The sequence below is a fragment of the Heterodontus francisci genome, chromosome 44 (genome assembly GCF_036365525.1).
Source record: "Heterodontus francisci isolate sHetFra1 chromosome 44, sHetFra1.hap1, whole genome shotgun sequence".
NCBI classification, from domain to species: Eukaryota; Metazoa; Chordata; class Chondrichthyes; order Heterodontiformes; family Heterodontidae; genus Heterodontus; species Heterodontus francisci.
This window is the reverse complement of record NC_090414.1, coordinates 16,333,229-16,404,913: the sequence shown is the minus strand read 5'-3', so window position 1 is coordinate 16,404,913 and position 71,685 is coordinate 16,333,229. Positions and strand designations below refer to the sequence as shown.

The 71,685-nt window shown below is 50.1% G+C and overlaps 2 protein-coding genes across 2 annotated transcripts; one reads left to right on the top strand and one right to left on the bottom strand.

Moving 5' to 3' along the window:
* Nucleotides 1-14,563: 14,563 nt before the first annotated feature.
* Nucleotides 14,564-29,847, bottom strand: LOC137355984 (cathepsin W-like). Its single transcript, XM_068021687.1, has 6 exons — nt 29,735-29,847; nt 29,291-29,357; nt 27,068-27,181; nt 24,433-24,572; nt 22,618-22,800; nt 14,564-14,842 (listed from the first exon to the last, which is right to left on the bottom strand). The coding sequence occupies exons 1-6, from the start codon at nt 29,840-29,842 to the stop codon at nt 14,564-14,566; spliced, it is 891 nt and encodes a 296-aa protein (XP_067877788.1). The 5' UTR covers nt 29,843-29,847.
* A 19,710-nt stretch (nt 29,848-49,557) lies between these two features.
* On the top strand, nt 49,558-65,454 carry LOC137356049 (cathepsin F-like). Its single transcript, XM_068021786.1, has 12 exons — nt 49,558-49,679; nt 50,971-51,124; nt 51,522-51,582; nt 52,004-52,114; nt 54,527-54,693; nt 56,015-56,111; nt 56,211-56,291; nt 57,232-57,351; nt 57,643-57,707; nt 59,161-59,251; nt 63,817-63,875; nt 64,626-65,454. Exons 2-12 carry the CDS (start codon nt 50,993-50,995, stop codon nt 64,698-64,700), a joined length of 1,059 nt encoding a protein of 352 aa, XP_067877887.1. The 5' UTR covers nt 49,558-49,679; nt 50,971-50,992; the 3' UTR covers nt 64,701-65,454.
* Nucleotides 65,455-71,685: the final 6,231 nt, after the last annotated feature.

Genomic DNA, 71,685 nt, shown 5'->3' with positions numbered 1-71,685 from the left:
TTAAAGCCCATGGAATAAAAGGGACAGTGGATGGATATGAAGGGGGCTGAGCGACAGGAAAGAGAGAGGAGTGGTGAACGGTTGTTTTTTCGGACTGGAGGAAGGTATACAGTGGGGTTCCCCAGGGGTCGATATGAGGAACCACTTCTTTCCCTGATCGATATTAATGAGCTAGCCTTGGGGTGTGCCGGGCACAACTTCAAAATTTGCAGATGACACGAAGCTTGGAGGTATTGTGAACTGTGAGGAGGATATTGATAGACTTCAAGAGGATATGGACAGACTGGTGGAATGGGCAGACAGGTGGCAGATGAAGTTTAATGCAGAGAAACGTGAAGTGATTAATTTTGGTAGGAAGAATAAGGAGAGGCAATATGAAATAAAGGATACAATTCTAAAGCAGATGCAGGAGCAGAGGGACCTGGGGGTGTATGTGCATAAATCATTGAAGGTGACAGGGCAGGTTGAGAAAGTGGGTAATAAAGCATACAGGATCCTGGGAATTATAAATCGAGACATAGAGTACGAAAGCAAGGAGGCTATGGTGAATCTTTTATAAAACACTGGTTCGGCCTCAACTGGAGCATTGTGTCCAATTCTGGGCTCCGCACTTTAGGAAGGATGTGAAAGCTTTAGAGAGAGAGTGCAGAAAAGATTCATGAGAATGGTTCCAGGGATGAGGGACTTCAGTTACGTGGATAGATTGGAGAAGCTGGGGCTGTTCTCCTTGGAGAAGAGAAGGCTGAGAGGTGATGTGATCGAGGTGTTCAAAATCAGGAGGGGTCTGAAGAGAGTAGAGAGAGAGAAACTGTTCCCATTGGCGGGAGGATCCGGAACCAGAGGACACCGATTTAAGGTGATTGGCAAAATAAGCAACGGTGACACGGGGGAGAATTTTTTTTGTCGCGCAGAGTGGACAAACATCTGAAGAGAAAAAATTTGCGGGGCGATGGGGAAAGGACAGGGGAGTGGGACTGGAGAGCCAGTGCAGACACGATGGGCCGAATGGCCTCCTTCTGTGCTGAAACCATTCTCTGATTCTAGAACTGGGTGTCAGCAGCGCACATATGAAAACTGTTTTTGGTTGATGTCGCCGAGGGGCAGCATGTAGATGAGAAACAGGAAGGGAGCCGAGGATACCATAATGACACGATCAACAATCCATAGCAGTTCCCATATTTCCTCAGCTCCCTCTCAAGTTGCAATAGTTTTTAAAATTCATTCTTTGGGATGTGGGAGTTTCTGACAAGCCCAGTGTTTATTACCCACCCCTAATTGCCCTTGAGAAGGTGGTGGTGAGCTGCCTTCTTGAACCGCTGCAGTCCGTGTGGGGGAGGTACACCCACAGTGCTGTTAGGAAGGGAGTTCCAGGATTTTGACCCCAGCGACAGTGAAGGAACGGCCGATATAGTTCCAAGTCAGGACGGTGTGTGACTGAGAGACGATGGAGGTTCCAAACCTACTTTGTTCTTCGAGATGGTGGAGTTGTGGAATTCAACCAGAGATGGCCCAGTTCAACAAAACACACACATACACACAAACCTTCCAACAACATCACATTACCATCATCTGTTTGCTAACCTGCCGAATTACTGCTCCCCACCCCCCACCACCCCCACATGATGCGAGATCATCCAAACCTCTGCTACCTGTGTCCTAACTCACACCGAGTCCCATTCATCCATCATCCGCCTCTGCTCGCTGACCGACATTGGCTCCCGGTCCTGCCACGCCTCAATTTTCAAATTCTCACGCTTGTTTTCAAATCTCAAGGCACAACATTAGCTATCCTCCAGTCTTCCGGTACCTCTCCCGTGGCTAATGATGATACACAAATATCTGCCAGGACCCCACCAATCTCCTCCCTTGCTTCCCATAGCATCCGAGGATAAACCTGGTCAGGCCCTGGGGATTTATCCACCTTAATGCGCTTCAAAACCTCCAACACCTCCTCCTTTGTAATGTTGATATGCTCCAGGATATTGCTGTTCCCTCCCTTGAACTCATTAGCTTCCATGACCTTCTCCACGATAAATACGGATGAGAAGTATTCATTTAAGACCTTGCCCATTTCCCGTGGCTCCACACATAGATTACCACACTGATCCTTAAGGGGACCTACTCTCTCCCTAGCTACCCTTTTACTCTTAATATACTTATGGAATCTTTTAGGATTCTCCTTTATCTTATCTGCCAGGGAAATCGCATGGCCCCTTTTTGCCCTCCTAATTTCCTTAAGTGTACTCCTACATCCCCTATATTCCTCGAGGGACTCGCTTGATCCCAGCTGCCTATCCCTGAGATAGGCCTCCTTCTTTGTCCTGACCAGACCCTCAATATCCCTCGTCAACCAAGGTTCCCTAAACTTGCCAGCCTTGCCCTTCAATCCAACAGGAACATGCCGGCCCTGAACTCTTCCAATCTCACTTTTAAAAGCCTCCCACTTGCCAGACGTCCCTTTACCTGTAAATAGCCTCTCCCAATAAACTTTTGAGAGTTCCTGTCTGATGCCATCGAAATTAGCCTTCCCCCAATTTAGGACTTCAACCTGAGGACCAGTCCTCTCCTTTTCTATAACTATCTTGAAGCTAATAGAGTTATGGTCACTGGTCCCAAAGTGCTCCCCCACTGACACATCAACCACCTGCCCATCCTCATTTCCTAAGAGGAGGTCGAGTGTAGCCCCTTCTCTAGTAGGGCCATCCACATACTGCTTCAGAAAACTATCCTGGACACACTTAACAAATTCTTCCCTATCTGATCCATTAGCACTAAGGCAGTCCCAGTCAATATTAGGGAAGTTAAAATCACCTACTATTACAACCCTATAATTCCTACACCTATCTGTGATTTCCCTACATATATGCTCCTCCACTTCCCTCTGACTATTGGGGGGCCTATAGTATAATCCCATCAAAGTGATCACCCCTTTCTTATTTCTAACTTCTACCCATATGGCCTCGCTGGACGTTGCCCCCTGGGATATCCTCTCTAAGTACTGCTGTGATGTCCTCCCTAATCAATAGTGCAACTCCCCCTCCTCTCTTACCTCCACCTCTGTCACGCCGGTAGCATCGGTACCCCGGAACATTGAGCTGCCAGTCCTGCCGACCCCTCAACCACGTTTCCGTAATAGCTATAATATCACAATCCCATGTACCGATCCATGCTCTGAGTTCATCTGCCTTACCTGTAAGGCTTCTTGCATTAAAGTAAATGCAGTTTAGCCTACCAGACCTTCCACGCTCCCTGTCCTGCCCCTGCCCGGCCTGCCTACTGAACTTGCTTGCTTTAACCTCTACATTTGCCTCAACTATCTCATCGGTGAGACTACTACTTTGGGTCCCGTGGGCTGGTAAGATGAGCAGAACAGTGGCAAATGGAATTTATTCCTGAGAAGTGTGAGGTGATACATTTCGGAAGGACTAACAAAGCAAGGGAATATACATTGGATGGTAGGACCCTAGGAAGTACAGAGTGACCTTGGTGTAATTGTCCATAGATCGCTGAAGGCAGAAGCACAGGTAGATAAGGTGGTTAGGAAGGCATATGGGATACTTGCCCTTATTAGCCAAGGCAGAGAATATAAGAGCAGGGAGGTTATGATGGAGCTGTATGAAACACTAGTTAGGCCACAGCTGGAGTACTGTGTACCGTTCTGAGCACCACACTATAGGAAGGATGTGATTGCACTGGAGAGGGTGCAGAGGAGATTCACTAAGATGTTGTCTGGGCTGGAGCATTTCAGCTATGAAGAGAGACTGGATAGGCTAGGGTTGTTTTCCTTAGAGCAGAGAAGGCTGAGGGGGGACCTGATTGAGGTGTACAAAATTATGAGGGGCATAGGTAGGGTAGATAGGAAGAAACTTTTTTCCTTAGCAGAGGTGTCAATAACCAGCAACCATGGATTTAAGGTAAGGGGCAGGAGGTTTAGAGGGGATTTGAGGAAAAAAAATTTCACCCAGAGGGTGGTTGGAATCTGGAACTCTGCCTGAAGGGGTGGTCGAGGCAGGAACCCTCACAACATTTAAGAAGTATTTTGATGTGCACTTAAAATGCCATTGCATACAAGGCTACAGGCCAAGTGTTGGAAAATGGAATTGGAATAGCTAGGTTTGACGGCCAGCGTGGACACGGTGGGCCGAAGGGCCTGTTTCTGTGCTGTATAACTCTATGACTCTCCACGGCTTTGCCCTCTGCTCCCTATCTCTGTAATCCCAACCACCACCTTCAACATTCACCCCCTCCACCACCGACGCACAGTGGCAGCAGTGTGTACCATGTACAAGATGCACTGCAGCAACTCACCAAGGCTCCTTCGACAGCACCTTCCAAACCCGCAACCTCTACCACCGAGAAGGGCAAGGGCAGCAGACGCATGGGAACACCACCAAGTTCCCCTCCAAGTCACACACCATCCTGACTTGGAACTATATCGGCCGTTCCTTCACTGTCACTGGGTCAAAATCCTGGAACTCCCTCCCTAACAGCACTGTGGGTGTACCTACACCATGACCGTCTCAAGGGCAATTGCGGATGGGTAACAAATGCCAGTGATGCCCACATCCCAAGAAAGAGAAAAAAAAAACCTCCTCCAGCCGTAAAACCCGTTGGGATCTCCGCGCTCCTCCAATTCCGCCCTCTTGTCCATCCCCCGATTCCCATCGCGCCACCATTGGCGGCCGTGCCTTCAGCTGCCTGGGGGACCCTGAGCTCTGGAATTCCCTCCCTAAACCTCTCCGCCTCTCTCTCTCCTCCTTTAAGACGCTCCTTAAAACCGACCTCTTTGACCGAGCTTTGGGTCGCCTGACCCTGATATCTCCTCATGTGGCTCGGGGTCAAATTGTCTGACAACGTGTCCGTGCCTTGGGAGGTTTTTTAAACCACACTAATGGTGCTATATAAAAACAAGTTGTTGTTGTAGCTGTCACAAGCCCGCCTCTTCCTGTCACATGGTACGACAGAGGGGGCGGCAGACACCACATACGCCACACTCCACCAGCACCTGCCCTCGGTGACTCTCAAGGTACAATGTCAGCCTGGAGATTACCAGAAACAGTGGTGGGAGACATTGGCTGACTAGAATCCATTCCATACTCTCTACCCATTTCCTCCAGGAAATCACCTCCTCCCCCGAAACTCTGCTGCCCCAGTGCCCTAACTCGCATCGAGTCCAGTCCACCCGTCATGGCCCCACTGTGCCCGCTGACCGACACTGGCTCTCGGTCAGGGCAATGCCTCCAATTTAAAATCCTCATCTTATTTTCAACTCCCTCCCTGGCCTCGCTGTGCGGACCTTGTCACTGGGCTCTTCTACCCTGAGCTTCCGGAGGCTGCTTACAAAATCCCTCTCGGGTTCCTTGCGGTCTTGGGTTAACGGAGACTGTGTCCACATCAGGGGAAAACCACTCTCAGTTCAGTTCTGAGATGGTCCACAGAGACTGGTGCACGCTCCCGTAAGGGGAGGTAACCCACCTGATCAGAATGTGATCAAGACTCCCAACAGCCCAGCAAACACTAATTCACACACATACCAGCAATATAGATAGGAGAGAATTGTAAAAGGAACCATTCACTCCCACTGTACACAATCCTAATGGATCAAACCCCTTCCCATTCACTCCCATTGTACACAATCCCAATGGATCAAACCCCTTCCCATTCACTCCCATTGTACACAATCCCAATGGATCAAACCATTTCCATTCATTCCCATTGTACACAATCCCAATGGACCAAACCCCTTCCCATTCACTCCCATTGTACACAATCCCAATGGATCAAACCCCTTCCCATTCACTCCCACTGTACACAATCCTAATGGATCAAACCCCTTCCCATTCACTCCGATTGTACACAATCCCAATGGACCAAACCCCTTCCCATTCTCTCCCATTGTACACAATCCTAATGGATCAAACCCCTTCCCATTCACTCCCACTGTACACAATCCCAATGGACCAAACCCCTTCCCATTCTCTCCCATTGTACACAATCCTAATGGATCAAACCCCTTCCCATTCACTCCCATTGTACACAATCCTAATGGATCAAACCCCTTCCATTCACTCCCACTGTACACAATCCCAATGAATCAAACCCCTTCCCATTCTCTCCCATTGTACACAATCCTAATGGATCAAACCCCTTCCCATTCACTCCCATTGTACACAATCCCAATGGATCAAACCCCTTCCCATTCACTCCCATTGTACACAATCCTAATGGATCAAACCCCTTCCATTCACTCCCACTGTACACAATCCCAATGAATCAAACCCCTTCCCATTCTCTCCCATTGTACACAATCCTAATGGATCAAACCCCTTCCCATTCACTCCCATTGTACACAATCCCAATGGACCAAACCCCTTCCCCTTCACTCCCATTGTACACAATCCCAATGAATCAAACCCCTTCCCATTCTCTCCCATTGTACACAATCCTAATGGATCAAACTCCTTCCCATTCACTCCCATTGTACACAATCCTAATGGATCAAACCCCTTCCCATTCACTCACATTGTACACAATCCCAATGGATCAAACCCCTTCCCATTCTCTCCCATTGTACACAATCCTAATGGATCAAACCCCTTCCCATTCACTCACATTGTACACAATCCCAATGGACCCAAACCCCTTCCCATTCACTCCCATTGTACACAATCCCAATGGATCAAACCCCTTCCTATTCACTCCCACTGTCCACAATCCCAATGGATCAAACCCCTTCCCATTCACTCCCATTGTACACAATCCCAATGGATCAAACCCCTTCCTATTCACTCCCACTGTCCACAATCCCAATGGATCAAACCCCTTCCCATTCACTCCCATTGTACACAATCCTAATGGATCAAACCCCTTCCCATTCACTCCCATTGTACACAATCCCAATGGATCAAACCCCTTCCCATTCACTCACATTGTACACAATCCCAATGGATCAAACCCCTTCCTATTCACTCCCACTGTACACAATCCCAATGGATCAAACCCCTTCCTATTCACTCCCACTGTACACAATCCCAATGGATCAAACCCCTTCCTATTCACTCCCACTGTACACAATTCCAATGGATCAAACCCCTTCCCATTCATTCCTATTGTACACAATCCCAATGGATCAAACCCCTTCCCATTCATTCCTATTGTACACAATCCCAATGAATCAAACCCCTTCCCATTCTCTCCCATTGTACACAATCCTAATGGACCAAACCCCTTCCCCTTCACTCCCATTGTACACAATCCCAATGAATCAAACCCCTTCCCATTCTCTCCCATTGTACACAATCCTAATGGATCAAACCCCTTCCCATTGACTCCCATTGTACACAATCCTAATGGATCAAACCCCTTCCCATTCACTCACATTGTACACAATCCCAATGGACCCAAACCCCTTCCCATTCTCTCCCATTGTACACAATCCTAATGGATCAAACCCCTTCCCATTCACTCACATTGTACACAATCCCAATGGACCCAAACCCCTTCCCATTCACTCCCATTGTACACAATCCCAATGGATCAAACCCCTTCCCATTCACTCCCATTGTACACAATCCCAATGGATCAAACCCCTTCCTATTCACTCCCACTGTCCACAATCCCAATGGATCAAACCCCTTCCCATTCACTCCCATTGTACACAATCCCAATGGATCAAACCCCTTCCTATTCACTCCCACTGTCCACAATCCCAATGGATCAAACCCCTTCCCATTCATTCCTATTGTACACAATCCTAATGGATCAAACCCCTTCCCATTCACTCCCATTGTACACAATCCCAATGGATCAAACCCCTTCCCATTCACTCACATTGTACACAATCCCAATGGATCAAACCCCTTCCTATTCACTCCCACTGTACACAATCCCAATGGATCAAACCCCTTCCTATTCACTCCCACTGTACACAATCCCAATGGATCAAACCCCTTCCTATTCACTCCCACTGTACACAATCCCAATGGATCAAACCCCTTCCTATTCACTCCCACTGTACACAATTCCAATGGATCAAACCCCTTCCCATTCATTCCTATTGTACACAATCCCAATGGATCAAACCCCTTCCTATTCACTCCCACTGTACACAATCCCAATGGATCAAACCCCTTCCTATTCACTCCCACTGTACACAATCCTAATGGATCAAACCCCTTCCCATTCACTCACATTGTACACAATCCCAATGGACCCAAACCCCTTCCCATTCACTCCCATTGTACACAATCCCAATGGACCAAACCCCTTCCCCTTCACTCCCATTGTACACAATCCCAATGAATCAAACCCCTTCCCATTCTCTCCCATTGTACACAATCCTAATGGATCAAACCCCTTCCCATTCACTCACATTGTACACAATCCCAATGGACCCAAACCCCTTCCCCTTCACTCCCATTGTACACAATCCCAATGAATCAAACCCCTTCCCATTCTCTCCCATTGTACACAATCCTAATGGATCAAACCCCTTCCCATTCACTCACATTGTACACAATCCCAATGGACCAAACCCCTTCCCCTTCACTCCCATTGTACACAATCCCAATGAATCAAACCCCTTCCCATTCTCTCCCATTGTACACAATCCTAATGGATCAAACCCCTTCCCATTCACTCACATTGTACACAATCCCAATGGACCAAACCCCTTCCCATTCATTCCTATTGTACACAATCCTAATGGATCAAACCCCTTCCCATTCTCTCCCATTGTACACAATCCCAATGGATCAAACCCCTTCCTATTCACTCCCACTGTCCACAATCCCAATGGATCAAACCCCTTCCTATTCACTCCCACTGTACACAATCCCAATGGACCCAAACCTCTTCCCATTCGCCCCCATTGTACAGAATCCCAATGGACCCAAACCCCTTCCCCTTCATTCCTATTGTACACCATCCCAATGGACCCAAACCCCTTCCCATTCATTCCTATTGTGCACAATCCCAATGGACCAAACCCCTTCCTATTCACTCCCACTGTACACAATTCCAATGGATCAAACTCCTTCCCATTCACTCCCACTGTACACAATACCAATGGACCAACGCCCCTTCCCATTCACTCCTATTGTGCACAATCCCAATGGACCCAAACCTCTTCCCATTCGCTCCCATTGTACAGAATCCCAATGGACCCAAACCCCTTCCCATTCTCTCCCATTGTACACAATCCCAATGGATCAAACCCCTTCCCATTCAATCCCATTGTACACAATCCCAATGGATCAAACCCCTTCCCATTCACTCCCATTGTACACAATCCCAATGGATCAAAGCCCTTCCCATTCACTCACATTGTACACAATCCTAATGGATCAAACTCCTTCCCATTCACTCACATTGTACACAATCCCAATGGATCAAACCCCTTCCCATTCAATCCCATTGTACACAATCCCAATGGATCAAACCCCTTCCCATTCACTCCCATTGTACACAATCCCAATGGATCAAAGCCCTTCCCATTCACTCCCATTGTACACAATCCCAATGGATCAAAGCCCTTCCCATTCACTCCCATTGTACACAATCCCAATGGATCAAAGCCCTTCCCATTCACTCACATTGTACACAATCCCAATGGATCAAACCCCTTCCCATTCATTCCCATTGTACACAATCCCAATGGATCAAACCCCTTCCCATTCACTCCCATTGTACACAATCCCAATGGATCAAAGCCCTTCCCATTCACTCACATTGTACACAATCCCAATGGATCAAACCCCTTCCCATTCATTCCCATTGTACACAATCCCAATGGATCAAAGCCCTTCCCATTCACTCACATTGTACACAATCCCAATGGATCAAAGCCCTTCCCATTCACTCACATTGTACACAATCCCAATGGATCAAACCCCTTCCCATTCATTCCCATTGTACACAATCCCAATGGATCAAAGCCCTTCCCATTCACTCACATTGTACACAATCCCAATGGATCAAACCCCTTCCCATTCATTCCCACTGTACACAATCCTAATGGATCAAACCCCTTCCCATTCACTCCCATTGTACACAATCCCAATGGATCAAAGCCCTTCCCATTCACTCACATTGTACACAATCCCAATGGATCAAACCCCTTCCCATTCATTCCCATTGTACACAATCCCAATGGATCAAACCCCTTCCCATTCACTCCCATTGTACACAATCCCAATGGATCAAAGCCCTTCCCATTCACTCACATTGTACACAATCCCAATGGATCAAACCCCTTCCCATTCACTCCCATTGTACACAATCCCAATGGATCAAACCCCTTCCCATTCACTCCCATTGTACACAATCCCAATGGATCAAACCCCTTCCCATTCACTCACATTGTACACAATCCCAATGGATCAAACCCCTTCCCATTCTCTCCCATTGTACACAATCCCAATGGATCAAACCCCTTCCCATTCTCTCCCATTGTACACAATCCTAATGGATCAAACCCCTTCCCATTCTCTCCCATTGTACACAATCCCAATGGATCAAACCCCTTCCATTCACTCCCATTGTACACAATCCCAATGGACCCAAACCCCTTCCCATTCTCTCCCATTGTACACAATCCCAATGGATCAAACCCCTTCCCATTCTCTCCCATTGTACACAATCCTAATGGATCAAACTCCTTCCCATTCACTCACATTGTACACAATCCCAATGGATCAAACCCCTTCCCATTCAATCCCATTGTACACAATCCCAATGGATCAAACCCCTTCCCATTCACTCCCATTGTACACAATCCCAATGGATCAAAGCCCTTCCCATTCACTCCCATTGTACACAATCCCAATGGATCAAAGCCCTTCCCATTCACTCCCATTGTACACAATCCCAATGGATCAAAGCCCTTCCCATTCACTCACATTGTACACAATCCCAATGGATCAAACCCCTTCCCATTCATTCCCATTGTACACAATCCCAATGGATCAAACCCCTTCCCATTCACTCCCATTGTACACAATCCCAATGGATCAAAGCCCTTCCCATTCACTCACATTGTACACAATCCCAATGGATCAAACCCCTTCCCATTCATTCCCATTGTACACAATCCCAATGGATCAAAGCCCTTCCCATTCACTCACATTGTACACAATCCCAATGGATCAAAGCCCTTCCCATTCACTCACATTGTACACAATCCCAATGGATCAAACCCCTTCCCATTCATTCCCATTGTACACAATCCCAATGGATCAAAGCCCTTCCCATTCACTCACATTGTACACAATCCCAATGGATCAAACCCCTTCCCATTCATTCCCACTGTACACAATCCTAATGGATCAAACCCCTTCCCATTCACTCCCATTGTACACAATCCCAATGGATCAAAGCCCTTCCCATTCACTCACATTGTACACAATCCCAATGGATCAAACCCCTTCCCATTCATTCCCATTGTACACAATCCCAATGGATCAAACCCCTTCCCATTCACTCCCATTGTACACAATCCCAATGGATCAAAGCCCTTCCCATTCACTCACATTGTACACAATCCCAATGGATCAAACCCCTTCCCATTCACTCCCATTGTACACAATCCCAATGGATCAAACCCCTTCCCATTCACTCCCATTGTACACAATCCCAATGGATCAAACCCCTTCCCATTCACTCACATTGTACACAATCCCAATGGATCAAACCCCTTCCCATTCTCTCCCATTGTACACAATCCCAATGGATCAAACCCCTTCCCATTCTCTCCCATTGTACACAATCCTAATGGATCAAACCCCTTCCCATTCTCTCCCATTGTACACAATACCAATGGATCAAACCCCTTCCATTCACTCCCATTGTACACAATCCCAATGGACCCAAACCCCTTCCCATTCTCTCCCATTGTACACAATCCCAATGGATCAAACCCCTTCCCATTCTCTCCCATTGTACACAATCCTAATGGATCAAACCCCTTCCCATTCACTCCCATTGTACACAATCCCAATGGACCCAAACCCCTTCCCATTCTCTCCCATTGTACACAATCCCAATGGATCAAACCCCTTCCCATTCACTCCCATTGTACACAATCCCAATGGATCAAACCCCTTCCCATTCACTCACATTGTACACAATCCCAATGGATCAAACCCCTTCCCATTCTCTCCCATTGTACACAATCCCAATGGATCAAACCCCTTCCCATTCTCTCCCATTGTACACAATCCTAATGGATCAAACCCCTTCCCATTCACTCACATTGTACACAATCCCAATGGACCCAAACCCCTTCCCATTCTCTCCCATTGTACACAATCCCAATGGATCAAACCCCTTCCCATTCACTCCCATTGTACACAATCCCAATGGATCAAACCCCTTCCCATTCACTCACATTGTACACAATCCCAATGGATCAAACCCCTTCCCATTCTCTCCCATTGTACACAATCCCAATGGATCAAACCCCTTCCCATTCTCTCCCATTGTACACAATCCTAATGGATCAAACCCCTTCCCATTCTCTCCCATTGTACACAATCCTAATGGATCAAACCCCTTCCATTCACTCCCATTGTACACAATCCCAATGGACCCAAACCCCTTCCCATTCTCTCCCATTGTACACAATCCCAATGGATCAAACCCCTTCCCATTCACTCCCATTGTACACAATCCCAATGGATCAAACCCCTTCCCATTCTCTCCCATTGTACACAATCCTAATGGATCAAACCCCTTCCCATTCACTCCCATTGTACACAATCCCAATGGATCAAACCCCTTCCCATTCTCTCCCATTGTACACAATCCTAATGGATCAAACCCCTTCCCATTCTCTCCCATTGTACACAATCCCAATGGATCAAACCCCTTCCATTCACTCCCATTGTACACAATCCCAATGGATCAAACCCCTTCCCATTCACTCCCATTGTACACAATCCTAATGGATCAAACCCCTTCCCATTCATTCCTATTGTACACAATCCTAATGGATCAAACCCCTTCCCATTCACTCCCATTGTACACAATCCTAATGGATCAAACCCCTTCCCATTCACTCCCATTGTACACAATCCTAATGGATCAAACCCCTTCCCATTCATTCCTATTGTACACAATCCCAATGGATCAAACCCCTTCCCATTCACTCCCATTGTACACAATCCTAATGGATCAAACCCCTTCCCATTCACTCCCATTGTACACAATCCCAATGGATCAAACCCCTTCCCATTCACTCACATTGTACACAATCCCAATGGATCAAACCCCTTCCCATTCTCTCCCATTGTACACAATCCCAATGGATCAAACCCCTTCCCATTCTCTCCCATTGTACACAATCCTAATGGATCAAACCCCTTCCCATTCTCTCCCATTGTACACAATCCTAATGGATCAAACCCCTTCCATTCACTCCCATTGTACACAATCCCAATGGACCCAAACCCCTTCCCATTCTCTCCCATTGTACACAATCCCAATGGATCAAACCCCTTCCCATTCACTCCCATTGTACACAATCCCAATGGATCAAACCCCTTCCCATTCTCTCCCATTGTACACAATCCTAATGGATCAAACCCCTTCCCATTCACTCCCATTGTACACAATCCCAATGGATCAATCCCCTTCCCATTCTCTCCCATTGTACACAATCCTAATGGATCAAACCCCTTCCCATTCTCTCCCATTGTACACAATCCCAATGGATCAAACCCCTTCCATTCACTCCCATTGTACACAATCCCAATGGATCAAACCCCTTCCCATTCACTCCCATTGTACACAATCCTAATGGATCAAACCCCTTCCCATTCATTCCTATTGTACACAATCCTAATGGATCAAACCCCTTCCCATTCACTCCCATTGTACACAATCCTAATGGATCAAACCCCTTCCCATTCACTCCCATTGTACACAATCCTAATGGATCAAACCCCTTCCCATTCATTCCTATTGTACACAATCCCAATGGATCAAACCCCTTCCCATTCACTCCCATTGTACACAATCCTAATGGATCAAACCCCTTCCCATTCACTCCCATTGTACACAATCCCAATGGATCAAACCCCTTCCCATTCACTCACATTGTACACAATCCCAATGGATCAAACCCCTTCCCATTCATTCCTATTGTACATTAGTGTAATGAATAAAAAGGGAACATACTACTATATTTTGTAAACTAACATGTGGCAGGTTGGCACATGGAGTGTCACTATGGTGGTTACATTATGCCCACCTTCCCCACACTAAGCCCCCTCTCAGTGGACAGATGCAGGTACAATATGTTTGTAAACAGCTGTGAGCACAAGGGATGAAATGCGCCGAGCTCACTAAATTAAATTTAAAATAAAACAAGTATTTTGAATTCCATCTCTTGCCTCGGCGGTGCTTCGGACATGACCCGCCTGCATTCACACCTGTAGTCTGGGATCATTGAGGAGGAAATGAGGGGGAGAGGGTCACAGGAATTAGGAAAGGGGCAACTCTTTCAGGGAGCGACGTGTTGACCCCCAGTTGCCCTCCGACCTCCCTCCGCCCCACCAGAAGCAGACTAGCGCGCCCCACACCAGTATCGTTTGTGGGCATCATCGAACATGGGCTTGCACGCTATGTGGGCCTTCAGTTTGGAGCAGATGAGGAAGGTGCCCGCCATCTTGCGGTGGAGAGAGTAGGTCTCCTCGGGGGGCGGGGTCAGGCGGTGATGGAGCATGATGGGAACGATGTCATGGATACGGCGGGTCGTGGTCTGGGAGCCAAAGTTGAAGGGCTCAGAGGATGAGAATGCCTCGCCCAGAATCATCACTGCATCGACATGGGCGTCCTTCATGACCTGTTGAAAGAAGTTCACCAGGGTCAGTGGTAGGTTCATGAAACAATAGAGCTCTGATTGGCCAGATCCCCTCTGCTTTACGCACAGTACCGAGCTCTGATTGGCCAGATCCCCTCTGCTTTACGCACAGTACCAAGCTCTGATTGGCCAGCCCCTTCTGCTCTACACACAGTACCGGTATCGACTCTGCAGGAAGGTGCTCCAACCACCAAGTGAACTGTAACATCCTCACAGCTGTTCTCTCTCTTCCATCACTCGGCCACCTATCCTCTCCTCTCCTTGTCCTTTTCAACCCTATCCTCCTCTACTCCCATCCCCACCTCCCCCATCATATTGTTTGTGTTTAAGAAAACTGTCGTGTGCTTTGTTTCTTGGGGGTGGGCGTAGCTCTGCGACCCCATGGCAAGCCCCTCTTCACCGGTGGCGGGGCCTTCCCGTTCATATGCTGCTGCGGCTGCTGCAGCTGCACCTGTTGCCCCGTCACCGTTTGCTTTATTAACATCGAAGCATGGGGTCACGAGCTACGTCCACCCGAACATGACTATCGAGGCATGCGTGAAAGCAATGGCCGAGGTTGTCGGCCCTTCGGCCATTGTTGCAGCCTCTAAAATGTATGGGAAGGCAGTGTTGTTCCTGAGGACCGAGCGGGCGGTGTCCCTGGCTCTGAGCAGGGGGCTCACCGTGGGCGGGACCTTTCTGCCAGTGGACCCCCTGGAGGCCACTGCGCAAAGGCTCATTCTATCCAATGTCCCGCCCTTCATTCCTGGTGAGCTCCTCCTTCCCCACCTGCATCATCTGGGGGAGGTAAAGACGGGGCTCACCCCAGTCCCGCTCGGTCTTCAGGAGAACAGCCTCCGACACGTGTACTCCTTCCGCCGCCAGTTATTCATGCAGCTGGCGCGGGAGGAGGTGACAGAGGGCCACTTTAATGTAGAATTCCAGGGGACGGCCTACCGCGTCTTCTGGACCTTGGACGGGGTGCGGTGCCATGTCTGTAAGGGGGTGGGGCATGTTCGTAAGAACTGCCCCAACCTCCCGGCTGCCAACTCCAACTCGGCGGCCCAGGGTGGCGACGCTGCACCTCCTCCCACACCCCCTACACCACCACCAGATACCATTCAGTCGGTACCGGAGGCTGTGGTTTTCACGGCCTCCGGCAGCGAGGGGGGTGACCGTCCAAGTGGAAGGAAGGCGCGGAGGAGAAATAAACATCGAGAGGCGCGTCCCCTGGACACCGTGACACTACCCGAGTCTGAGCTCAGCCCAAGGCCCGATCTCGGGAAGTCAACTTGCCCCAGGGCTGGGCTCAGGCCCAGGGTGAATAAAAAAAAGGAGAGTGTGGAGGTGGAGGCCTCTGATGATATGGAGGTCTCTGAGCCTCCGCACACAACTGGGAAAAAGAGGAGAAGGCACCCCTCCACAGAGGTAACAAGGGGCCCTGAGGCGCAGGGCCCATCTGTTGGAGGGGAGCTGTCTCCTGTTTCGGGTCCCCAGGTTTCCCCTACCGCCACCACCAAGGCTGCAAAGTCCGGGCAGGAGCACTCTATTCCTCAGGATGGAGGGGAGGGGAAGGCCCCGGTACTTGAGGCCCCTCCTGAAGGAGTAAGTGGGGCGCTGCTTGTGGTGTGGGAGCCTGGGGACGCCGCCCATTCTGCCACTGCTACTGGGTCGGGTGCCCTGAATGAAGGGGAGGGCGAGGCCCCAGAGGGTCGGGCCTCCCAGCCGGAGTCCACCACCAACCAGGAGACACCCGACCCAGTTATAACTGAGAATGCTGCCCCATCTGCTGGGCCTGTGGGTGCTGGCGGAGCGGGAGATAGCCTCCTCCCTCCGCCTCCGGTCTCGGCTCCGGCTGGTTTCCCGGAGTCCGGAACTTCTGTCTCCCCTGGACCACTCATTGGCCTGGGGACGGAGGTGGAGGGGGGTCCTGAACCGCTGGTGCCTACAGGCTCCAGTTTCACAATAGAACCCAGAGAAGACTCCTCCGCCATCGATCCTGGGGGTGGGATCGTGACGGAGGCGGGACCAGCTGGCGCGGCCGGGGCGTCCGCCCCACATTGTGTGGTGGATGTGTCGGCCGCTGGAGGTGACAACCCGGAGGAGGTTGGGGATACTGTGGGGGCCACCGAGGATGACCTTGATTCCATCGCCAGTGAGGTGGTGGAGTCCCTCGTGCCTCCCACCGAATCTCTTCTCATCCCCACGGCGGAACTCCGGGATTTCCTCGCGGCTTGCAGGGGTTGCCGCAATAAAGTTCAGCTGGCCCTCGACCGTTGGTCGAATCTGGCGCTGATCATACAGTCCGTCCGTGCCGCCCTTAAGAAACCGGGCAAGCGCGCGGACGTGAAACTGGTTGAGAGGCGCCGTTTTAATGTGTTCCTCAATGGGTTGCTGGGGGAGTGGAAGGCCAGGTGCACTTCCACTCCCTCCTCACAGTGAGGTGTTTGTGACGGGTTTTAAGTACCTTTGACATGAAGATAACCATAGCCAGCCTCAACATCAACGGCAGCAGGGGGTCTCACCGCAGATTTCACAATCTCTCAGTCCTTAGGGAAGGGAGATACGCGGTGAGTTTTCTGCAGGAAACCCACACCGTTCCGGGAGACGAAGCCACCTGGCTCCTGGAGTGGCAGGGTGGGGTCTACATGAGTCACCTCACCCCTATTTCTAGTGAGGTGGCTATCTTGTTGGCCCCGACTTTTCAGCCGGAGATCTTGGGGGTCAAGGAGCTAGTGCCGGGCCACTTGCTCCACCTTGCCGTTCGCCTGGGTAGTGTGTCGCTCCACTTTGTGAACGTGTACGCGCCCAGGCCCGGCGCGTTGCAAGCGCGCTTCTTTGAAGAAGCGTCCGCTCTTTTGAGCTCCATCGATAGCGGCGAGTGCATCATCCTCGGGGGGGATTTTAACTGCACCCTCGAGGTGGGGGATCGCTCCAGTCCCCAGCGCGGCCAAGCGTCGGTGGAGAAGTTGAGGGGACTGATCAGCTCCCTTAACTTGGTGGACGTCTGGCGAATCTCCATCCCGACTCCAGCGCCTTCACGTGGAGGTCTGGAGGAGGGGGAACGCAAATCGACCGCCTCTACATTTCGCAGGCGTACGTCTCCCGCATCTCGGCGGCCTCCATGCGGCTGGTGCCGTGCTCGGACCACCGCCTGGTGTGGGCGGAGTTCACTCCGCTCCGCACGCGGGCGGGATCCGCATACTGGCACTTTAACAACCAGCTGCTGGAGGGCGTGCGATTTCGGGACTCCTTCTGTCGATTCTGGGCCGACTGGAGAAGGAAGCAGGGGGGCTTCCCCTCCTTGAGGCTATTGCGGGATGTGGGCAAGACTCACATCCGCGTCTTCTGTCAGGAGTACACGAAGGGGTCGACCAAGAAGCGGGAAGCCGAGATCGGGCGCCTTGAGAGGGAGGTGCTCGACTTGGAGTCCCGCCTCGGTCATGCCGTTGTGGACCCAGCCCTGTGGCAGGCGTACAAAGAGAAGATCGGCGCGCTGAGGGACCTGCAGCTCATAGGGTCCCGAGGCGCGTATGTGAGGTCGCGGATCCAGATCCTGGAAGATTTGGACCGCGCCTCACCCTTCTTCTACTCGCTGGAAAAATGGCGGGGGGTCCGTAAGGAGCTCGTCGAGCTGCTGGCCGACGACGGGTCCTCCATCACGGATCCTGAGGGAATGGGCCTCCTGGTCCGGACGTATTACAGTGCGTTGTTCTCTCCGGATCCATCCAGCGAGGATGCGCGCAGAGTTTTGTGGGAGGACCTGCCGCAGGTCAGCCCGGAGGGCGCCGAAGGATTGGAGGCTCCGCTCACGTTGGCGGAGCTGACTGGCGCCCTCCACCAGCTCTCGAGGGGCAAATCCCCAGGGCTGGATGGGTTGACCGTGGAGTTCCTCAGGGCGTTCTGGGACTTCCGGGGGACGATTACGCGCGGGCCCTGGGGGAAAGCCTGGCGACCGGGGAGATGCCCCTCTCGTGGCGCAGGGCGGTCATCGTCCTGCTGCCGAAGAGGGGCGATCTCCGCCTGCTTAAAAACTGGCGGCCGGTCTCCCTCCTCAGCACGGATTATAAGATCTTTGCCCGGGCTATGTCTACCCGCCTGGGCTCCGTGCTGGCCCACATGATCCACCCCTACCAGTCCTACACGGTCCCGGGCCGGTCCATCCAGGACAACATCCACCTGGTCCGGGACCTGATCCATCTTTCCCAGAGGACTGGTCAGTCGGTCACCTTTCTCTCCCTCGATCAGGAGAAGGCGTTCGACAGGGTGGATCACGATTACCTTTTCGGGACTCTGCGCGCTTTCGGACTCGGGCTGCATTTTGTGGCCCGGGTCCGACTTTTATACGCCCCCGCAGAGTGTCTAGTCAAAGTTAACGGGTCCTTGACGGCGCCCCTTCGATTTGGGAGAGGAGTGCATCAGGGGTGCCCCATGTCCGGCCAATTGTATACCATCTGCGTGGAGCCCTTCCTGTGAATGCTTCGCAGGAGGTTGACGGGATTGGCTCTGCGCGAGCCGGCCATGCGGGTCGTCCTCTCGGCTTACGCCGACGACGTGCTCCTCGCAATCACAGATCCCATTGACTTGCGGAGAATGCGCGACTGCCAGCAGACCTTTTCTGCCGCGTCCTCCGCGAGGATCAATGGGAGAAATGTTCCGGACTCCTGGTGGGTCAGTGGCGGGTGGACTCCCTGCCGGAGGAGATGATGCCTTTTGCGTGGAGCACCACGCACCTCCTCTATCTGGGAGTCCACCTTAGCCCCGCTGAGGAAGCCTGGCTGGCAAACTGGCAAGAGTTGGAGGCGAAAGTCACCGCTCGGCTGGGGCGCTGGACAGGACTGCTCCGAGTGCTTTCCTACAGGGGACGAGCGCTGGTCATAAACCAACTGGTGACCTCCATGCTGTGGTACCGGTTGGTCACTTCGGCCCCGCCCCCTGTATTTGCCGCCATGATCCAGAAGAAACTCGTCGATTTGTTCTGGGGCAAGAGGAAACACTGGGTCTCTGCCGCGGTCCTGAGTCTCCCGATCGAGGAGGGCGGTCAGTCGCTGGTGTGCTTCCGCACCCAGGCTGCGACTCTCCGCCTTCGGACCCTGCAGAGATACCTGTACGTCGAGCGTCCTCCCAGATGGTGTGTGCTGGCGACATATTGTTTCCGCCAGTGTCACTGCCTTCAAGACGACACGCAGCTCCCGGTGGAGTCCGTTAGCCGCGCCTCTCTGAGGGAGTTGCCTGTCTTTTACCGGGATCTATTCCGAGTCTGGAACATGGTCGCCTCCAGTCAGGGCGCTCCCCCGCCGACGGAGGAGAGCGCCTCGGCTGTCCATGCGGCCGACTCCGGGGACGGTCCGGCGGGCGGAGGAGTAGCCGAAACCCCCGGGACGCCCCTCACTGCGGGTGGTGAGGGGGCTCGGGAGTGTGGAGCGATCCCGGCTGAGCTGACCCCCGCTCGGCCGGAGCTGCTCATCGGACCCAGGCCCCGAAACCCTCCTCGGGAGCCGGTCCCGCACAACCCGAGCAGCCTCTCGGAAATGCCCTCCATGCCATTCCAATTGGCGCGGAGGGGTTTCCTGTACGGGCTGCTCCTGCACACTCTCCACTTCCTCGCCCTCGTCAGCCGGCCGGACACGCCCTGGCGGTCCACGTTGCCATCTGGCGGCAAGGGGAAACCCCGATGGAGGTCTCTCTACGCGGGAGTCTTCCCCCTTTACATCGGGGACCTGGGATGGAGGGTGCTGCACAGAGCAGTCCCGTGCAATAGACTTTTAAGTAGGTTCACGGACTCCCAGGCCTCCTGTACTTTCTGCGGCCTGGACGAGTCCGTGTTCCACATATATACGGAGTGTGCGAGGTTGCAGCCCCTCTTTGAGTATCTGAAGGGGCTGCTCCTCAAATTCTGGCTGCACTTCAGTCCCACGCTCCTGATCTTTGGGCACCCGGTGCGGAGAGGCTTGGGCCGGGAGGAGGATCTCCTCGTCGGTCTGCTCCTGGGCCTGGCCAAGGTGGCAATTCACAGGTCCAGGTTGCGGGCCGTCGGGGGGTCCGTCCTCCCCGATTGCCTGCCCCTCTTCCGCGGTTACGTTCGCGCCCGGGTGTCCCTGGAGAAGGAGCATGTGGTGTCCGCCGGTACGCTTGAGGCCTTTTGCGACCGGTGGGCACCGCAGGGACTGGAGTGCATTGTCGACGCCGAAAATGGCATTTTAATTTGAGTTTTTGTTTATTTCTGTTTTTAATAAAGTTATTTTAAAAATATAAGTGTGTATATAAAGGGGGCCTGAGGAATAAAGGCCCCCTCGACATTAAAAAAAACGGGGTTAGATGCAGAGTAAAGCTCCCTCTGCACTGTCCCCATCAAACACTCCCAGGACACGTAGAGCACCATTGAATTTGCTGGAGCAGGGTTTTGGCCATGCCATCCCACAAAACAAAAAAAGAAAAAAAAAAGAAAACAAAAAAACCGGGGTCAGATACAGAGTAAAACATCCCAGGGTGCTTCCCGGGAGCAGTTTATCAAACAAAATTTGACCCCGAGCCACATAAGGAGAAACCTGCCCCGTGCTTTCTGAGGTATGACCTGCTCTTGATAAAGGCCACCATGTTTCCAGACGGGCATGACACGGTGTTAGCCCAGAGGTGGGCTCCAGCGCTAACGACTGTGGCTCACTGGGTAGCACTTTAGCAGCGGGAGGAGGCCATTCAGCCCTTCGAGCCTGCTCCACCATTCGATAAGATCATGGTTGAACTGACTGTGGTCTCAGCTCCACTTTCCTGTCTGCAGCTCCAATCACCCTTGACTCCCTCATCCACAGGTAGTGCATTTACCCCTTATTCTGAGGCTTGCGGGTTCGAGTCTAATGCCCCCAGTGCCGCACGGAGGGAATGCTGTGCTGTCAGAGGTGCTGTTTTCAGATAAGATTTTAAACCCGAGGGCCCCCATCTGCCCTCTCAGGTGGATATAAAAGATCCCCTGGCCACTATTGGCAGATGAGCGGGATGGGGGTGGTGGAGGGAGTTCTCCCCAGTGTCCTGGGATCGATATTTATCCCTCGACTGACGTCACTAAAAAAAAACAGACTATCATCTCCTGGTGGGATCTTGCTGTGCGCAAGTTGGCTGCCACGTTTCCTACATAGACTGTAGACCCCATGGTCTATCACCTTCATGGTCGCTGGCAGTCTCTCACACAACAGCCATCAAACCATCTCCTACGTGAAATCATTTATTTACAATATTCCCCAGGACCTCAAAGCACTTTCAGCTTTTCTTCCCAGCGATAAAGACACTTTCGAAAGAAGTTGGGTATGACTCCTTCTTCAGCACCCCATCCACCACCTTCAACATTCACTCCCTCCACCACCGACGCACAGTGGCAGCAGTGTGTACCATCTACAAGATGCACTGCAGTAACTCACCAAGGCTCCTTCGACAGCACCTTCCAAACCCACGACCTCTACCAACTGGAAGGACAAGGGCAGCAGATGCATGGGAACACCACCACCTGCAAGTTCCCCTCCAAGCCGCACACCATCCTGACTTGGAACTATATCGGCCGTTCCTTCACTGTCGCTGGGTCAAACTCCTGGAGCTCCCTCCCTAACAGCACTGTGGGTGTACCTACCCCACACGGACTGCTGTGGTTCAAGAAGGCAGCTCACCACCACCTTCTCAAGGGCAATTAGGGACGGGCAATAAATGGCTGAGCCTAGCCAGCGATGCCCACATCCCGTGATGGGAAGAGCAAAAAGCCCCCCCCCCTCTCTTTCGAAACGGGGCCATACGCTGATGGCTTTGGCCAGGACTCCCTGATTCAAACATTGTGCGTTGGGATGAGTGGGCCCCCGCAGAGGTGGGACACCTGACCTACCCTGATCGGAGAGCGAGATTAACACCTTGTTCTTGATAGACCACTGCGACTCCACATTTCCAACCACAGCAAACGCCCAGCATGATCTGCAGTCTCCCTGTGTGAAAAGGAGAAATAGCCAAGATTACGGGTCTGACACATCAACATTGCATTGAGAAAGCACCTTGAGCATCGGCAAACGAACCCAAGGCACTTCGCAGGAGAGGGAGCCTCCGAACATTGGGCGTCGAGCCAAATAAGGAAATACGTCGGCCAATCTGCTCTCAGCCCATTCAGAGCTTTTAGGGAGATGGTGCACTGCCATATTTAACAAGCTCTTTATTTGAAATCAGTTTCAGCCGGGTTTCCCAGGGAGGTTGGATACATGAGGTAAGTGCCTTTACAGCACTGCTTGTGGGCCAAGAGCTGCAGGACTGCTTCCTGCGCCAGCCCAACAGGCCCTGTAACCGGCAACTCCCTCCTGCGCTCTCTTCTACCAACTGCACAATCTGGGTTACAGGGGTACAGTCAATCAGACTGGCTTTCAGGCGGAGAAATCCGCAGGAACTAGTTAAACCCCCGCGCCCTGGTTTCACATCGAGAACTCATCACCAGGTAACGACGTAGCTTAGCGGGGAAGTTTCTTTGATTGGTTCTCGGGATATAGCCCAAAGAGCTTTTAAGATGAGTTGATGGTTCCTGAGAGTCACAGTTACAGCCTTGTTCCTTTTGTGTAATCGAGACTGACCTTTCAGTGCAGGACTGAGCGAGTGCCTTTCAGCTGTCAAACTGGGGCACTTGTCAGCTCCTAAACAGATGGACGAAAGATCCGACGGCACCACTCAAAACGGCGAAGAGGGTTCCCCTGACCTTGCCATAGTCATGTCCGAGTCTGTCCCTGGTCAACACGCAGGCCTTGTTTGCAGACATTTTATACAAAGCTTAAATGGGACCACCATTTCTTAATTATATTTTTCACCCTTTTTAATCCCATCATCATTTTTTTGGCCCTTTGCTGGGGTCTCAAATTAAAGAACAAGGTGTCTGGGGACAGACATCGGGGACATTGGATAATAGGAGAAGGAGGAGGCCATTCAGCCCCTTGAGTCTGTTCCGCCATTATATCAGATCATGGCTGATCTGCTCCTCAGCTCCATTTACCCACCTTTGCCCCATATCCCTTGACATCCTGGCCTAACAAAAATCTATCCAGTGCAGTCTAAAAGCTTCAGCTTGTTCCCCCGGCCTCCACAGCTTTTCTGGGGGGGAGAGAGTTCCCGATTTCCGCTCCCCTTTGTGTGAAGAAGCGCTTCCTGACATCACCCCTGAACGGCCCTGGCTCTACGTTTAAGGTTCTGCCCCCTTGTTCTGGACTCCCCCCCGACCAGAGGAAATAGTTTCTCTCTATCGACCCTATCAAATCCTTTAATCATCTTAAACCCCTCGATTAGAATCACCCCCTTAATCTTCTACACTCGAGGGAATACAAGCCCAGTCTATACAACCTGTCCTCATAATTTAACCCTTTCAGCCCCGGTATCATTCTGGTGAATCTGCGCGAGGTGGAATTTGTTAACTTCCTGATATGAGGTTTATTTTCTAACTAGCTGGTACCAAACACACTAAGGTTGAACTGCTCACCCATGTCCTAACTCAACAGAGTGAAATCACACCTTGAAGCTTTGTGGGTTCAGTGCTGGACCAGCACATCCTGCTAACACAGGAAGGGAGTCAGTGGCGGTGGTCGTACCTGGTCTTTGACTGGAGTAACTGAATGATTCTTCCTCCAATCCACCATGTCTGGAATTTTCCCCACGCTGTTTACAGAGTTCAGAGGTGAACATAAGTGTTTGTCGGGTGACTCTAACATTCCGCTCTTGAATTCGTCCGCTGAAGAAAAAGCAAAAACAATTTCCTGCTGAGTATTTTGCAAACGGAGGGGGGGTTTTTTTTCTCTATTGAGTACCGCGTCACCCCAACCGGCCTGACAACCGTCAGCTTTCGATGCTGAAACCACAATTGTTGCTCGTGGGAGTCGAGGTACATTCCCACGAGGTGGGGTGGGGGTGGGGGGGGGGAAGGCAGGGCAAACCTGGAAGTATTGTGAACTGTTAGGAGGATAGTGATAGATTTCTAGAGGACAGAGACAGGCTGGTGAAATGGGCGGACACGTGGCACGTGTAATTTAATGCGGAGAAATGCGAAGTGATACATTTTCGCGGGAAGGACGTGGAGAGGCAATATAAAAGAAAGGGTACGACTCTAAAGAAGGTGCAGGAGCAGAGGGACCTGGGGGTACATGTACACAAATCACTGAAGGAGACAGGGCAGGTTCAGAAAATGGTTCATAAAGTACACGGGATCCTGGGCTTTATAAATAGAGGCAGAGCGTACAAAAGCAAGTAGGTTAAGGTGAGCCTTTACAAAACACTGGTTTGGCCTCGACTAGAGTATTTTGTCCAATTCTGGGCACCGCACTTTAGGAAGAATGTGAAGGCTTTAGAGAGGGTGCAGAAAAGATTCATGAGAATGGTTCCAGGGATGAGGGACTTCAGTTACGTGGATAGATTGGAGAAGCTGGGGCTGTTCTCCTTGGAGAAGAGAAGGCCGAGAGGAGATTTGATCGAGGTGTTCAAAATCATGGGTCTGGAGAGAGTAGATAGGGAGAAACTGTTCCCATTGGCGGAAGGGTTGAGAACCAGAGGGCACCGATTCAAGGTGATTGGTCAAAGAAGTAATGGCAACCTGAGAAAGAACTGTTTCACGCAGCGAGTGGTTTGGATCTGGAATGCACTGACTGTGAGTGTGGTGGAGGCAGATTCAATCGAGGTTTGCAACAGACAATTGAACAAAGAACAAAGAACAGTACAGCACAGGAACAGGCCATTCGGCCCTCCAAGCCTCCGCCGATCTTGATGCCTGCCTCAACTAAAACTTTCTGCACTTCCGGGGTCCGTATCCCTCTATTCCCATCCTATTCATGTATTTGTCAAGATGCCTCTTAAACGTCGCTATCGTATCTGCTTCCACCACCTCCCCCGGCAACAAGTTCCAGGCACTCACCACCCTCTGTGTAAAGAACTTGCCTCGCACATCCCCTCTAAACTTTGCCCCTTGCACCTTAAACCTATGTCCTCCAGTAACTGACTCTTCCACCCTGGGAAAAAGCTTCTGACTATCCACTCTGTCCATGCCGCTCATAACTTTGTAAACCTCTATCATGTCGCCCCTCCACCTCCGACGTTCCAGTGAAAACAATCTGAGTTTTCCCAACCTCTCCTCATAGCTAATGCCCTCCAGACCAGGCAACATCCTGGTAAACCTCCTCTGTACCCTCTCCAAAGCCTCCACCTCCTTCTGGTAGTGTGGCGACCAGAATTGCACGCAATATTCTAAGCGCGGCCTAACTAAAGTTCTGTACAGCTGCAGCATGACTTGCCTATTTTTATACTCTATGCCCCGACCGATGAAGGCAAGCATGCCGTATGCCTTCTCCACCTGCGTTGCCACTTTCAGTGATCTGTTGACCTGTACGCCCAGATCTCTCTGCCTGTCAATACTCCGAAATGATGCTGAACATTGTGCAATCATCAGCGAACATCCCCACTTCTGACCTTATGATTGAAGGAAGGTCATTGATGAAGCAGCAGAAGATGGTTGGGCCTTGGACACTACCCTGAGGAACTCCTGCAGTGATGTCCTGGAGCTCAGATGATTGACCTCCAACAACCACAACCATCTTCCTTTGCGCTCGGTATGACTCCAGCCAGCGGAGGGTTTCCCCCCTGATTCCCATTGACCTCAGTTTTGCGAGGGCTCCTTGATGCCACACTCGGTCAAATACTGCCTTGATGTCAAGGGCAGTCACTCTCACCTCACTTCATCATCATTAACCTCCCTAATAGAACAAATACCATAGATAGCATTAAAAGGCTAGTTCATAGAATTACATCAATTCTACAACACAAACAGGCCATTCAGTCCATCTAGTCCATGCTGGTGTTTATGTTCCACATGAGCCTCCTCCCACCCCCTCTTCGTCTCCCCCCATCACCATATCCTTCTGTTCCTTTCTCCCTCGTGTGTTTATCCAGCTTCCCCTCGATACTATTCACCTCGACCACTCTCTTGTGGGAGCGAGTTCCACATTCTCCCCACTCTCTGGGGGAAAGAGGTTTCTCCTGAATTCCCCCACTGGATTTATCAGTGATCCTATTGCAACCAGGAATAACTATAGCCTTCCTGGTATTGCCATTATTGTGAATAACAGCCCCAATTGTCCCAAACCTTCTCAACTGCAAAAAAAAACAACTCAGCCAAGTGTGAATAAAAGAGAGAGTGCAATGGTCACTCCAGTTTGAGGCTGGACTAAGTGCATCTGGTACCTGAGAGATCACTGAACTTAGTGACTCCATACTTCGCCGTCCCTCTCTCCGCTTCTTGCAGCTTCCTGGCCCTCTCCATATTCTCCACAAAGATCTTGAAACGGCGTATCGTTTCTGAACAGAAATAAAGATTTGATCGGACGGGTCAGTCATTAAGATCTGGTCGAGTGGTGGGGGAGATTCGGCTGGACTTGTGACGAACGTCATTTTTTTTTTTAGGTAAAAAACGGATGATCTGGGTCTCTATCACACTGCTGTTTGTGGGATCTTCCTGTGCGCAAATCGGCTGCTGCGCTTCCTACATTACAACAGTGACCACACTTCAATAAAAGTGCTGATTTTGGCTGCAAAGCACTTTGGGGATGGGCCTGAGGTCAGGAAAGACGCCATAGAAATGCAGGTCTATTAAGTCGTCTTTAAAACCCACCGCCTTTATCAAGCTCTTGGTGTCCAATCCCAATGTCTCCTTATGTGCCCCGGTGTCAAAATCGTGTCCTGTGGACCGCCTCGGAATGGACCACTCCATTAAAGGCGCTATATTAATGCAAGTTAGAACCATAGAACGGTTACAGCGCAGAAAGAGGCCTTTCAGCCCATCGTGTCTGTGCTGGCTCTCTGCAAGAGCAAATTAGCTAGTCCCACTCCCTCCCGCCCTTTTCCTTGTAGACCTACATATTTTTTCCTTTCAGATAATTATCCAATTCCCTTGTGAAAGCCTCTATTGAACCCATATCTCAAGCTCAAGATAATCAAACTCCCATTCTCTTTTTCAAAAGAATCTAAAAGTCCCAATTCCTGCTTGATTCAGGATCAACTAACTATACCGGGGCTGAAAGGGTTAAATTCCGAGGACAGGCTGCACAGACTGGGCTTGTATTCCCTCGAGAAGATTAAGGGGTGATCTAATCGAGGGGTTTAAGATCTGTCGTGCAGGCCCCCACCTGCCAAGCATGAGGCATATTAATTTCGCCACATGGACACTAAATTCCAAACTGTTCCTGAAGAGAAGAGACTTGCTTTCAAAAAAATTGGCTGGAAATACATTTGCATATTCACAGACGGTGCTTGGAAAGGACAACGGACCATTCCCTGACTCATTCAACCCTCAATGGACTTTTGATCACCAGACATCGAAGGTGGGGGAGCTCACATTCCAGGTTGACTGCTAAGATGGCCGAATACACAAACGGACATGGTCAAACCAGCTGGTCACATGACTAACCTGCTGGGCAACCTGAGGTTTTTTTTGAATTTGTACAAACAGTTTGGGCAGAGAGCAGAATGCTCCCGGAATGAGAAGATCTCTCTCTCTGTCTGCTCCCATCCTTTTCTCACGAGCCTCTGAATCCACTGAAGACACATGAACCCCGAGAGAGAAAAGTCTCCTACAGAGAATAAGGTTTAAGAAGAATACTGAGCCCCAACGAAAAGCAAGGTCTATATACAATCAGGGACACTACAGTGAGCTCAAAGATCCATAACAAAAACTCTTCAGATATTGCCTCAAACCTTTCCACTTTATTTTTCTTCTGCTCTTTTCTGTCTCTATTTGCGTGTGTATATCGTGTATGCATGCTCGCCTGTGGCACGTCGTGTATCCGTAGGCATTAACCGAATTAGAGTTTAAGTTTAATAAATTTCACCTTTTCTTCTTTAAACCTAAGAAAGCCTGTTTGTGCTGGTTTCTTTGCCTTATAATTGTAAAGCAGTGAACAAGGATTCACCGAGGGGGGAGTTCAAAATGCGGTGTGTTTAAAATTAAACCCTGTTACGGTAAGACCCAGTGAAGGCTGAAGGGGAACCCTAGACCCCTTTCTCACCGGGTCGTAACAGATGATTAAAGGAGTTGATCGGGTCGATAGAGGGAAACTATGTCCTCTGGTCGGGGGGAGTCCAGAACAAGGGGGCAGGACCTTAAAATGAGAGCCAGGTCAGGGGTGATGTCAGCAAGCACTTCTCCACACAAAGGGGAGTGGAAATCTGGAACTTTCTCCCCACAAAAGCTATTGAGGCGGGGGTCGGGGGTGGGTGTCAATTGAAATTTTTGTTAGGCAGGGGTAATAGGAGATAGGTGAGTAGGTGGGAGTTAAGCCACAGGTCAGCTGTGATCTGATTGAACGGGGTGGAACAGGGACCGAAAAGCCACCTCCTGTTCCTGTGAAGACCCGGCAGTCAAGCACGGCATGATGGAGAATAGTCTCTGGGCCGGAGCCCAACTCTTACCTGCCTGGTCCTTGTAGGTTTTGTTGTAGGCCTTCATAAAGTCGTGAAACGCTGTTTCCAACTGCTTCTGAGTAAGCAAAATGGGAAGAGGGAGATTTAATCCGGTCAAAAATGCCACAGCAAATCACTTGCAAAGATCCACAGGCGTGGCACTGGTGGGGTGGGTCTGGTGGCCGTGCAAGGCAACATCGGCGAGCAGCCAAACGGCTGGTGGAAAACGGAAGCCCCGCCTGACCGTTTCGGAGCGGGCCATTCAGCCCCTCAGCCATTCAGTGGGATGCTGGCTGCTCCGCACCTGAGCTCCGTGAGCCGGGTCGGTTTCCACACCACCCCCCCCCCACCCCCCACAATCCCTTCGCGCCCTTGTCCGACGTAAATATATTGACCTCAGTGAAATGGCCAGCCTGTGCTGGGACAAAAGCCTGTGCTGGGATCATCACTTACTCTGTCTAAAACCTCAGAGTGGCATTGCCCCCCGTCTCCACAACGATAGCCCTCCGAGCGCAGCAAGAGCGAGACCAAGAGAAGACACAAGGCACACAAACACTTCATCTCCGCGCCTGATCTGAAGGTGCGGGCTTAGGTGCCGGAACCCAGTCTTTATAGAAAGAGAGCACTGATTACAGCAGGCTGCTGATTTGCTAAACCATGTGCAAGATCTAGGACTGATAAAGAGAAGCCACAAGGGACTTTTCTGCGTCAGAATATTTTGTTCGAGTTGTAAACCCAGCGAGTCCCACATTCTCCCCACTCTCGAGGGAAAGACCTTTCTCCTGAATTCCCCATTGGATTTATGAGTGACTGTCTTATATTGATGACCCCCAGTTCTGGTCTCGTCCGCAAGTCTCTACATCTACCCTATCGAAGCCTTCTCCTTTCTAGACAAAAGCGCCCCAGCCTGTTCAATCTTTCCTGATAAGTGTAGACTCTCAGTTTTGGTATCATCCTTGAAAATCTTTTTTTGCACCCTCTGCAGGGAGTTACCGACCCAGTTAACCTAAAAACGATAGAACTGGGTCTTTCTAAATGGTGAAAAGCAGATACAGTGAAGATCCAACGAGACTTGTAGGGTCCAGGTACACATTAAAATGATAAAGGAGGAGAGAGAGAGGCGGAGAGGTTTAGGGAGGGAATTCCAGAGCTTAGGGCCCCCCAGGCAGCTGAAGGCACGGCCACCAAGGGCGGAGCGATGGGAATCGGGGGATGGAGAAGAGGCCGGAATTGGAGGAGCGCAGAGATCTCGGAGAGCTGTGAGCTGTGAGTCAAAAGGGGGCGTTAGTTTGTGTCTCACTCAATGGACTTGAGCCTGTAATCCAGGCCGACACCCCCAGTGCCAGGGAGTGCTACAGTGTCAGAGGTGCTGCCTTTCGGATGAGACGTTAAACCAAGGCCCCCGTCTGCCCTATTGGAAGATGAACGGGGTGGGGGGGGGTGCATAGGGAGGAAGGGGAGTTCTCCCCGGTGTCCTGGGGCCCAATATTTATCCCTCAACCAACATCACGCAAAGCAAATGAACTGGTCATTGCTGTTTGTGGAATCTTGCTGTGCGCAAATTGGCGACCGAGTTTCCTGCATTACAACAGCAACCACACCTCAAGATTACTTCATCGGCTGTAAAGCGCTTTGAGGCAAATTTATTCCGCAGGCTTGTCTAAGTTTCCCTGAAGTCCGTTTTCCAAACTTCCTGCTTCTGTGCCGTCTGCAAATTTTGGATACTGCACTCGCAGAACATAAGCGGACCCTTCACTGACCCCTGGGGTACATCACTTCCAACGCTCCGGGCAACTCGTATCAACCATTGCTTTCCATATTAAAACAGAAAGTGCTGGAAATACTCGGCAGGTCCGGCAGCATCTGTGGAGAGAGAAGCAGAGTTAACAGGTTTCAGGTCTGTGACCTTTCCTCAGTTCCGGAAAATGTTGGAGAGGCGACGGGTTTGAAGCAAGTGCAGAGGCAGTGTGCGGGGGGCGGGGGGGGCGGGGGGGGGGTGTGCAGAGGCGGAGGGGAGGAAAGGACTGGAGGGAAGGTCTGTGTGATAGGGTGGAAGGCAGGAGAGATTAAAGGGCAAAAGGGAGATGGTAACGGGACAAGCAAAGAGATAAAACTTGGGTCTGGGGGAGGTGTAAATGGCAACAGAATCATAACGAGCACCAGCTGTCCGAAAAAGGTTGGGAACTCAGAGGGTTGGGAATCTTTGGAATTCTCTACCCCGGAGAGCAGTGGATGCTCAGCTGTTGAGTAGATTCAAGGCAGAGATTGATAGATTTTTGGGACACAGAGGGAATCGAGGGAGAGCGCGGGAAAGTGGAGTCTATAATCAAGGATAGGGTGACTGAACACCTGGACAAATTTCAGTTAATCAGGGACAGCCAGCATGGATTCATGACGGGAAGGTCATGCCTGACAAATCTCATTGAATTTTTTGAAGAGGTGACTAAGGTAGTGGTCAGGGGAATGTCTATGGATGTTATTTATACGGACTTCCAGAAGGCACTTGATAAAGTCCCACATAAGAGACTGTTAACTAAGGTAGAAGCCCATGGAGTTGAGGGCAAATTATTGACATGGTTAGGAAGTTGGTTGAGTGACAGAGAGTGGGGATAATGGGTAAGTACTCTGATTGGCAGGATGTGACTAGTGGTGTCCTGCAGGGATCTGTGTTGGGGCCTCAATTATTCACATTATTTATTAACAACTTGGATGATGGCAGAGTAAGTCATATATCCAAATTTGCTGATGATACAAAGTTAGGCAGCATTGTAGACAGTCTAGATGACAGCAGAAAATTACAAAGAGATATTGACAGACTAGGTGAGCGGGCAAAACTGTAGCAGATGGATTTCAATGCGGACAAGTGTGAGATTATCTATTTTGGATCAAACAAGAATAGAGCAGGGAACTTACTAAATGGGAAGACAGTGGATGTCCAAAGAGACTTGGGATGTTCAGGTGCATAGATCTTTAAAATGCCACGAGCAAATGCAGAAAATAATCAAAAAGGCTAATGGAAAGCTAGCCTTTATATCTAGAGGATTAGAGTATAAAGACACAGAGGTTATGCTGCAGCTGTACAAAACCCTGGTTTTCGATAGAATTTAGAAGGTTAAAGGGTGATTTGATCGAAGTCTTCAAAATAATAACAGGAAAAGACAGGCTAGATAAAGATAAACTGTTTCCACTGGTTGGAGATTCTAAAACTAGGGGGCACAGTCTAAAAATTAGGAGCAGACCGTTCAGGAGAGATGTCAGGAAGCATTTCTTCACGTAAAGGGTGGTAGAGATTTGGAACTCTCTCCCACAAACAGCAGTTGAAGCTAAAACTGTTGTTAATTTTAAATCTGAGATAGATTCTTGTTAAGCAAAGATATTAAGGGATATGGGCCAAAGACAGGTCTATGGATCAACCATGATCTCATTGAATGGTGGGACAGGCTCGAGGGGCTGAATGGCCTACTCCTGTTCCTATCTGCCTATGTTCCTAAGTTTATTTCCCTCAAATGCCCGTCCAATTTCCCTTTGGAATTGTTTATCGTCTCCGTTTCCATCACCCTCATGGGCAGCGAGTTCCAGGTCATTGCCACCCACTGTGTAATAAAAGTTCTTTCTCACATCTCCCTCTGTATCTTTCGCCCAAAGCCTTAAATCTCTGTCCCCTAGTCCATGTACCATCAGCTTTTCTTTGTCTAATTTATCTAAGACTGTCAGAATCTTGTACACCTCTATCAAATCTCCCCCTCAATCTCCTTTGCTCCAGGGAGAACAACCCCAGCTTCTCCAAACTAACCTTGTAACTAAAATCCCTCATCCCTGGGACCATTCTGGTAAATCTCCTCTGCACCCTCTCAAGGACCCTCACCTCCTTCCCAAAGTGTGGTGACCGGAACTGGACACAATACTCCAGTTGGGGCCTAACCAGAGCTTTGTAAAGTTTCAGCATAACTTCCCTGCTTTTGTACTCAATGCCTCTCTTTATGAATCCCAAAATCCCATACCCCTTCTTTCTTCTTTGGCCTCCTTGTCTCGGGAGACAATGGATACGCGCCTGGAGGTTGTCAGTGGTTTGTGAAGAAGCGCCTGGAGTGGCTATAAAGGCCAATTCTACAGTGACAGACTCTTCCACAGGCGCTGCAGATAAAATTGGTTGTCGGGGCTGTTACACAGTTGGCTCTCTCTTTGCGCTTCTGTCTTTTTTCCTGTCAACTGCTAAGTCTCTTCGACTCGCCACTCTTTAGCCCCGCCTTTATAGCTGCCCGCCAGCTTTGGCGATCACTGGCAACTGACTCCCACGACTTGTGGTCAATGTCACAGGACTTCATGTCACGTTTGCAGACGTCTTTAAAGCGGAGACATGGACGGCCGGTGGGTCTGATACCAGTGGCGAGCTCGCTGTACAATGTGTCTTTGGGGATCCTGCCATCTTCCATGCGGCTCACATGGCCAAGCCATCTCAAGCGCCGCTGACTCAGTAGTGTGTATAAGCTGGGGATGTTGGCCGCCTCGAGGACTTCTGTGTTGGAGATACGGTCCTGCCACCTGATGCCAAGGATTCTCCGGAGGCAGCGAAGATGGAATGAATTGAGACGTCGCTCTTGGCTGACATACGTTGTCCAGGCCTCGCTGCCGTAGAGCAAGGTACTGAGGACACAGGCTTGATACACTCGGACTTTTGTGTTCCGTGACAGTGCACCATTTTCCCACACTCTCTTGGACAGTCTGGACATAGCAGTGGAAGCCTTTCCCATGCGCTTGTTGATTTCTGCATCTAGAGACAGGCTACTGGTGATAGTTGAACCTATGTAGGTGAACTCTTGAACCACGTCCAGCACGTGGTCGCCGATATTGATGGATGGAGCATTTCTGACGTCCTGTCCCATGATGTTTGTTTTCTTGAGGCTGGTGGTTAGGCCAAATTCATTGCAGGCAGCCGCAAACCTAACCACTCTCTCAATATGTCCTGCCACCTTCAAAGCTCGATGCACATGAACTGCCGGGTCTCTCTGTCCCTGCACACTCTTTAGAACTGTCCGATTAAATCTATATTGCCTCTCCCTATCCCTTCTGCCAAAATGCATCACTTCTTTGTATTAAATTCCATCTGCCACTTGTCTGCCCATTCTGCTAGCCTATGTTCTGCTGCCGTCCATTTGTATCATCCTCACTGTTTGCCACACCTCCAACTTTGGTATCAAAGCAAATGTTGACATTCTACTCAGTATTCCAATATCCAAGTCCGATAAATGGCAAAAAAAAGCAGTGATCCGAGCACTGACCCTTGGGGAAAACCACTGTCTACCATCCTCCAGTCTGAAAAACAGCCATTCACGACTGGCTGTTTTCTGCCCTGAAGCCAATTATTTCCCCAAAAAAGACCAACATTAAGACAGGAAGAGAAAACGAAAGCAGTGGGATGATGCCCAGATATATGGGAGCATCCTTTAAACTTCCGATAGGGACGCACAGAGTTTTCAACTGCTGAAGAATAAAGGAGAGTTTGAAAACAAAACCCACGAGTCGTATCTTTCTCGGATTAAGAGAGAAAATAGGGCAAGTTGGGGTTTGCAATCGTTGTAAAGAGATGCTCTGCTCTTGCTGATCAGCGATAAAAAGTGGAAAAAAAAACCCAGCAAAATCAGATTGTGTCTTTCACTTTGCAATACAACCAGGATTCTGATAAAGCCACACAACTTGCGCTAACCTAGTTTCATTTCTGCACTACATGTTACTTTAGTCTTAACTCCTCAGATATCAGGAATGCTAGCGTGGGAATATTAACCTTCTATTAATACGTTGTGTCTGGGACCAGTATTCATTACCTAACCAACATCGCTGAAAAAGAGACAGATGATCTGGGTCTTTTTCACATTGCTGTTTGTGGGAGCTTGCTGTGCGCAAAATGGCTGCCGCATTTCCTACATTCCAAAAGTACTTCTTTGGCGGTCAAGTTCATTTGGAAATCCTAAGGTCACACTAGGAGCTATGGGAATGCAAACCTTTCTTTCATGTTTCCGAATCGCAGAGAGCACATCACAAAGTGAGCTGTGAATAGATTGAACTGGTAAAATGGACTGAGCTGGTAATTATTGTCAGATTGAAAGTGCAACGAACTAATTAAGTGTAAAAATGTCTTGGAACGTCTTAAAGGAGGAGAGAGAGAGAGAGAGAGGGGCGGAGAGGTTTAGGGAGGGAGCTCCAGAGCTTAGGGCCCCCCAGGGCAGCGGAAGGCACGGCCGCCAATGGTGGAGCGATGGGAATCGGGGGACGGACAAGAGGGCGGAATTGGAGGAGCGCAGAGATCTCGGAGGGTTGTGGGGGGCTGGAGGAGGTGACAGAGATAGGGAGGGGGGTTGCGAGGCCGTGGAGGATTTGAAAGCAAGGATGAGAATTTTAAAATCGAGGCATAACCTTCAGATCAGTGAGCACAAGGGGTGATGGGTCAAAGGGGCTCAGCGCAAATACAGGAACAGAGTTTTGGATGACCTCACGTTTGTAGAGGGTAGAATGTGGGAGACCGGCCAGGAGTGCGTTGGAACAGTCAAGTCTAGAGGTAACGAAGGCTTGGATGAGGGTTTCAGCAGCAGATGGAGCTGAGAGGGATGGTGTCAGGCGATGTTAGTGGTGGTGGAAACAGGCGGTTTTAGTGATGGCACGGATATGTCGGAAGCTCATCCCGGGGTCATATGTGACACCAAGGCTGCGAACAGACTGGCTTAATCACGGACTGCTGCCAGGGAGAGGGATGAAGTCGGGAGCTAGGGAACGAGGTTCGGAGCAGGGGACCAAAAACAATGGCTTCAGTCTTCCCAATATTTAACTGGAGGAAATTTCAGCTCATGCAGTATTGGATGTCGGATAAGCAGTCTGATCATTTAGAGACTGCGGAGGTGTTGAGAGAAGTGATGGTGAGGTAGAGTTGGGCACCGTCAGCACACTTGTGGAAGCTGAGAGTGTTTTCGGATGATGTAGCCAAGGGGAAGCACGTAGATGAGAAATACGAGGGGGACCGAGGATAGATCCTTGGGGGGGACACCAGAGGTAACGGTGTGGGGAGCAGGAAGAGAAGCCATTGCAAGTGATTCTCTGGCTATGATGAGATAAGAATGTAACCAGGGGTGAGAGCAGTCCCACCCAGCTGGACGACGGTGGAGAGGTGTTGGAGGAGGATGGGGTGGTCAACCGTGTCAAAGGCTGCAGACAGGTCAAGGAGGACGGGGAGGGAAAGTTTACCTTTGTCACAGTCGCATAGGATGTCATTGGTGACTTTGACAAGAGCTGTTTCGGGCACTGTGGCGGGGGGCGGAAACCTGATTGGACAGATTCAATCATGGAGTTCCGGGAAAGGTTGACACAAATTTGGGAGGTGGCAACGCGCTCAAAGGACTTTGGAGAGGAATGGGAGGTCAGAGACGGGACGGTTGTTTACAAGGGCAAAGGTTCTTTTATTTTTTTTGAGGAGAGGGGTAATTTAAAGGAGAGAGGGACAACACCTGAAAAGTGGGAAGCATTTACGATATTGGCGAACGTGGGGACCAGGAGGGGGAAGTTGGGTGGTTAGCGGTTTAGCGTGAAGATTGTCGAGGGAGCAGGAGGTGCGTTTCCGGGACAAGGTGAGCTCGGAGAGGGCAATGATGGGAGATCAGAGAGAAGCTGCAGAGGTTAGATTCCAGGGGCTCGAATTCATTCCGCCACTGCCCCTTTTATCCAGTCAATTTTGCGAACAAACCTATCGTGGGAAACCTTATCTCCATTTCAGTCCCTAATCAGACCCCTACCCCTTCCTCCTGACAACCCTTTCACTGTTACACCTTTCCTGTCATAACCAGCTTGTTCAGAAAATAGAAGCTCATGGTATTAAAAGGCACGTGGAGAATTTGGGCACATAATTGGTTAATGGATAGCGGGGACAGAGAGCAGTTCCGAACGGTGGGTTTTCCGACTGGGATCGGTGCTGGCTGGAGTATTGTGTGCAGTTCTGGGCGCCAGACTTTAGGGAGGGTGTCAAGGCTTTGGAGAGGGTGCGGAGGGAGATTTCCCGGAATGGGAGCAGGGATGAGGGACTTCAGTTAATATGGAGAGACTGGGAGAAGGTGGGATTGTTCTCCTTAGAGCAGAGAAGGTTAAGGGGAGATTTGATAGAGGCGTTCCAAATTACGAGGGGTTTTGATGGAGTAAGTAGGGGGGAAACGGTTTCCACTGGAAAGTGGGTCAATAACCAGAGGGACACAGGCTTAAAATAATTGGCAAAGGAACTGGAGAGGAGATGAGGACTTTCTTCATGCAGAGGGTTGTGCAGATCTGGAATGTATTCGCTGAAAAGATGGTAGGAGCAGATTACATAGGAACTTTCAAAAGGCAATTGGACGTGGAATCAGTGGCAGGGTTATGAGGAAAAGGAGTGGGGGGTGGGGTGGGGTTACTTGGATAATTCTTTCAAAGAGCTAGCACAGTAACGATGGCCCAAATGGCAGCCTCCTCCTGTGCTATAAAGTTCCATCATTCTGTTCTACTTTTTGTTTTTGAGATAGATTTCCAGATTAGACCACCAGCACTCAGTTCTGCAACTTCTGCATGCAGTAGAAGTTCGATTGTATCGTTCAACAGTGCCTGTAAAACTCGACCACACTCCCAGAGCACATGGCAACACTTCCCTTCCCTATTATTCAAAACGGACATTGATAATTCGTCAACATCAACCACTCCATCTTTTGCCTCCCTCCCCTTGCTGCAGCCCTCGATAATACCATTGCTGCCCAGATCCGCACGTCCTTTCCTTCAACCACTGGCGTCCACCCTGCCAAACTCTGGGGGGACTTGTATTTCTATAGCGCCTCTCACAACCTCAGTTCATCCCAAAGGGCTCTGCAGCCAATGAAGTACTTTCTGAAGTGCCGTCTCCGTTGTAATGCAGGAAAAGCAGCAGCCAATTTGCGCACAGCAAGCTCCCACGAACAGCGACGTGATAAATGACCCAGATCATCAGTTTTTAGTGATGTCGGTTGAGAGATAAATACTGGCCCCCTCCCCCCCGCCACCCCCCACCCCCCCACTGCTCTTCGGCCAATTGCGACCGTGGGATCTTTTACACCCGACCGAGAGAGCAGATGGGGCTTTGGTTTAATGTCTCATCCAAAAGCCAGCACTGTTCCCATTGGTGGAAGGGTCGTGAACTAAAGGACACCGATTTAAGTGATTGGTAAAAGAACCAATGACAACACGAGGAAAACCTTTGTCACATAGCGAGTGGTTAGGATCTGGAAAGCACTGCCTGAGAGTGTGGCGGAGGCAGATTCAATCGAGGCTTTCAAAGGGAATTGGATAATTATTGGAGGAGAAAATATTTGCAGAGCTACGGGGAAAAGGGCGGGGGGGGCAGGGGGCGGGGGGAGTGGGACGAGGTGAGTTGCTCTTGCTTGCACGAATGGCCTCCTTCTGTGCTGCACCTGTTCTATGATTCAATGGCCGGCAGTCAGCCTCCAGCACAGTAAACGGCACCGTTCTGCTCCTGGGCCCCTCCTCCTCCTTCCCGCCAACGTCCCGGCAGCAGATGCCAGGCTCTCTATTCCCGCTCCGCTGGCGCTCCAGCCTTGAGCTGTAAAGCTCCCACACTCTCTCAGGCCTCACCGCTCCTGTGCACGCGCCTCGTTTTCGGAAGATAAGAAAGAGGAGCAGGAGCGGGCCCTTCGGCCCGTCAAGCCTGCTCTACCCTTCATTCTGACCATGACCAATCTTCTAACTTGTCTCCACTTTGCCGCCCAATCTCAATTATTCACATTATTCATTCACAACTTGGATGATAGCATGGTAGGTCATATATCCAAATTTGCTGATGAGACAAAGTTAGGCGGCATTGTAGACAGTCTAGATGATAGCATAAAATTACAAAGAGATATTGACAGACTAGGCGGGCGGGCAAAACTGTAGCAGATGGATTTCAGTGCGGGCAAGTGTGAGAATATCCATTTTGGACCAAAAAAGGATAGAGCAGGGAACTTTCTAAATGGGAGGAGGTTAAGTACAGTGGATGTCCAAAGAGACTTGGGGGGTTCAGGTGCATAGATCTTTAAAATGCCACGAGCAAGTGCAGAAAATAATCAAAAAGGCTAATGGAAAGCTAGCCTTTATATCTAGTGGATTAGAGTATAAAGACACAGAGGTTATGCTGCAGCTGTTCAAAACCCTGGTTAGACCCCACTTGGAGTACTGTGAGCAGTTCTGGGCACCACCCCTGAGGAAGGATCTATTAGCCTTGGAGGGAGCGCAGTGTAGGTTTACAAGAATGATACCGGGACTACAGGGGTTAAGTTACGAGGAGAGATTACACAAATTAGGCCTGTTTTCGCTCGAATTTAGAAGGTTGAAGGGTGATCTGATCGAAGTCTTCAAGATATTAACAGGAAACGACAGGTTAGATAAAGATAAACTGTTTCCACTGGGTTGAAGATTCTAAAACTAGGGGGCACAGTCTAAAAATTAGGAGCAGACCATTCAGGAGAGATGTTTGGAAGCACTTCTTCACGCAAAGGGTGGTAGAGATTTGGATCTCTCTCCCACAAACAGTAGTTGAAGCTAAAACAGTTGTTCATTTTAAATCTGAGATAGATTTTTGTTAAGCAAAGATATGAGGGGATGTGGGCCAAAGACGGGTCTATGGAGTTAGGCCGCAGATCAGCCATGATCTGATTGAATGGTGGGACAGGCTCGAGGGGCTGAATGGCCTACCCCTGTTCCTATCTTACTATGTTTACTCAACGACGGAGCTTCCACAGCCCTCTGGAGTGGAGAATTCCAAAGATTCACAACCCTCTGAGTGATGGAATGTCTCCTCATCTCAGTCCTTCCTGAGACTGTGACCCCCCCCCCCATCACCTCCCCTAGTTCTAGACTCTCGAGCCAGGGGGGAAACAGCCTTACAGTATCTGCCATGTCAACCCCTTGAAAAATTCTATATATTTCAATGAGATCACCTCTCATTCTTCAAAACTCCAAGGAATATCGGCCCAATTCTACTCGATCTCTCCTCGCAGGATAATCTCCGCGTCTCAAAATTCTCCCTAAGGCCAGTAGTATATTCCCCTTTAGGTCTGGGGACCAGAACTGTGCACAGTATCTCCTGATGCAATCTCAACAAGCCCTGTATAATCGCAGCAAGACTTCCTTGCTCTTATACTCCCAATTCACTTTGAATCCAGCACAAAATGCAGGGTAAACCTTCCCATTGCGTAATCTCCCAATTTGGGACTGGCTTTATCCGCCATCGCACAGCTCCCCCGTGCACATCCACCCGGAGGGCGTGTCTCATCTGAAAGACGGCACCTCTGACAGTGCAGCACTCCTTCACTGGGACTGTCGGCCTGCATTCTGGGGCTCGAGTCTCTGGAGTAGGCCTCCAACCCATGTCGCCCTGACTGAGAGGTGAGAGAGAGGATGCGGTGCTCACTGAATCACGACTAACGCTCTTCAGCTTCAGCAACTTAAATGGGGCCAGAAGACAGACAAGCTCTCCCATTCAATGAGTGACAGCGTAAATGGGGCCTGTGGAAACATTGAGTTTGTTTTTCTCTCTCTGACAGAACCTGCTGAGTATTTCCAGCATTTTCTGTTTTTATTTCAGGGTTCCAGCCTCCGCGGTATTTCTCGCATTCACTTTGTATGAGTGCCCAATTCAGAAAATAGACACCACCAGCGTCCACATGCTTGTCGGTTTCTGGCGATCTTTGGGGGCGATAATGCAACCGTTTCTCGATGACTCAGTTTTAATTTGTGCCAACAGCTTCCTCAATGCTGGAGCAATGACAGGACTGATAATCTGAGCCGCTGCAGAATGACCTCCAGTCGGATCGAGCAACAAAGTGACCCGCCTGTTATCTGAAGTCGACAACATATTAGTTTTTAAAAATTCCCTTGCTGCTCACACGCTCAAACTCTGAATTGCAGGCGTTCAGAAACCTGGCCGACTTGTGTGAAGAATCAGAGGGGACAAAATTTGATGACCGCCCAGAGAATGGGGATTGTGATGCAGGATTAACCCGTGCCTGCTCCTTCAGATGCAGGAAGTGCTACACGGGCTGCTGGGCAACTCCCGCACCTCAGCATGGGGTGGGAGGCACCTAAATTCACACAAGGGCAGCACGACTTAAAGGGGTGCAGCAGGCGCTGGAAGTGGCGAAGAAAGAGCATGGGACCTGTCAAAAAGGGTGACTCTGGCGCCGAAGCAGCCCCTCCAGACAAACTTTATAAAGGCAATGGGAGCAAACAGCCATCGCTGTCCATGCCTGAGGGCTTGGATTCAGCGCAGGAACGAGTTCAATGACCTTGCACGAGTGCTCAAGGTCGGCGAATTCAACCTTGCAAGCCATATTCTTGCAACTGAACCACGAGCCTCACACACTGCTCCATTCACTATCACTCATGGACAAACAATCTCTATCGTGACTTATACCGCACGTTCATAACTTCACCTCACCCTCACATACATTTTTTTTATTCATTCATGGGATGTAGGCGTCGCTGGCCAGGCCAGCATTTATTGCCCATCCCTAATTGCCCTTGAGAAGGTGGTGGTGAGCCGCCATCTTGAACCGCTGCAGTCCGTGTGGGGTAGGTACACCCACAGTGCTGTTAGGAAGGGAGTTCCAGGATTTTGACCCAGCGACAGTGAAGGAACGGCCGATATAGTTCCAAGTCTGGATGGTGTGTGACTTGGAGGGGAACTTGCAGGTGGTGGTGTCCCCATGCATCTGCTGCCCTTGTCCTTCTCGGTGGTAGAGGTCGCGGGTTTGGAAGGTGCTGTCGAAGGAGCCTTGGTGAGTTGCTGCAGTGCATCTTGTAGATGGTACACACTGCTGCCACTGTGCGTCGGTGGTGGAGGGAGTGAATGTTTGTAGATGGGGTGCCAATCAAGCGGGCTGCCTTGTCCTGGATGGTGTTGAGCTTCTTGAGTGTTGTTGGAGCTGCACCCATCCAGGCAAGTGGAGAGTATTCCATCACACTCCTGACTTGTGCCTTGTAGATGGTGGACAGGCTTTGAGGAGTCAGGAGGTGAGTTACTCACCGCAGGATTCCTAGCCTCTGACCTGCTCTTGTAGCCACGGTATTTACGTGGCTGGTTCAGTTCAGTTTCTGGTCAGTGGTAACCCCCAAGGATGTTCACTAAGTGCTGCTATAAGCCTCACGTACTCATCTCACAGCTTTGAACACTGCCAGCTGTTCAACCATGACAGCCACATCACCCAAACACATTGCACCACACTCACCGATACACTTCCCTCTCTCTCTCTCTTTCTGAATAAGGTAGCCCATCGGCAGAAGCAGCAGGAGCTAACCTGCAAGGGTCAGAGGTCACTGCCTCGGTGCTTTGGCGTGCCGGGGGTGGGCCTGTCCGAAAGCCTGCAGTTATAGTTAAGGAGCACGGAAGAATGCAGCAGCAACCTTCCACTGTGCCTGGAGCCCAACCCTTCCAGCGTGGAAATGATGCAGCATCCCAGTGGCCAATACCTCAGCTTCCACTGCTGCATCAGCAGAAAACATCCCAACGTCTCATTGGAAGCTCAGACGCAGAGCGTGAAATCGCGGCGTCTGGACCCGCAGGACGCCACTGCGGCTGCGGGTACCGGCGCTCAAAGGGGGGCACGGGCGGGCTCTCACAACCGTCCAGCCATCCGCGCCGCCGAGGCACTGGCCTGCGGGGAGTGGCAGTGGCTCCTTGGAGCACGGACCCGCTGTGCTCTTTCAGGATGGCGCTGCCAGTCCGCCCAGTGCCACGTGCCGTCACCTGTCGGCCAGCCAGCCCATGCTGAGGTGGCGCAGTCCAAATCCTGCAATGCCATTTACTGTTCCCCCCCCCCCAGTGAAAGCCAGCAGCCAATGGGGTAACAGTGCATGGGAGCACTGGGACAGGCAAAGACCCATGGAAGGCAGGCACGAAGAGAATGCACAAGGGATGATTAGTACGGAATATTGGATGGCTTGTTTTCAGCATTGTGACCAGGCGGACACTGTGATGGACAGTAACAGGGAGACGGGATGGTGTGGGAGTAGTTGGCAAATGGGGAATTGCGTTCGCTGATACCGCAGTTGGAGCCAATCACGGACAGCCCCCACCGGAAAGGGGATGTGGGTGGTTGCCTCTTCCCTTCCTCCTCATCCTCACTGTAAAGCTGGTGATAAGGGCTGTGCGTGTGTGAGTTGTGTGTGTGTGAGTTTTGTGTGTGTTGCTCACTGGGGTCATGAGCTGGGGTCACGATCAGCAGATAGTGCTCACCGCCCAGTCGACACCCTCCAGTCTCTCACGGTGGCTCAAATGCTGATGGCACAGCCGACTGGCGCAGAATGAAGGTGTCATGACCAACTGCCGGGGTCGTGGGCGTTGGTCTGCGTGATGCACTGAATAATGGTCGCACACCAGCTGGGCATTGGGGGAGTGGAACTCTTTGCGGTTGTGGCACATCTCTGAATTTAGATGTGGCACCCGCAAAGGAAGGTGTGTTCAGTCAGTGGCACCGTGCTCCATGGGGAACCCTGAGCAGAACCCGTGAAGTCTGAACCAAGGCCTTCACCATGCTCAACACCTTGGCCTGTAAAGCCCACCAACTGCTACTAACTCAGCAACAGCCAATAGAAGTGTATCAGCAACAAACTAATTGATGGTCCCTTTAAATAGCACTGGTGGTGGGGAAGTGGGGGGAGGGGGTCCTTCCTGCTGCTGAACTTATGCTGTGTGCGTTTAAGAGAGGGCATTAGCTAGAGGGCTGATGTCAAAAAATGGCACTGCTCATTCAAATCACAATCTATTTACTCAGCAAACAAAGTCTATTTAAGCAGTAAACGACAGCAAACAGTCTACAGAGTCTATTTAAATTGTCTCTATGAACTACAGCAGTCTACAGAGTCTATTTAAACTGTCTCTAAGAACTCCAGCAAACAGTCTACAGAATCTGTTTAAACAGAGTCTCTAAGAGCTACAGCAGTTTGCAGAGTCCATTAAAAAAGTCTCTAAGAACTACAGCAAACAGTCTACAGAGTCTATTTAAACAGAGGCTCTAAGAACTACAGCAAACAGTCTACAGAGTCTGTTTAAACAGAGCCTCTAAGAACTACAGCAAACAGTCTACAGAGTCTATTTAAACAGAGGCTCTAAGAACTACAGCAAACAGTCTACAGAGTCTATTTAAACTGTCTCTAAGAACTCCAGCAAACAGTCTACAGAATCTGTTTAAACAGAGTCTCTAAGAGCTACAGCAGTTTGCAGAGTCCATTAAAAAAGTCTCTAAGAACTTCAGCAAACAGTCTACAGAGTCTATTTAAACTGTCTCGAAGAACTCCAGCAAACAGTCTGCAGAATCTGTTTAAACAGAGTCTCTAAGAGCTACAGCAGTTTGCAGAGTCCATTAAAAAAGTCTCTAAGAACTACAGCAAACAGTCTACATAGTCTATTTAAACAGAGGCTCTAAGAACTACAGCAAACAGTCTACAGAGTCTGTTTAAACAGAGGCTCTGAGAACTACAGCAAACAGTCTACAGAGTCTGTTTAAACAGTCTCTAAGAACTACAGCAAACAGTCTACAGAGTCTGTTTAAACAGTCTCTAAGAACTACAGCAAACAGTCTACAGAGTCTATTTAAAGAGTCTCTAAGAACTACAGCAAACAGTCTACAGAGTCTATTTAAACAGAGTCTCTACGAACTACAGCAAACAGTCTACAGAGTCTATTTAAAGAGTCTCAAAGAACTACAGCAAACAGTCTACAGAGTCTATTTAAACAGAGTCTCTACGAACTACAGCAAACAGTCTACAGAGTCTATTTAAACAGAGGCTCTAAGAACTACAGCAAACAGTCTACAGAGTCTGTTTAAACAGAGCCTCTAAGAACTACAGCAAACAGTCTACAGAGTCTATTTAAACTGTCTCCAAGAACTCCAGCAAACAGTCTACAGAATCTGTTCAAACAGAGTCTCTAAGAGCTACAGCAGTTTGCAGAGTCCATTAAAAAAGTCTCGAAGAACTACAGCAAACAGTCTACATAGTCTATTTAAACAGAGGCTCTAAGAACTACAGCAAACAGTCTACAGAGTCTGTTTAAACAGAGTCTCTAAGAACTACAGCAAACAGACTACAGAGTCTATTTAAACAGAGGCTCTAAGAACTACAGCAAACAGTCTACAGAGTCTATTTAAACAGAGGCTCTAAGAACTACAGCAGTCTACAGAGTCTGTTTAAACAGAGCCTCTAAGAACTACAGCAAACAGTCTACAGAGTCTGTTTAAACAGTCTCGAAGAACTACAGCAAACAGTCTACAGAGTCTGTTTAAACAGTCTCTAAGAACTACAGCAAACAGTCTACAGAGTCTATTTAAACAGAGTCTCTACGAACTACAGCAAACAGTCTACAGATTCTGTTTAAACAGAGCCTCTAAGAACTACAGCAAACAGTCTACAGAGTCTGTTTAAACAGTCTCTAAGAACTACAGCAAACAGTCTACAGAGTCTGTTTAAACGGTCTCTAAGAACTACAGCAAACAGTCTACAGAGTCTATTTAAATAGTCTCTAAGAACTACAGCAAACAGTCTACAGAGTCTGATTAAACAGAGCCTCTAACAACTACAGCAAACAGTCTACAGATTCTATTTAAACAGAGTCTCTACGAACTCCAGCAAACAGAACTCTTGACCAAAACTACAGCAATGACTCACAAAGAAAAGCAGGCTTATTTCTCCAGCAAAATGCAGTCAGTGGTGGAGAGTTAGATACTGCAAAAGCAATCCTGGTACCTTATGGCAGTGCGATCTCCAGGCGTGATTGACAGGGAAATTACCCAATCAGCTCCATTCTGTCCGTGACATGTGGGATCGCTTTATCCAGCCCTCTGGAATAGGAAGAGAGGAACAGGAGTAGGCCATTCAGCACCACCAAAAATGATAAGGAAATGGGGAAATTCTCACTTGCAATGGGGGGGGAGGCGAATGTCTTATTCCTTTGATCAATCCACTTCCAGTGCTCATTGGCCTTCTGTAGGAAGCCAGCTTTATCGGGGGAATGAAGAGGGGTATCCACTTAAAGATAAATCACTGCATAGTTGGGGAGAGGGGGTGCAAACATCCTTCTAACCTTTTCAAGCCATTGGCAGCTTTTGTTGGGGCTATCCCGACTCAAACTAAGCCCCATTCACCAATCACTTTCTGTTGACCCTGACTGGGAACTATATCGGCCATTCCTTCACTGTCGCTGGGTTAAAATCCTGGAACTCCCTTCCCAACAGCACTGTGGGTGTCCCTACCCCACACGGACTGCAGCGGTTCAAGAAGGCAGCTCAAGGGACAATTAGGGACGGGCAATAAATGCTGGGCCTGGCCAGCAATGCCCACATCCCCCGAACGAATGAAAAAAAAAACGGATGGACAAGAGGGCGGAATTGGAGGAGCGCAGAGATCTCGGAGGGTTGTGGGGGCTGCAGGAGGTTACAGAGATAGGGAGGGAGGTGAGGGCCATGGAGGGATTTGGAAACAGTGGTGAGAATTTTAAAATCGAGGCGTTGCTTAACCGGGAGCCAATGTAGGTCAGCGAGCACAGGGGGGGTGATAGGGGGAACTGGACTTGGGGGTATTCATCATATTGCTGTTTGCGGGATCTTGCTGTGCGCAAATTGGCTTTCTACGTTACAACAGTGACCACACTTTGACAGTCATTGGCTGTAAAGCATTTTGGGGCATGCTGAGGTCATGGAATTTGTTAGTCTTTCCTTGTTAATTGACCAGAAAGGGAATACTACGGACATGCCACATTCTGTAATGTGTCCTAAACGGTAGCCCAAACTCCCACCACCAGTGCGGTGACCGTACAGGTCACAATCTCTCTGACCTTTGAACCCTCAATGTTCGCTGCAGGCACAATGCATACTGTCCCCGGGGACCATACCCTTGGCGCATTAAACAGGGAATCCCTCTTTCTCTCCCTTCCTTGTCTGTCATAATACGTAGCTCATGAGACAGGTGGATGTTTTTGATAACATGCTGTGCGATTTACCTCCACCTCGGCGTTGCCTTTCACGTAAAGGTCCGACGCCAGTGCCGGAGATGGGCGATGTTCCAGAGATTAAAAACTAAACAAGCCTTTCGGAGAGCACAGACTTCTGGCCCGTGGGATCATGGGATAGTACAGCACAAAAGGGGACCATTCGGCCCATCGCGTCTGTGCCGGCTCTTTCGAAGAGCAATCCAGTGAGTCCCACTTCCTCCCCACCCCCCCACCCCGCTCTTTCCCCACATCCCTGCAATTCCTTTCCCCTTCAAGTATTTATCCAACTCCCTTTCGAAGGCTGCTATTGAATCCGTCTCCACCTATCAGACGGCGCGTTCCAAATCCGAACCACTCATTGGGTAAAATAGTTCCTCCTCGTGTCGCCTCTGGTCCTTTAGGCGGTCGGTCGCCCATTTTGTCTCTATTTCTTCAACAAGGATTGACAATATTTGTGAACAGGGTTCCTTTCGGACTATGATACGGAAAATTAATTTCGAGGCGATAACAAAAGCCCCCATCGATGTTGCGCCAAACAGCATCGGATTCTTCAACGTGGAGGCCAAGTTGTGTGTCAATGACTCAGCGTGACAACTGGTACAGAAGATAAGAAAAACAGAACCGAGGAAAGGGGAACTCGCCGACAAAGCGATAAGGTCTCCCAAACTCGTCCGATTAAGTATCTGAAGTGGCGCCAAGGTTTTTGGGCTGGTTTTCCCGTTTGGGGCCAGGGTTTGGCCCCCCGCACCCGTGTCGGGAACAGCCTCCCGCCATGATTTTTGGCCGGGCTGGCCAACTGGTGGCCAGAGGGCAAGCCCCGCCGCCCAGCGAGACCAACAGGCGGCCCTCCAGCGAAGCCGCACGGGCAGCCCCGTGCCCTCCGAGGCGGCAGCTGCCGATGCCGAATGGCCTCCCGCCGTATTGTATCACCCGATGATGCCAGTCTGAATCTTAGTTACGAGGAATGGCGGGAGTACCCTCAAATTTAAAAATGAGGGTGAAATGAATGGTCGGGGGAAACTAATAAAGAATCAAAATCCGCCCATAAAATAGCTGGGCCGCAACCTGGAGGCAGGAAAATGTACAACAGCAAGGGATAAGGGAATGTGGCGTGTCCCAGGAACCAAAATGACGCAAGGGAGAGCTGCATTGCGATGGCGTCTCTCGCGAGCTCGGGCCGTCCAGAGCGCTTTACAGCCAATGAAATACTTCTGAGGTGTTGTAACGTAGGAAAGTCTCTTGAGAAGGGTTCGAACCCACGAACTCCTGAACCAGAGGCAAGAGTGGGACTAACACCCACTCAGCCATGGTTGGCACATTCAGGGTTAAAGCCAGATAAATTGGGGAGATGACCCCCAATCTTGCTAGTGTTCAGGGACAGAAAAGCCTCTGATATCCAACAGTATTGATGCCAAAGGGACAAAGGATGGACCAATTGACCCATTATTGGCTTCCTAATTCAGTCCAGCTGGCTACATTTGTGCCATCAGTTGGTATTTCTCTCTCTCTCTGTCTTGCACGAGTCATGAGTTCAAGCCTTGCCTCCCATAATCCAGGCCTACACTTCCAGTGCAGTACTGAGGGAGTGCTACACTGTCAGAGGTGCGGTCTTTAAGATGGGACATTAAACTGAGGCCCTTCCCCACCCCCCCAACTTCCCTCTCTGGTGGATGTCAAAGACCCCATGGCCACTATTGTGCAGAAAAGGTATTCTCCCCAGTGTCCTGACCAATATTTCACCAACGTCGCTTGCGGGATCTTGCTGTGCACGAACTGGCAGCTGCGTTTCCTGCAGTACAGCAGAGCAGCTAAGCTTCCCAGAGGACGTCGATCGGCTGCGACGCGGACCTGAGGACAGGAAAGGCGCTACATAAACACAGGTTCTTTCATAAAGCTCGTCGTTAGTCTGACCCTCGGCAATCCTGCCATTATCTGAGACCGAGGTGCTCAGACAGGGATTAAAATCAAACAAACGCTGGTTTACGTGGAGAACTCTGAGGGGGAAACCACTGTCACTGCCACAGGAGCATGGAGAAACGACAGATTAAACAAAAAAAATGAGGCAGAAACTGTCGAAATGATGATGCAAATTTGAAAAGTCCCCGAAGAAGTTTTTTTTTTCTCTCTATTTGATTATTTGATAAACATCTTTGTCTTCAACACGCTATTGGTCACTCGACTGAATGGGATGGCAGAGTGCGGTGGAAGGAGGGATACTCAACAAACTATAAAAGATTCGTGAGTTTCCCCCACTCCATCAAAGCTGCTGAGATCTGACAGATGAGTGAGGAACACAGGGCAGCATTTATTGTCCATCTCTAATTGCCCTCGAGAAGGTGGTGGTGGTGAGCTGCCTTCTTGAACCGCTGCAGTCCGTGTGGGGTAAGTACACCTACAGTGCTGTTAGGGAGTTCCAGGATTTTGACCCAGCGACAGTGAAGGAACGGCCGATATAGTTCCAAGTCAGGATGGTGTGTGACTTGGAGGGGAACTTGCAGGTGGTGGTGTTCCCATGTATTTGCTGCCCTTGTCCTTCTAGTTGGTAGAGGTCGCTGGTTTGGAAGGTGCTATCGAAGGAGCCTTGGTGCGTTGCTGCAGTGCATCTTGTAGATGGTACACACTGCTGCCACTGTGCGTCAGTGGTGGAGGGAGTGAATGTTTGTAGATGGGGTGTCAGTCAAGCGGGCTGCTTTGTCCTGGATGGTGTCGAGCTTCTTGAGTATTTTTGGAGCTGCACCCATCCAGGCAAGTGGAGAGTATTCCATCACACTCCTGACTTGTGCCTTGTAGATGGTGGACAGGCTTTGGGGAGTCAGGAGGTGAGTTACTCACCACAGAATTCTGAGCCTCTGACCTGCTCTTGAAGCCACGGTATTTATGTGGCTGGTCCAGTTCAGTTTCTGGTCAATGGTAACCCCCAGAATTTTGATAATTGCCTTTGACAACTGAGCAATTTCAACGTCAAGCACATTACTGTGGGTGTGGAGTCACATGTAGGCCAGACCGGGTAAGGATGGCAGATTTCCTTCCCTGTAGGACATTAGTGAACCAGCCGGGTTTTTACGACAATTGACCACAGTTTCATGGCACCATTACTTAGACTAGCTTTCAATTCCAGAATGTTATTAATTAATTGAATTGATCCCATGGTGGGATTTGAACCGATGTCCCCAGGGGGGAAGCCTGTGTCTCTGGATCACTAGCTCAAAAAGTGGCTCAGTGGGGATCTCTATCTCCCTGTAGCTCAGAAGATCGTGGGTTTGATCCCCACTCCAGTGTGCTCCCAGTTCCAGTACTGGGAGAGTGCTGCACTGTCAGAGGTGCTGTCTTTCAGATGGGGCATAAATGCCCTATTTTTTTAAGATGTTGATTGAGGGCTAAATTTTGGCTCCCCAAGACACTGGCTGGAATCTGGAACGCACTGCCTGAGGGGCTGGTAGAGGCAGGAACCCTCACAACATTTAAGAAGTATTTTGATGAGCACTTGAAATGCCATAGCATACAAGGCTACGGGCCAAGTGCTGGAAAATGGGATTAGAACAGACACGATGGGCCGAAGGGCCTGTTTCTGTGCTGTATATCTCTATGACTCTAACTGAAGCAATAGGTTTGTTGCATCTGAGGCCCCTTCTCAGGTTAAAAAGACATCCCCTGTTTCCTCTTCCCACTCCAGGTTTTTCTCTTGCGCTACTTGGATGCGGGAACCGCCCGGACCCCCTCGTACGATGTTTAGACTCGCTGTAATCGGCCTCGCTTTCACCTGCGGCCTGCTGCAGTCTGAGGCCACTCCCCAAGGAGATGACCTTGAAACCGAGGACGCAGACAGAGTAAGTATTCCAACTGACATGCTGGGAAACTCGGCAGTGAGGAAGGGCGCTAAACGGGCCTTGAATTATGGGCAGGAAAGCACCTTTGAATGTCCTCATGGGTGGCTGTAATTGGAAGTGCAGCAGGGAGCTCCTCCCTGGTGCCTTGGCCAAATATTTAGGCCGCATTTAGTGACGTCACAAGTCCAGGAATGGAGGTGATTGGCTAATGCCTCCACCAATCACACCCGGAGAGCGCACCGATATAAGGGGCAGGGATTGGTTTTACGGATCTACTTTATTACAATCCTCCCCTGAGGGGATTTGGCCGTAACTTTACATTTGTTTCTGAACAAAGTAAGGGACAGGGATGATTCCTTCATTAACTGTTATCCTATTCCATTTCCCTGAATCCCAGCTATTGTCCCAGTTTAAGGAGTTTAAAGTGACATACAACAAGAACTACGACAAGGTGGAAGGTAAGAGATCATCTACTCTATTCTGTCATTCCCCCACCCCCCACTCTCCACTTGCCCCGCCCCCCCCCACCCCAACTTTCCACAATTTGCTCAGGAAGATCCCAGTTTGATCCCAGTCTCGTGCTGAATCGGCCAATCTCGGGCCGGCGGGAGGACGGCACAGCCAGCGGTTTCATGGAGCCTGGGATGAGGGACTGGGAAAATCACCCAGTGTTTCCCTCATTCCTGACCCCTGCTGACCTCACCAGTCTCAACATTTGCGGGGGGGGCGGGGGGGGAAGGCCAAGACGAGTGAAAGTGGGGAGGGGGGGTGCACTCCGTTCGTACTCTTGCTTAAATGTCAAATCGGGCCACCCCTAGCCCCCCCACCCCCGACTCTTACATGTTTGTTTTTTCTCTCTTGAATTTTGCTCGGCTGAAGAGGAGAAAAGGTTCCGGATCTTTGCGGAGAATCTCCAGAAAGCTAAAAAGATGCAGGACCAAGACAGAGGGTCTGCAGAGTACGGGATCACCAAATTCAGCGACATGTCAGGTAATGAACACTTGGCGGGATCTGGTGGAGGTTTCTCAGCCGTGCTGAGGCCCACTGACCGAGATCGGCCAAAGCCTGGTCACTGGTCAGTGAGAAGAGGCCTGGCCAAACCCTGTGCCCCACAGTGGGCCCCCCCACCCCCGAAGCCTCAACCGCCCCCAACGAGCAACACACTGCCCGCACCCCTAACCGACCTCCCCCTTGCCGTCCCTGGCCTTGCCGCCGATGGCTGGGTGCAGTCCCAGCAGGGGCCACTGCTCCCAGTGGCGCTGCTGGCACCAAAAGCTGCTGGCTCGCTGATTGGCCAGCAGCTCCCTTGGGCGGGGCTTCCTGCCTCAAGACCAATTAAAGGGCCTGAGGACCGAATAATCCCCGCCTGGCTCCTCTTTTCTAAGCCTCTTTCGTTTAATCGATGGCCGATTGATTTACGATAGAAACGTTTTTTCCAGCAAAGGCTGGGATTCTGTCCCCTTGACGGAAGGTCACTGGTGATTGTCCCGATTCTGGGGAACTGTCCCATAGTCGGAAGCTGTTGCCTATCTGGAGAGGACAGTGAAAATCGCACAGTGTGAAAGCCATTTCCTGCAGTAAGATAAAATCCCACACCGGTTTTTTTTTAAAAAACAAGACGTGCATTTATATATCGTCTTCCACAACCTCAGCAAGTCCCGAAGCTTTGATGTAAGAAACGCAGCAGCCAATTTGTGCACAGCAAGATCCCACAAACAGTGATAATGACCCAGACATCTGTTTTTTTTCAAAGTGAGGTTGGTTGAGGGTTAAATATTGGCCCCAGGACACCAGGGAGAACTCCCCGCCACCCCCCAGTTCTTCTTCCAATAGTGGCCGTGGGGTCTTTTACATCCACCCGAGAGGGCGGACGGGGGCCTTGGTTAAACACCTTATCTGAAAGGTGACCAGCTCCGGCGGTGCGGCACTCCCTCTACTCTGGCACCCGGAGTGCCGGCAGGGATGAGGGCTCAATTCTCCGGAGTGGGACTCAATCCCCACAGCTTTGTAATAAAGGCCAACATTCCATTTGCCTTCCTAATCACTTGCTGTATCTGCATACTAATCTTTTATGATTCATGTACCAGACCACTCAGATCCCTCTATACCACCGAGTTCTCTCTCCATTTAAATAATATACAGATTTTCTATTCTTCCTGTCAAAGGGGACAAGTTCATACTTTCCCACATTACACTCCATCTGCCAAATTTTTGCCCACTCACTTAATCTACCTCTCTCCTTTTGTAGACTCTTTACCTCCTCTCGACAACTTACTTTCCTTCCTATCTTGGTGTCATCAGCAAATTTGGCAACCATACATTCACTCCCTTCATCCAAGCCATTGATATAAATTGTAAACAGTTGAGGTCCCAGCACTGCTCCCTGTGACGCTCCACTAGTCACAGCATGCCAACCGGAAAAAGGCCCATTTATCCCTAATCTCTGCTTGCTGTTAGCTGACCAGTCCTTTATGCATGCTAATATGTTACCCCCTACACCATGAGCTCTTATTTTGTGTAGTAACCTTTGATTTACCACTATATTAAAAGACTTTTGGAAATCCAAGTATACTACATCTACAGGTTCCCCTTTATCCCACCTTGTTTGCCACTTCCTCAAAGAACTCTAATAAAAAGTTCAAATACGATTTCCCTTTCACAAAACCATGTTGGCTCTGCCTGATTGCATTATGATTTGCTAAATGGCCTGCTATTACCTCCTTAATAATGGATTCTAGCATTTTCCCTATGACAGATGTTAGGCTAACTGGTCTATAGTTTCTTGCTTTCTGTCTCCCTCCTTTCTTGAAATGAGGAGTTACATTCGCTATTTTTCAATCCGCTGGGACATATAGCACAGGAGGAGGCCATTCAGCCCATTGTCTCTCTGCTGGCCCTTTGAAAGAGCTCTCCAATTAGTCTTACTCCCCTGCTCTTTCCCCACAGCACTAAAAATTCCTCAAGTATTTACCCAATTCCCCTTTTTGAAAGTTACTATTGAATCTGCTTCCATCGCCCTTTCAGGCAGCACGTTCCAGATCACAACAACTGGCCGCTGACAAAGAAATTCTCCTCATCTCCCCCCTCTGGTTATTTTGCTGATTGTCTGAAATCTGTGTCCCTCTGGTTAATGACTCTCCTGCCACTGGAAGCAGTTTCTCCTCATGCACCCAATCAAAACCCCTCATGATTTTGAACGCCTCGATTAAATCTCCTCTTAACCGTCTCTGCTCTGAGGAGAACAATCCCAGCTTCTCTCAGTCTCTCCACATTAACTGAAGTCTCCCATGTACAGCTTTGCTTCTGACCAGCCATTGAGTTATAGAGCTTACTCCTGACTAACACAATAACGTGACTGTAGATCAGTTGAACTGTTTCCTAAATTGCTGTCGCTTTTCCCAGATGAAGAATTTGATGCATTTTACCTCAACCCGGAGATCAGCGAAAACAACTCCACCTGGCCAATGGAGGCCTACTTGTCAGCAGAGACTAAGCGGTTGGAAAACTTAACTGCTCCCTGTAGTTTTGATTGGCGGCAAAGAGGAGCAGTGACCTACGTTAGAAATCAGGTATAAGCAACAATTAAGATCTGAATATGTTTTTCCATTGAAGGGTAGGTCCAGTTACCAAGAGGGAGTGGAGTCCCACAAAGGAGATGTTTCTGATAGGGGATTGATGTTGAGTTCATCAAATACTCCCAGGACAGGTACAGCACGGGGCTGGATACAGAGTAAAGCTCCCTCTACACTGTCCCCATCAAATACTCCCAGGACAGGTACAGCACGGGGGTTAGATACAGAGTAAAGCTCCCTCTACACTGTCCCCATCAAACACTCCCAGGACAGGTACAGCACGGGTTAGATACAGAGTAAAGCTCCCTCTACACTGTCCCCATCAAATACTCCCAGGACAGGTACAGCACGGGGTTAGATACAGAGTAAAGCTCCCTCTACACTGTCTCCATCAAACACTCCCAGGACAGGTACAGCACGGGGCTGGATACAGAGTAAAGCTCCCTCTACACTGTCCCCATCAAACACCCCCAGGACAGGTACAGCACGGGGCTGGATACGGAGTAAAGCTCCCTCTACACTGTCCCCCATCAAACACTCCCAGGACAGGTACAGCACGGGGGTTAGATACAGAGTAAAGCTCCCTCTACACTGTCCCCATCAAACACTCCCAGGACAGGTACAGCACGGGGCTGGATACAGAGTAAAGCTCCCTCTACACTGTCCCCATCAAACAATCCCTCCTCTCTTGTTCCATATTCCACCCGAGTTGTTTTGCGATCTGTAGGAATAATTGACAATTCTGTTGACAATTTCTGCCAGATTAGGGGATCAGTTCTCCTCTGGGACCCATGAGTAATACTGCCCCAGTCTCCAATAACGAATGTTGCATTCATATAGCGCCTTTGAATTAGTGAAATGTTCGAAGGTGATGAACAGGAGCGGTCTATCAGCAAAATCTGACACCTGAGCCACACAAGGAGATATTCGGGACAGGTGACCAACAGCTCGGTCAAAGAGGTCGGATTTTAAGGAGCGTCTTAAAGGAGGAGAGAGAAAGAGGCGGAGAGGTTTCGGAAGGGAAGTCCTGAGCTTAGGGCCCCAGGAAGCTGAAGGCACGGCCACCAATGGTGGAGCGATGGGCAAAAGGCAGAGCGCTGGGGAAGGGGCAGAGATCTCGGAGGGATGTAGGGCTAACGGGGGAGGACGGTGTTCATAGAGATGGACGGTGTGTGGAGGGGGGGGGGTGTGAGGAGGTGGGGGGGGAAAGTGTTGTAGAGGTGGGGGGGCGTCACAGAGGTTGTGGGGGTCGTGGGAATGAGGGCGAACCGGTCCTCTGGCAGCTAAACCGCTAATGTGCTCTCTCGTTGATCTGCAGAAAAGGTGTGGATCATGCTGGGCGTTTGCAACCATTGCCAACATTGAGTCCATGTGGTATATCAGGAGAAAGAAGCTCATAGTTTTGTCAGAGCAAGGTAATACATCACTTTAAATTGGGCTGCCCAGCTGGTTCAGGGGCCATCACCATGACTGGAGTCTGGACAACCTTTTTAATTGATTCCTCTCTCATGCAGAGCTGCTCGATTGTGATTCCTGGGACAGGGCCTGCAAAGGAGGCTACCCTTACACTGCTTTCAACGCCATCATAAGCTTAGGTAAGGAAATCAGGGGCAGAAAGAGAAATGAAGGGAGGGAGCGGAAGATTGGGTGGCGAGAGAGAGAGAAAGAAAGACAGATTGGAAAAGTTAGAAAAAAGAAACGCAAAATTTTAAACGTTTTTTTAAAAAAAAAAGGTCGTTCAGCTGAGACTCCGCAGTTTAAATTGTTCCCTTTCTGGGCCAGAGAGGTTGAGTGGCAGTGCAGGAAGATAATTCTCCACATTAGAAGTCTCCTTACGCTGTTAAGTACCAGACCTAGCTTCACAGGTCATTATTAATGCCACAATGATCGCTGCCATTGGCCCAGCAGATTCTGGTCACTTGGCCGCCTTGTTATATTCATGCCGGACATTTGAGCAAGACCAGCATTTATTGCTATTGGGAAGGTGGTGGACAACAACAAATTTCATTTATATAGCGCCTTTTAACGTAGGAATACATCCCAGGCGCTTCACAGGAGAAGTATAAAGCTAAATTTGACCCCGAGCCACATAATTAGGGTCAGGCGACCAAAAGCTCGGTCAAGGAGGTCGGTTTTAAGGAGTGTCTTAAAGGAGGAGAGAGAGAGAGAGAGGCGGAGAGAGAGAGAGAGAGAGGCGGAGAGAGAGAGAGAGAGGCGGAGAGAGAGAGAGAGAGAGGCGGAGAGAGAGAGAGAGAGGCGGAGAGGTTCAGGGAGGGAATTCCAGAGCTTAGGGCCCCCAGGCAGCTGAAGGCCCGGCCGCCAAGGGCGGAGCGATGGGAATCGGGGGATGGACAAGAGGGTGGAAATGGAGGAGCCGAGAGATCTCGGAGGGTTGTGGGGAGGGGTGGGTGGGGGGGGGGGGTGTTGGGGGTTACAGAGATAGGGAGAGGGGGCCATGGAGGGAGTTTTACACTAACCAATATGTCATTGAAGCATATCCTCCCTTACAGCAATGTGTGTTCTTGATATTAACAGGGGGAGTAATGCGTCAAGTGGACTACAGGTATAAAGCCTTAAAGGGTTCCTGCACCTTCAGACGTTCAAGGGCTGTTGTTAAAATTACGACCTATCATAACATCCGCTCGCATGAAGTGGGTGAGTTTCCGTTCCCGTGCCGATTCCAACACGGGTCAGCGTTTGAGCAGGAGGGGAGACGCGAACACCCAGCCTGCCCGTCACCCTTACCCCCGACGCAGCGACACTTTCCCCCGCCTCACCCCCATTCACAAACTGAGGAGAAGCCGCGAGCGATGACCTGCGCTTCTCGAGGCGCACAACCTCACGATGGCCGCCCCTCCCTCCACAGCCTGCAATGAGATGACGAGCAGTTCCTCTGTTTGTATGTGTTACCTGGGGCTCTAATATTCATCTCCCTCTCTTTTTCAGAAATGAAAGCGTGGGTCGCTCAAAAAGGCCCAATCATCATTCAGATGAACGCTGCAGCCATGAAGGTAACACTCTGTTCATTCCTCCCCGTTCCTTACGTCATGCATGAGCTCCAGCACAACCCCCTCCCCCCGGACCCCCGGCTGCACCAGCGACACGCCGCCATTAACCGGGCACATCGGCCACTAAGTAGGCCGGGCCGGAGGCTGCTTCTACCTCTCGGGCCTGCTGACGTCAACCGGGAGCAATCCTGAATTGGTAGGCCCGAGGCCCACAGCTGGGCCTCAAGGCCCCTCATTTTACGCCAGGCCGGCCAGCTGCAGCAGCCTGCTGGGCTTGGCCGGAGAAGAGGAGCTCCCGTTTTGCACTGGTGTGGGCGGAAAGGAGGGGCCGCCCGTGGTTGGCAGGGGTGGGGACCCCAGTTGGGAGTGAGGCCAAGAGAGAACGGCGGGGTTGGTGGGGGAGGGGGAGAGCAGAGTGAATCGTAAGTCAGTCGAGGATACAGAGGGGTGCCAGCAGTAGTAATGGAGATAGCTACAAAGCTATGTGCACGTATTGGAAGGAGGTAAGAAGGGAAGGGACACGGGAACAGGCGGAGGCCATTCAGCCCCTCGAGCCGGTTCTAACATTCAATGAGATCATAGTTGATTTGTGACCTAACTCCATTTACTCACCTTTAACAAATATCCCTTAATACCTCTGGTTAACAACAATCTACCAATCTCCGATTTAACATTTACAATTGATCCAGCATCGATTGCCGTTTGTGGAAGAGAGTTCCAAACTTCTACCACCCTTTGTGTGTGGAAGTGTTTCCTCATTTCACTCCTGAAAGGTCTGGCTCTCATTTTTAGACTCTGCCCCCTCGTCCTGGACTCCCCCAACCAGCGGAAATCGTTTCTCTCCATCGACCCTATCAGTGCCCCTTAATATCTTGGAATCTTTGATCAGATCACCCGCTAACCTTCTAAATTTCAGGGAATACAAGCCTAGTTGGTGTCATCTCTCCTCGTAATTTGACCCTTGGAGTCCAGGTATCATTCTGGTCAATCTACACTGCACTCCCTCCAAGGCCAATATATCCTTGCTAAGGTGTGGTGCCCAGAACTGATGCCCACAGATTCCCATGAGTGAGTACAATGGACAAGGAATGCACAGAGACATTGAAGGGAGGTTGGCCAGGGGTAGGTGACATGGTGAGATAGTTGGCATCAAGACCAGAGGATGCAATTGATCATATCTATATTCTGCCGAGTCTTGCTGAGACTGGCACAGCCATTGGTGACCTCCCTACAATGGGTCTTCTGCAACATGAGTTCTTACCCATGGATGAAGGGGTGATGTTCAGTCCTTGATAAGCAAAGGGTTTTAACCAGAGGTCTCAGAGTTTCCTCATCTGAGATAAAGCACGAATGACAACATCCCATCATTCCTGCACTTCAGGTGGAAGGCTGTAATGACAATGTCCATGAGAAACACAACTGAAGCTGATCTAATCCATCCTTTGGTTTTCTTTAGGGTTACAAGAGAGGTATAGCCAGGCCTTTCTCATGTTACTGCAGTCCGTGGAAGCTGAATCATGTGGTACTCATTGTAGGATACGGTGTTTGTAAGTGTTGTTTACTAATCCCCTAACTCAACGAATAGGCAAGAGCGGTGGGGGGGGGTGGGCGGGGGGGGGGGGGGAGGGGGGGCTGCAATCACAGCAATTGAGCAATTTGGTGTTTTCTGACTGGGGTTTGACTCTGCATCCCTTCTCTGCTCATTTCTCAAGAGGGCTGGGAAGGAAGGGGTGATGAAAACCCAAGCCCCGATCCCAGCATCCGAGGTGAGGCCAGCAAGGAGCAGCAACGGCGTCTGCCCTGTGTCAGCCACTGGAGAGAGACGGGTCCTCTCTTTCTTCGCAAACGGCATCCTCATCGTTGCTTGCCACTGACAGAAAGTCGACTCATGTTGACACGAATGTGCACAGAAAGCCCCCACAAAACAGCGCTGCGATAATAATGATCTCACCTGCTTTTTACTGATGTTGGTGGAGGGATAAATATTGGCCCCAGGACACAGGGAAAACTACCCCCCCCACCGCACCCCGGCTCTTCTTCCAATAGTGGCCGTGGGATATTTTACATCCACCTGAGAGGGCAGATGGGGTTTAAAGTCTCATCAGAAAGATGGCATCTCTGACAGTGCAGCACTCTCTCAGTACTGACCCTCCGACAGTGTTATACGCCCTCAGTACTGACCCTCCGACAGTGCAGCACTCCCTCAGTACAGACCCTCCGACAGTGCAGCACTCCCTCAGTACTGACCCAACGACAGTGTTGCACGCCCTCAGTACTGACCTTCCGACAGTGCAGCACTCTCTCAGTACTGACCCTCCGACAGTGCAGCACTCCCTCAGTACTGACCCTCCGACAGTGCAGCACTTCCTCAGTACTGACCCAATGACAGTGCAGCACTCCCTCAGTACTGACCCTCCGACAGTGCAGCACTCCCTCAGTACTGACCCTCCGACAGTGCAGCACTCCCTCAGTACTGACCCTCCGACAGTGCAGCACTCTCTCAGTACTGACGCTCTGACAGTGCAGCACTCCCTCAGTACTGCCCCTCCGACAGTGCAGCAGGCTCTCAGTACTGACTCTCCGACAGTACAGCACTCCCTCAGTACTGACCCTCCGACAGTGCAGCACTCCCTCAGTACTGACCCTCTGACAATGCAGCACTCTCTCATTACTGACCCTCTGACAGTGCAGCACTCCCTCAGTACTGACCCTCTGACAATGCAGCACTCTCTCATTACTGACCCTCTGACAGTGCAGCACTCTCTCAGTACTGACCCTCTGACAGTGTAGCACTCTCTCAGTATTGAACCTTTGACAGTGCAGCACTCTCTCAGTACTGACCCTCCGACAGTGCAGCACTCCCTCAGTACTGACCCTCCGACAGTGCAGCACTCCCTCAGTAGTGACCCTCCGACAGTGCAGCACTCCTTCAGTACTGACCCTCCGACAGTGCAGCACTCCCTCAGTACTGACCCTCCGACAGTGCAGCACTCCCTCAGTACTGACCCTCCGACAATGCAGCACTCCCTCAGTACTGACGCTCCGACAGTGCAGCGCTCCCTCAGTACTGATCCTCCGACAGTGCAGCACTCCCTCAGTACTGACCCTCCGACAGTGCAGCATTCCCTCAGTACTGACCCTCCAACAGTGCAGCACTCCCTCAGTACTGACCCTCCGACAATGCAGCACTCCCTCAGTACTGACCCTCCGACAGTGCAGCGCTCCCTCAGTACTGATCCTCCGACAGTGCAGCACTCCCTCGGTACTGACCCTCTGACAATGCAGCACTCCCTCAGTACTGACTCTGCGACAGTGCAGCACTCCCTCAGTGCTGACTCTGCGACAGTGCGGCACTCCCTCAGTACTGACCTTCCGACAGTGCAGCACTCCCTCAGCACTGACCCTCCGACAGTGCAGCACTCCCTCAGTACTGACCCTCCGACAGTGCAGCACTCCCTCAGTACTGACCCTCCAAAAGTGCAGCACTCCCTCAGTACTGACCCTCTGACAGTGTAGCACTCCCTCAGTACTGACCCTCCAAAAGTGCAGTACTCCCTCAGTACTGACCCTCTGACAGTGTAGCACTCCCTCAGTACTGACCCTCTGATAGTGCAGCACTCCCTTAGTCCTGACCCTCCGAAAGTGCAGCACTCCCTCAGTACTGACCCTCCGACAGTGCAGCACTCCCTCAGTAGTGACCCTCCGACAGTGCAGCACTCCCTCAGTACTGACCCTCCGACAATGCAGCACTCCCTCAGTACTGACCCTCCGACAGTGCAGCGCTCCCTCAGTACTGATCCTCCAACAGTGCAGCACTCCCTCGGTACTGACCCTCTGACAATGCAGCACTCCCTCAGTACTGACTCTGCGACAGTGCAGCACTCCCTCAGTACTGACTCTGCGACAGTGCGGCGCTCCCTCAGTACTGACCCTCCAAAAGTGCAGCACTCCCTCAGTACTGACCCTCTGACAGTGTAGCACTCCTTCAGTTCTGACCCTCTGATAGTGCAGCACTCCCTCAGTACTGACCCTCTGACAGTGCAGCACTCTCTCAGTACTGACCCTCTGACAGTGCAGCCCTCCCTCAGTTCTGACCCTCTGACAGTGCAGCACTCTCTCAGTACTGACCCTCCGACAGTGCAGCACTCTCTCAGTACTGACCCTCCGACAGTGCAGCACTCCCTCAGTACTGACCCTCCGACAGTGCAGCACTCCCTCAGTACTGACCCTCCGACAATGCAGCACTCCCTCAGTACTGACCCTCCGACAGTGCAGCGCCCCCTCAGTACTGATCCTCCGACAGTGCAGCACTCCCTCGGTACTGACCCTCTGACAATGCAGCACTCCCTCAGTACTGACTCTGCGACAGTGCAGCACTCCCTCAGTACTGACTCTGCGACAGTGCGGCACTCCCTCAGTACTGTCCTTCCGACAGTGCAGCACTCCCTCAGCACTGACCCTCCGACAGTGCAGCACTCCCTCAGTACTGACCCTCCGACAGTGCAGCACTCCCTCAGTACTGACCCTCCAAAAGTGCAGCACTCCCTCAATACTGCCCCTCTGACAGTGTAGCACTCCCTCAGTACTGACCCTCTGATAGTGCAGCACTCCCTCAGTCCTGACCCTCCGATACTGCAGCACTCCCTCAGTACTGACCTTCCGACAGTGCAGCACTCCCTCAGCACTGACCCTCCGACAGTGCAGCACTCCCTCAGTACTGACCCTCCGACAGTGCAGCACTCCCTCAGTACTGACCCTCCAAAAGTGCAGCACTCCCTCAGTACTGACCCTCTGACAGTGCAGCACTCCCTCAGTACTGACCCTCCGACAGTGCAGCACTCCCACAGTAGTGACCCTCCGACAGTGCAGCACTCCCTCAGTACAGACCCTCCGACAGTGCAGCACTCCCTCAGTACTGATCCTCCGACAGTGCAGCACTCCCTCAGTACTGACCCTCCGACAGTGCAGCACTCCCTCAGTACTGACCCTGTGACAGTGCAGCACTCCCTCAGTACTGACCCTCCGACAGTGCAGCACTCCCTCAGTACTGACCCTGTGACAGTGCGGCACTCCCTCAGTACTGACCCTGTGACAGTGCAGCACTCCCTCAGTACTGACCCTCCGACAGTGCAGCACTCCCTCAGTACTGACCCTGTGACAGTGCAGTACTCCCTCAGTACTGACCCTGTGACAGTGCAGCACTCTCTCAGTACTGACCCTGTGACAGTGCAGCACTCCCTCCGTACTGACCCTGTGACAGTGCAGCACTCCCTCAGTACTGACCCTGTGACAGTGCAGCACTCCCTCAGTACTGCCCTGCTATCCGTCCTGCGTGGGAAAGCCAGTCCCAGCCAAGTGCTCTGTGAATAATTCTCTGCCATTTTTCATACTCTTCCTTGGCGAATTTCAAAGGTCAGCCACAGTGCAGAGGCAAAGTGTTCCACCAATAGGAAGGCCTTCCACGCAACCTCAGAACTTGTATCTATCGCACCTTCCACAACCACGGGACGTCCCAAAGCGCTTTCCAGCCAATGACGCCTTTCTTTTGACATCTTGCTCCTGTTGTGATGCACGAAACATGGCAGCCCGTTCGCAAGACAAAAAACTCGTGCTATTTTCCCCTTCTGCTCCTTTGAAGCAAAATTGAGGGATGACTCTCCATTCGGGGCGTTACAGGAATGACAGTGGGCAATAATTCTCCTTCCCTCAAATCTAAATTGATCGCTTTTGGCCAGACGTTGAAGTCACAATTTGCCTCACCCTTCCCATTTAATATTTTAAATATTGCAATGGGGCAAAGCTTTCTCTAATCCTTCCTACCCCCATCTCCAGCCCTCACACTGCATGGTCCAGTGATCTCCTGAGGGTTGGTGAATCGAACTGGGCACAACAGCACAAGGCTGCTCTCTGACCTCATGGGGCAGCCCAGCCTTCTCGTCCCCTTGCCCACACAGGATTGCTCTGTTAAATCGTTCAGGAATTAAACTTTGACCGCGGTGAAATGTTCCCAAGTGGCACTGGTCTCCGGGAAGACTATTTCATCGGCTCGACAGCCAGGAACAGAAACGAGGTCTCGTCCACTGACTGTGTGTTCCTCTCTCATTCGTTACAGCGCGAGGCCTACCGTACTGGATCATCAAGAACAGCTGGGGCGCCAACTGGGGAGAGAAGGTTAGTGGTTTCCATTGGCACATAGGTCGGAGGAGGAGGCCATTCAGCCCCTCGAACCACTCAGTTCGCTCATACTCGATCTGTATCTTAACTCCCATCTCCCCACCTTGGTTCCGTAACCCTTGCGTGCAGGCGAGAGAACTACCACCTGCAAAGTATCCATGGACCCCTGAGTGATGACTCTGGGGGTGCGAAAGGGATCTCCTGGTGGCGCCTAGAATCGAATCGCACAAAGGGAGGCCATTCAGCCCTTGGTGCCTGTGTCAGCTCTTTGAGACACCTCTCCAATTAGTCCCACTTTATCCTCCTCCCTGCCATCCTGGGAAATTTCATCAGTCCCGTGGATTGTAGAGGACCGTTCTGGTTTCCCAGGAGCCTGCCAGAGATTGTCCTCCCCGTGGTAGGGTGGGACACAAAGCAGCAGTCGATCCGTCGGGAGAGCGGGATCCTTTACCACTGACCTAGGTGTGACCTCAGTGGAGGGAGCATGTTTGGTCAAGTGGACACTATTAACGACCCCGCAGATCTTTGGGAACCTCACCAATTGAATCCCCAATCACAGGGGTAAATGGGAAAGGGATTGATCGACTGGAATTCTGTCAATGGGAGTAAGACTGCAGTGCTCTCTCTCTCTCTCTCTATTTATATTACATGAAGATATCATTCCCCATTCCCAGAAAACTCCATTTCTAGTGGACGGGAGTAGTGGTCACCCAAGTCACTTTATCCGCTCTCCTTTATTGTCAACAGGGATACTTCCGTATCTACCGAGGAGAGAATTCATGCGGATTGAACAGGTTTCCCTGCTCTTCCTTCGTTAGTTAAAAGAGTTGAGGAAGGCACGATGAAACGCTGGCAAGAGCTGAGCTATTCAACTACGTGCAGCGTTCCGAAGTTTAGCATTCGCATTTGCAGCTTAACGCACCTTCTGTACACCAAGGGGAATTCTGCGACACGAGATCTCGCCAAAGCACCTCGCAAAGCCAGTGTTGTGTTGTTGCCCGATCAGCTAAGTGTGAGATGTTACACCGGTATTAGGCAGAGTCTGACCAGCAGATTAGTGTACTCATCGCAAAGCTTGTAGCCCAGTTACTGATCCAAACAGCAATTGGTTCCAAGCGGGAAAGCCAGATATCTTGACCAACAATAGAGGTTTTCAGCTTTGGGAGTTAACTTGTACTACTAACCGCCAAACCAGCAGTAAGTGGGAAAGAAATTGGTCCATTGGAATTCTGGTTAGTGGGAAGGGACTGGTTCATTGGAATTCTGGCCATTGGGAAGGGACTGGTTTCTTGGAATTCTGGCCAATGGGAAGGGACTGGTTCATTGGAATTCTGGCCAATGGGAAGGGACTGGTTCATTGGAATTCTGGCCAATGGGAAGGGACTGGTTCATTGGAATTCTGGCCAATGGGAAGGGACTGGTTCATTGGAATTCTGGCCAATGGGAAGGGACTGGTTCATTGGAATTGTATCGAATGGGAAGGGACTGGTTCATTGTAATTGCTGTTATCTAATTTGGCGTGACTGTACTTGGCTCTCAGCTTCTGCAACAGCTTAATAAAGCAATGAGCATCAAAGTGACTGGAGTTATTTTGTGATCACCATCTCCAGGGGGCCCAGTCAGCTAATGGCCCCATCCATTGACGTGCCGCGTTTGAGAAATGGGAGAACAAAACAAACTGAAATGAATTCCCCGGGATCTGAAACTCCAGGTACCTGGGACGGAGTTGCAGGCTGGGATCTCATTGAGGTGATACAGAGCAGGACTCCGGGTCACTCACTGGAGAGGTCAATAATCCCACTCTGTGTCCCAGATGTGGAGGGAGGCTCATAGGGGGCATAAACACCAGCATGGAGCAGATGGGCGGAATGGCCTGTTTCTGTACCGTCTCTCCTATGTAATTCCACATTTTAAATACTAGCAAGGGTGGGTTTTGGTCCTAACGCTGTGGGTTTTCCCAACTCCAAAGTGTCCTTTTCCTTTTCCCCGTTATTCCACCCTGAGCTCGGAAAAGGTTGCCTGCTTCTGTGCTATGAATGCTGTGTAATTCTATGTAACCCAGTGCAGCAAAGGTCCCAAAGGAGGGAAATCCCGCTGGGAATGACTTCCTTTTCCGAGACACAATTCCGGAAGCTTAGGAAGGGCCCAGTATGAAGGGCATTCCGTTGCTTTCAGCAGACTGGCTTCAGCTGGGTGGACCTGATGGAATTCCTGGGAAGTTCAGGAAGTGCCTACACCCCAATCTCTTGTCATACATATCGCATAGAAGGCCAGGGGCAGAGGACCCATTATCCTGCACTCCCAACCCCCATCACTCCGATTCCAATTTGGGCCCAGATTTGGATATATTACTCCGAGAATCTAGCAAGAGCACCAGATCCAAAAACCAGCAGAGTTAACACTGGGAATGGCTGGGAATGGAGCAGGAACTGGAGGCTCTGTTCCGTCAGCCTTATCCCTTCTCCAGCTCTGTTCATACTGTGTGGGTGTTAGGGATAGAAATGGCTTGATGATATCAAAAGTAGCTCCACCCTCCAATCTGGCTTCTCGATATGTGTCTCAGTGGCTGAGCATGGGCACTGAACGCAAGAAACTATCTCGGTTATGTTCACTACAAGTCAACCTCCGCCTCATCATGTATTATTCTCAGTTCGTGATATAATTTGTACTTCACAATTAGATTCCAGTCTGTAACTCACTCCCGGGTATCTGTTATTCTATATATAAACCACCCGAACCCCTCGATTAGATTCCAGTCTGTAACTCACTCCCGGGTATCTGTTATTCTATATATAAACCACCCCCGAACCCCTCGATTAGATTCCAGTCTGTAACTCACTCCCGGGTATCTGTTATTCTATATATAAACCACCCTGAACCCCTCGATTAGATTCAAGTCTGTAACTCACTCCCGGGTATCTGTTATTCTATATATAAACCACCCCGAACCCCTCGATTAGATTCCAGTCTGTAACTCACTCCCGGGTATCTGTTATTCTATATATAAACCCCACCGAACCCCTCGATTAGATTCCAATCTGTACCTCACTCCTGGGTATCTGTTGTTCTATATGTAAACCACCCTGAACCCCTCGATTAGATTCCAGTCTGTAACTCACTCCCGGGTATCTGTTATTCTACATATAAACACACCGAACCCCTTGATTAGATTCCAGGCTGTAATTCACTCCCGGGTATCTGTTATTCTATATATAAACCCCCCGAACCCCTCGATTAGATTCCAGTCTGTAACTCACTCCCGGGTATCTGTTATTCTATATATAAACTCCCCGAACCCCTCGATTAGATTCCAGTCAGTAACTCACTCCCGGGTATCTGTTATTCCATATATAAATCACCCGAACCCCTTGATTAGATTCCAGTCTGTAATTCACTCCCGGGTATCTGTTATTCTATATATAAACCACCCGAACTCCTCAATTAGATTCGAGTCTGTAATTCACTCCCGGGTATCTGTTATTCGACATAGAAACCCCCCCCGAACCCCTCGATTAGATTCCAGTCTGTAATTCACTCCCAGGTATCTGTTATTCTATATATAAACACCCCCGAACCCCTCGATTAGATTCCAGTCTGTAATTCACTCCCGGGTATCTGTTATTCTATATATAAACCACCCCGAACCCCTCGATTAGATTCCAGTCTGTAACTCACTCCCGGGTATCTGTTATTCTATATATAAACCACCCCGAACCCCTCGATTAGATTCCAGTCTGTTACTCACTCCCGGGTATCTGTTATTCTATATATAAACCACCCCGAACCCCTCGATTAGATTCCAGTCTGTAACTCACTCCCGGGTATCTGTTATTCTATATATAAACACCCCGAACCCCTCGATTAGATTCCAGTCTGTAACTCACTCCCGGGTATCTGTTATTCTATATATAAACCACCCCGAACCCCTTGATTAGATTCCAGTCTGTAACTCACTCCCGGGTATCTGTTATTCTATATATCAACCACCCGAACCCCTCGATTAGATTCCAGTCTGTAACTCACTCCCGGGTATCTGTTATTCTATATATAAACCACCCGAACCTCTTGATTAGATTCCAGTCTGTAACTCACTCCCGGGTATCTGTTATTCTATATGTAAACCACCCCGAACCCCCCGATTAGATTCCAGTTTGTAACTCACTCCCGGGTATCTGTTATTCTATATATAAACCCCCCGAACCCATCGATTAGTTTCCGGTCTGTAACTCACTCCCGGGTATCTGTTATTCTATATATAAACCCCCCGAACCCATCGATTAGTTTCCAGTCTGTAACTCACTCCCGGGTATCTGTTATTCTACATATAAACCCCCGAGCCCCTCGATTAGATTCCAGTCTGTAACTCACTCCCGGGTATCTGTTATTCTATATATAAACCACCCGAACCCCTCGATTAGATTCCAGTCTGTAACTCACTCCCGGGTATCTGTTATTCTATATATAAACCACCCGAACCCCTCGATTAGATTCCAGTCTGTAACTCACTTCCGGGTATCTGTTATTCTACATATAAACCACCCGAACCCCTCGATTAGATTCCAGTCTGTAACTCACTCCCGGGTATCTGTTATTCGATATATAAACCACCCCGAACCCCTCGATTAGATTCCAGTCTGTAACTCACTCCCGGGTATCTGTTATTCTATATATAAACCACCCGAACCCCTTGATTAGATTCCAGTCTGTAACTCACTCCCGAGTATCTGTTATTCTTTATCTAAACCACCCGAACCCCTCGATTAGATTCCAGTCTGTAACTCACTCCCGGGTATCTGTTATTCGATATATAAACCACCCCGAACCCCTCGATTAGATTCCAGTCTGTAACTCACTCCCGGGTATCTGTTATTCTATATATAAACCACCCGAGCCCCTCGATTAGATTCCAGTCTGTAACTCACTCCCGGGTATCTGTTATTCTATATATAAACCACCCGAACCCCTTGATTAGATTCCAGTCTGTAACTCACTCCCGAGTATCTGTTATTCTTTATCTAAACCACCCGAACCCCTCGATTAGATTCCAGTCTGTAACTCACTCCCGGGTATCTGTTATTCGATATATAAACCACCCCGAACCCCTCGATTAGATTCCAGTCTGTAACTCACTCCCGGGTATCTGTTATTCTATATATAAACCACCCGAGCCCCTCGATTAGATTCCAGTCTGTAACTCACTCCCGGGTATCTGTTATTCTATATATAAATCCCCCGAACCCCTCGATTAGATTCCAGTCTGTAACTCACTCCCGGGTATCTGTTATTCTATATATACACTCAGTCCTGCCTCTCCTACAGTGTCGTGCTCCTTCAGTACTGACCCTCCGACAGTGCAGCACTCCCTTCACTCTGGGAGTTGGGCCTAAATTTTGTGCTGTGTTGGGGGCTTTGAACCAATGGCCTTGACTCAATGGGAAGAGTTTTACAGACTGAGGCACTGCTGCCCTCTCGTGGGGCTTCTGAATTCGCTGCAGCCTCAGAGGAGTCTGCAAGACACAGGCCTCCCGACTTGCTGCTCCATCTGTGGTTATGCCGGGTGCTGTAAAGAACAACTTTGCGCTTCAGTGAGGGAGCCTCACAAAAGCATGCATCAGGCCATTGTATCACACAGCACAGGAGGAGGCCATTCAGCCCATGTGCATGTGCTACCTCTTCGAAAGAGTTCTCCAATTAGTCCCACATCCTCTCCCCTGCTCTTTCCCCCATCGCCCTGCAAATTTCTCCTTTTCAAGTATTTCTCCAATTCCCCTTTTTGAAAGTTACTATTGAATCTGCTTCCACCGCCCTTTCAGGCAGCGCGTTCCAGATCACAACAACTGGCTGCGTTAAAAAAACAAATTCTCCTCATCTCCCCCCTCTGGTTCTTTAACCAATCATCTTCAATCTGTGTCCCCCTGGTTACCGACCCTCCTGCCACTGGAAACAGTTTCTCCTGATTTACTCTATCAAAAACCTTCATGATTTTGAACGCCTCGATTAAATCTCCTCTTAACCTTCTCTGCTCTGAGGAGAACAATCCCAGCTTCTCCCAGTCTCTCCACATTAACTGACGTCCCTCATCCCTGGTCCCATTCCGATAAATCTCCTCCGCACCCTTTCCACAGCCTTGAGATCCTTCCTAAAGTGCAGGTCCCAGATTTGGACACAATGCTCCAGTTCAGGTCCAACTCACGGTTTAGTGTAATGTTCTTGCTTTTGTAAATCGCAGCCCTAATGCTCTGATGATTTGCCCCCGGCACCTTCAAAGATTTGGAGGAAGATTGTGGATGTGGTCACCCGGACGCCTGTCACACAGTGTCGGAGGTTCAATGATGTCAGAGCAATTTTTCTAATGCACATTCCGCTCGAGTGACAGAGGCTTCACTCACCTCACCTCATCCGCTCTTTCGATGTCATCACCTGGCCAACAGGAACGACTTGCATTTCTATAGCGCCTTTCACAGCCTCGGGACGTCCCGAAGGGTTTCACAGCCAATGAAGTACCTTTTGAAGTGCGGTCTCTGTTGTCATGCAGGAAACACGGCAGCCAACTTGCGCACAGCAAGATCCCACAGACAGCAATGTAATAATCACCAGATAATCTGTTTTTAGTGATGTTGGGTTGAGGGATTAACCTGGACACTGGGGAGAATTCTTGCCCCCACCCCACCACCCCCCCCCCCCACTCCCCTGGCACTCTTCTTCCAAATAGTGGCCGTGGGACCTTTTACATCCATCTGAGGGGCCCTCGGTTTAATGTCTCATCTGTAAGAGGGCACTTTTGGCACTGCAGCATTCCCTCGGTACTGATACTGGGAGTGCTGGCCTGGCTTCAGGGATCCAGTCTCTGGAGTGGGGCTTGAACCCACAATCTTCTGACTCGGAGGTGAGAGAGAGAGACAGAGAGATACCAATTAACCCACAACTGATGCCGCGTGCATCTGTGAACACAGAGGCAGCACGTGACGTCAACCGCACTGTCAACTGAAATAGCCGACACTTAAAGAGACAATCCATCTACATCCCTCATTGTGGAATGGGAGAATCGATGTGTTAAACTGACTGGAGGGATAAGTATTACGGGCTGCTTGGAAAAAGGCCAAGCTAACCCGAATAACACATGACAGCATCTCGATTTTAATTCCTTTCGGTTTTAATTGAACACCAGAAATTTGGAGCTTCATCTGAGAGCAGAATCTCTTTTCCAAAACCCAAAACGCACAATGCACCATTGATTTCTTTACAAAGAATTGCAATTTGAAGGGAAATCACATATTTGGTAGGTTTAGGGCAGTCACCTGCCCTTCCTCCACCTATGCTCAATCCTCCCTACATCACACCTTTAACAGGAGTGTTCTTTGACACCCCTCCCCCACCTCCGAGCCAACGTAAGGAGATATTAGGGACAGGTGACCAAAAGCTCGGAGAGGTCTGTTTTAAGGAGTGCCTTAAAGGAGGAGAGAGAGAGGTGGAGACTTTTACATAAGAACATTTATATCGTCAGCAAGTTTAGATACAGTACACTCTGCTCATCGAAATCATTGATATTGATTGTAAATTGCTGAGAACCAAGAACTGATCCTTGTGGTACCCCGCTAGTTACAGCCTGCCAACCCGAAAATGTCCCGTTTATTCCCATTCTCTGCTTCCTGTCCATTATCCAACCCTCAATCCATGCTAAAATATTGTCCACGAAACCATGAGCCCTAATTTTGTGTAATAACCTCACGTGTGGTACCTGAACGAATGCTTTTTGCAATCTAAATACACTACATCTACTGGTTCCCCCTTATCTACCCTGCTAGTT

Excerpts from the sequence above, each read along its gene's own strand:
- LOC137355984 (XM_068021687.1), bottom strand. The coding sequence starts at position 29,842 with ATGAAGTGTTTGTGTGCCTTGTGTCTTCTCTTGGTCTCGCTCTTGCTG. Across the intron at positions 27,182-29,290 it reads AACCTACAAGGACCAGGCAG|AAACGATACGCCGTTTCAAG; the intron begins GTAAGAGTTGGG and ends ATTTCTGTTCAG. Across the intron at positions 24,573-27,067 it reads TAAGTTCAGTGATCTCTCAG|CGGACGAATTCAAGAGCGGA; the intron begins GTACCAGATGCA and ends CTTTTTCTTCAG.
- LOC137356049 (XM_068021786.1), top strand. The coding sequence starts at position 50,993 with ATGCGGGAACCGCCCGGACCCCCTCGTACGATGTTTAGACTCGCTGTA. Across the intron at positions 56,112-56,210 it reads CATAGTTTTGTCAGAGCAAG|AGCTGCTCGATTGTGATTCC; the intron begins GTAATACATCAC and ends TCTCTCATGCAG. Across the intron at positions 63,876-64,625 it reads GCGCCAACTGGGGAGAGAAG|GGATACTTCCGTATCTACCG; the intron begins GTTAGTGGTTTC and ends TATTGTCAACAG.